This window comes from Symphalangus syndactylus, chromosome 15 (assembly GCF_028878055.3).
Source record: "Symphalangus syndactylus isolate Jambi chromosome 15, NHGRI_mSymSyn1-v2.1_pri, whole genome shotgun sequence".
NCBI classification, from domain to species: domain Eukaryota; kingdom Metazoa; phylum Chordata; class Mammalia; order Primates; family Hylobatidae; genus Symphalangus; species Symphalangus syndactylus.
The window spans coordinates 32,083,343-32,155,431 of NC_072437.2; the positions used below are offsets into that span (position 1 = coordinate 32,083,343).

The 72,089-nt window shown below is 35.1% G+C and overlaps 1 long non-coding RNA gene across 1 annotated transcript; it reads left to right on the forward strand.

The window, feature by feature from the left end:
* Positions 1-25,901: 25,901 nt before the first annotated feature.
* LOC129463932 (uncharacterized) lies at positions 25,902-42,150 on the forward strand. The gene is made up of 4 exons (XR_008651351.2): positions 25,902-25,983; positions 37,191-37,255; positions 39,659-39,748; positions 41,729-42,150. It is a non-coding gene; the product is annotated as an uncharacterized lncRNA (long non-coding RNA).
* Positions 42,151-72,089: the final 29,939 nt, after the last annotated feature.

Genomic DNA, 72,089 nt, shown 5'->3' on the forward strand with positions numbered 1-72,089 from the left:
GAATTACCATTAATACACCAGATAGTGGCTTCAGCAGCTATTTCTCAATTTTACCCATAAAATAAACGTAGGAACAATTTAAAAGCAGAGACTTCTGCTGCACCATAATGAACATTGTTGTTTGTTTGTTTCTCTCCTTTAAAGTGGAATACTATTCAAGATGGTCAGAGCTTGGGCTAGTATCACTTAATGTCAAGACGCAGAAGGAAGTCTTTGGAAACTTATCTGAGATCTTAAAACAGGTCTTTGTTTTGTTTTAATATTTGGTTCTTCAATACAACCTGAGAATCTTTTAGCTATTCCAGGATGTTCTCATTGTAGTTATTGGTGTCTTTCTTATTGTTTCAGTTTTATTTATTCACTTATTTTATTTTTTAAATTTTTCCTTAAAACCAAAGGAAATTTAAATAGTAGAACTTATATTTGACAAAAGTTTATCACATTTCAATTTAAGTATGTTATGATTTTTATCCTTGAGTAACTTGGTGTCTAAATTAGTGGAGGAGGGAGGTTCAAAAACAATAAATGATGCAAGAGTTGAGAGTTCAACTCAGGTTATATTATATAAAATAACACCTATGTGAAGAACGGGAGATAAAACTTTAAAAAAAAGTAAAATGTAGAAAACCTAAAGAAATTGAGGCATTGGCCGGGCGTGGTGGCTCACACCTGTAATCCCAGCACTTTGGGAGGCCGAGGCAGGAAGATCACAAGGTCAGGAGATCGAAACCATCCTGGCTAACACGGTGAAACCCTGTCTGTACTAAAAATACAAAAAAAATTAGCTGTGCATGGTGGTGGGCACCTGTAGTCCCAGCTACTTGGGAGGCTGAGGCAGGAGAATGGTGTGAACCTGGGAGGCGGAGCTTGCAGTGAGCCGAGATCGCGCCACTGCACTCCAGGCTGGGCAACAGAGCAAGACTCCATCTCAAAAAAAAAAAAAAAAAAGAAATTGAGGCATAATCAGAAAACAAACGATATTTTTAAAATTTATTGATAAAATGTATGTATGATTTTCTCCAGCATCATTCACTTGTCCAGAGAAAACTGCAGGATTTTTAATCAATCATATTAAAAGAAAATTCTGAGTAAAAAACCATGAGTATGCAGGTAAGGACATGATCAATGCTATGGAGGTATAAGGTCAGTTATGATGTGGATTGGAAGTGAGAAGACTTAATGTAAGGTCTTTGTTTACATGAATCTTTACTCAAATGTATAGCCTGTAAAACAGATGTGCTTAAAGTGCCAAAAAATAATTTACATAATTGTATGTGGATAAAATTAGATAACAAGATGTACTTAAGCATTATAATTATATAAGGCAAAATTAGTATAACAATTTTTCTTTTTTTGAGACAAAGTCTTGCTCTGTCACCCAGGCCATAGTGCAGTGGCGCGATCTGGTCTCAATGCAACCTCTGCCTCCCAGGTTCAAGTGATTCTCTTCCCTCAGACTCTCCAGTAGTTAGGACTACAAGCATATACCACCATGCCTGGCTCATTTTTGTATTTTTAGTAGAGAAGGGGTTTCACCGTGTTGCCCAGGCTGTCCTCAAACTCCTGACCTCAAGTCCTCAAGTGAGCCACCCGCCTCAGCCTCCCAAAGTGCCAGGATTGCAGGTGTGAGCTACCACCCCTGGCCATATTAGTATACCAATTTTAAAGCCCATTCCTCCTATATTAGTATGGAATAAAGGCAAAAAAAAAAAGATTCAGAAGTTCTTACAATAAAATCTGTAAATATTCAATGCTCATTTTATATATTAATTTTAGCAAAAGACAAATACAGTTAGAAGCCTCTATAATATTTAAAGTCTACAGGATATTTTAACTTAAAATATAAGATCTATTTATTGTGAAATCGGAAAAACAATAAAGGTTGAATTGGTAATCATTGCAAGATTGATAAACATGTAAGTACATAATTCTTCTCACACATAACATATTCCACACTGTACCCTATATAGGAAAACAATTAATAGAATATGGGACATCTTATATTACTGTCTCTATGTACTTATAGCTAGAGAGAGAGAGAGAGGCTGAAGACAACTTTACATTGGTATGGGGGCCTTGGAATGAAGAGATAACTCTTTATAACCTATTATCACTATTACAGAAGGAATCAACATACTTAAATATCTACAAATACAATATAGAGGTATTACTTTTGATTAAAAAATAATTTTTATTTTCATTATGTACTACATAAATGTACTTTGCATTTAAACTCTGGAAAACAAAAATGTTTAACAATTTCAAAATGTGGCCAAAATGCAGAAGCTATAGGTAAATGATTAATATTACTGTGCCAAAAAATTTAAAATTCATCTGTGAAATAAAAACAAAAATTGCAGATAAATATGTGAGAACAAATAGTGTATATAGTTATTTTAATACTCAATAAGAAAACACCAACAACTCAGTTTTTAAAAAGTAGGTAAAAGCTATGAAGAGGAATTTTACAAAAAATGTAAAATAAATTAAAAAATAAGATCTGAAAATATGCTGAATTAATTGGTAATAAAAATATGAAAAAACAAAACACTGTAGCAGTATGGCAAGAATTAGAGACAGACTTGTATATGTTCTTTAAGGGAGTATAATTAAGGCAATATTTTGAAGGGCAATTTGACATGGATTAATTCTTACAGTGCACATTTTTTGCTTAATTTATTATAAAAATATTATTACAAAAGCATTCTCATTTGAAGGTGTGGAGATGTTCATTGCAGCATTGCATATAATACTAAAGTATCTGAAAGCAAATTAATTGTCCATCAATAGGACACACTTTACATTAAGAATGCAATATTAATGGAAGGGAATATTTATTGGTATTACCCTAAATACAGAATAAGATCAATCTAAAGATTATGATGTGCTTGGAGTTCCAAGGTATTATTGTTTTTACATTCAAAAGAGGAATGAGGTAGTAATAACTTACACCTCCATTAATGTCATTACCACATTTATTTTCTTTTATTCAGTTTTATTGAGGTATAATTGACAAATAAAAATTGTATGATATATTCCAAGTACACAATATGATGTTTCGATATATGTATACACTGTGAAATGACTACTGCAATTAAGGTAATTAATGTAACCATTGCCTCACACAGCTTTCTGTGTGTGTGTCTATTTGTGCAGTGAGATCTACTCTCTAGCAAGAGAGTAATTTTCACAATAAAAATGAAAGTATTCTGTTCTCCTTTTTTTGACAAAAGACTTTGCATTGTATTTGTAGATATCAAAATATATTGATTCTTTCTATAATAGCTATACAATTTGATTATGAAAGAGTTAGGGCCAGGCACGGTGGCTCACGCTTGTAATCCCAGCATTTTGGGAGACCAAGGCAGGTGGATCACCTGAGGTCTGGAGTTCGAGACCAGCCTGACCAACATGGAGAAATCCTGTCTCTACTAAAAATACAAAATTAGTTGTGTGTGGTGGCGCATGCCTGTAATCCCAGCTACTCAGGAGGCTGAGGCAGGAGAATTACTTGAACCCGGGAGGTGGAGGTTGTGTTGAACCAAGATCATGTCATTGCACTCCAGCCTGGGCAACAAGCGTGAAACTCCAAAAAAACCCGAAAGAAATAGTAAGAAAGAAAGAGTTAGTTCTTCATTCCAAGGCCCCCATACCAAGTTATAAAATTTGATTATAAAAATGTTAGATGTTTATTTCAAGGCCCCCCAATAAAATGTCTTTAAGCATTCAATTAATTAATCATTTAATTAAGATCAATTAATCTTTTGGTATATTTATTTTTGTCACATTTCAACAGAATCATACAAATACATACACACAAAGATTTTTGTTGTTGCTTTGTTGTGGTTTTGTTTTGTTTTGCTTTTCTCCAAGACAGAGTCTTGCTCTGTCATCCAGGCTAGAGCGCAGTGGCGCAATCGCAGCTCACTGCAATCTCCACCTCCTGGGTTCAAGCAATTCTCCCACCTCAGCCTCCCGAGTAGCTGGGATTGATTACAGGCACCCGCATCACGCCTGGCTAATTTTTGTAATTTTAGTAGAGAGGGGATTTCACCATGTTGTCGAGGCTGGTCTCGAACTCTTCCTGACCTCATGATCCGCCCGCCTCAGCCTCCCAAAGTGCTGGGATTACAGGTGTGAGCCACCACGCCCAGCCAGCTTTGCTGTGTTTTGTTTTGTTTTGTTCTTGTCATTATTACTCCTTGGTTGTCATACCATCAACTATAGTCACCACACTGTACGTGAAATCTTCAGAACTTATTCATCTTGCAACAGTAAGTTTGTACATTTGACCTACATCTTCCAATTTTCTCTACTCTTCTACTCCTGATAATCACCCTTCTCCTCTTAGTTTCTGTGAGTTTAGCTTTTTTAGATTTCACATGTAAGTGAGATAATACAGGGTTTGTCTTTCTATGTGTGACTTATTTCACAGAGCATAATGTCCTCCAGGATTATCCATGTTATTATCACAAATGGTAGGATTTTCTTTTTTTTAAGGCTGAATACTATCCATTGTGTGTGTACATGTCTCTGTGTGTGTGTATTATATTTTCTTTATCCACGTATCCATCAAAGAACACAGAAATGGAAGTGTCAGTACCCTAGTTAAAATAATGGTATGCTGTAATACCTGAATATTTGACTTACTGAAAAAAGGCAGGGTATTTATTTTATTTTTAAAATCCATTTTTAGACATATTTGGTTTTGGTGAAATGAGCAAAGTGGCATTGAGAAAAAAAAATATATATATATACTTTTCATTCTCACTGCACTGATGCCATCAACTAATCTTTTGGTATATTTCGTGTCACATTTCAACAGAATCATACAAATACGTACACACAAAGTTTTTTTGTTGTCACTTTGTTGTGTTTTGTTTTGTTCTAGTCATTGTTACTTCTTGGTTGCCATATTCCTAAATCTGCAATATTATAAGTGATGATAGGACTTTCCATTAAGTAGTAGAATTGGATATTTAGCTCTGGTTTCCTATGGTTTGATCCTAATGTCAATAAGACTTTATTTATTTAAGTGAAACATGTCTACATTTTAAATTAGAGATACATTTCAGTAAATGGGGATTTTACTTGTCTAAAATGGTAATGTCAGAAGAAACTTGTTCTTGATTTGAATTCATCTAATAGGATAAACTCCTTTGTCATTTAGTGAGAGCTATCAGAACTTAATATCATAGCCAGTCTCAAAATGATCATTCTCAAAATGACTGCGCAGTTGTCAATATTCTTCTGCATTTTAAATTTGGAGAGAACCATATTATTTTGAGTAATAGTGTAATCAATTTGAAATAGGCAGAAGATATGGATAATTTAATCATTGTATCCAAAATAAACTAAAGGACAAAGGACGATAAGAGACAAAGTGCTCATGCAAAATTACTGTAATACTTGTTTAATATGTGATCCATGATGGTTAAATCTATGAATACATGAAGCATGAAGGAAAAGAATTATCAGGGTAAGCAATTTGCCAATTTGCATTATAAAACTACAAAAATGAAGGTTCTAATTTCCCAGTAATTTCTAAAATGTGTGAGGTCCAATAAGTCTTTTTAATTAAATTTGTCACAATTCAATAAAGCTGGAAATGTAATGTCCAATGTAAGTTTTTAATGCAATGTTAACCTAAGTTACTATAAATAAGGAAGCAGAATGAACCAGTCTTACATTATTTCATTATCTTACAGTGTTCTTTTATGCAATGTCTTTTTTTGCAGTAACATTATGTAACCTCAGCCATTATAGATAATGGTTGCAGAGTATATGCTAGGAAATATTGACATGGCTTAAAGAGTTTTGCTTCAAATTTTATTATAGTAAAAACAATTGTCCAGAAACCATCTTAATGATAGTTTTATTAGTTTTGAAAATTTTGAATATAATAGTGGTTATTAATTATTTGTTGTCATGAAGCTAAAAATCAGGTTTCAGTTATGACTACCAGGTAAAATAGAGCTAAATGAGTATATGTGTGCACATCTGTGTGGATGTTTGTGCATGTGGATGCTATTTAACTTGACTTTCTAGATTTTCTATTCGTTTTTGTCTGTTTGTTTGTTTTGGAGACAGAATCTCACTCTGTTGCGCAGGCTGGAGTGCAGTGGCGCAATCTCAGCTCACTGCAACCTCCGCCTCCAGGGTTCAGCTGATATCTCCTGCCTCAGCCTCCGGAGTAGCTGGGGTTACAGGCGCCCACCACTATAACCAGCTAATTTTTGTATTTTTAGTAGAGACGGGGTTTCACCGTGTTAGCCGGGATGGTCTCCATCTCCTGACCAAGTGATCCACCTGCCTCGGCCTCCCAGAGTTCTGGGATTACAGGCGTGAGTCACCGCTCCCAGCCTCCCCTCCACAGTTTTAAATCGTATACTTCTCACTCTCCGTTGACCATCTCCTCCTTTTAATACCTCAACTTCATCAATCTTTCGACTTCTGCTAAGTTCTTCAATCCACTTTATACTATTATTTTCACTGTTTACTAACCCATGATGAGTACTCATACTTTACATTCCATGGTAAATCATTATAATCATATTATTACATATACATTAATCCCTTTGCTTCATTTTAGTTCTTCATATGTGTGTGGTAAAACCACTGTCTTTTTAAAATCCATTTTAAAAACAGGCAAAGATGACTTTGTCCATGGCTATTGCAATAGAAAAGAGTCCATAGCTAGGTCTGAGTGCAACTCCACTGAACAAAAGGGTCTTGGAGTGTTTAAGAGTGGAGCTGGGGGGCAGAGGTCATGGAGAACCTGCGTTTGCTAAAGGGCCTCACCCAAAGGAAAAGGAGACTTTCTCAACTCTTTAGGAAAATAAGTAGTTTACAACTTGGAGCAAGGTGTCCACTTAAGTTAGGTTCTCATCCTCCCACAGAGGCTGGGAGACAGGGACATTATCTTCCTTGAGAGTGCTTCGGCCTTTCGAAATAATGGCTCCCAGAAAAACATTTCTGGGTTGTAAAACTGGCAAGCTTTTAAAAAAAATGTTAACGTATTAAGTTGATGGAGAAAGAATTTACAAGTTTTCGAAAGCAAATTCTCTGTGAAAAGAGAAGTTAGAGCCTGGAATCAGGAGATGCATTTCTTGGGTTTAGAATTGTAAGGCGTTTTGAAACTTAAGGCTTTCTTGGTCACTTCCTGGCTACTATTTTCTCTTCAGCAGCATCATCTTTAAATGTTGAGGTGTGCCAGGCATCCCTTGGCTTGTGGCAACATAACTACAATCTCTGCCTCTGTCTTCCTTCTGTGTCTGTCTTTACATGGCATTTTCTCTCTCTCTTATTTATTATAATTGCCTCTATGCTTTTTCCAGTATCATGCATTTAAACTCATTTGCCTGGCAGGTAACAAACAACTCTCCACAAGGGTGCAGGTTTTGATCAATAGGAATTTTATTACTTGGTGAAAGTAGTAAATTCTAAATTCTAACAGTTCTGAAAAGCATATCTTTAACTGGGATATTTGAGTCATCAGCTCTAATTTTGTAGCCTCAAAATCTCTGTGTTAGTGTCTATGAAAGGATGTGCCTCAGTGTTGGTAAAGCTAAGATATTCTTGAATAAATTTTCTGTTCCTTTTTCTTTTTAAAAAAGTTAAATAAAATATTACCTAACATGTAATCCTTAAGCTCCAAACCCCATTAAAATTTTACTGTATATTTTAAGAAAAGATTGTCATTGAATTGTCTTTTTTTTAACTAACATAAAAAACTTTTGGATAATAATTATTATATTCATTCAATATCAATAACGTGGATAGCAAGCTCCTCTGTCAGCTTTGAATATAAAAGCAATGACATTCTTAATTACATAAAGTTTCTTTCTTTAAATAAAATTTTTATTAAAAATATTCTCTTTACAAATTTCAGATTCTTGTGTTTGGCTCTAATAAATGTTTTTGTGCTTAATTATACTCTTTATATGTTAGCTTATGATACTTGTTGATTTATATAAAAGTATACCTGGCTCAGGAATCTGAAAAATAATTACATGATTACATTAAAATGGTTCCTCATGCCATGGAAAGAAAGAGGCCCAAATAGGAGTTTTATAGTAATCTACACGCTTGCAGTTATTATGCAGTATAGGTTTCCTACAATACAATGAGAGCTGAAGAATGTCTATAACCAGCTTATTTACTAATAAAGCATTCAATACTGCATTTATAAATCATTGATTGATGTAACAGTGGAATGGTGAGACCATTTTTCAAAATGTCTGTGATATCATCACTTGAAACTTAAAACTCTTTCTTCACTTTTTAATTTAACTTACTTTGTTGTTTTGGTTTTGATTTTTGAACATTTTCAGTGCCCAGTATTGTGCTAGGTGTGGATGAGTCAACAACAATTAAGGCAAAATTTCCAAATTAAGTAGTTTATTTTTACTTGAAGCTAATTAACTTTATTTTAGTAATAATTAATTTTAGTAGTTTTAAGAGAACTGACATGTAAATATATATTTTTGTGTCTTTATATGTGTATATTGGTGAGGGTGGGTGTATAGTTTATTTATTATCTATCTATCTATCTATCTATCTATCTATCTATCTATCTATCTATCTGTCTATCTATCTATCTATCATCATCTATCTAGCTCTATCTTATCTCTATGAAGTCCACTTCTTCTGTTCTGAAAAGTATTTGGCAGGTATCAATAAACAGAAAGAAAGCCAGTTAGCAACACAAAGTATTTTAACTTTCACAGGGGGCATAATAGTTTAGCAGGCTCTTGAAATTCCCTGGGTGTTAAGACATCTGTTAGGGCTGAATGCCAGTGGTTTGTGAAGCTCTCAGAAGCAATAGGGAATACAAATCAAAACTGTTCAAAGGATGTTTTCCTTTCTGCCATTTACCAGGAGTTTTACAGAATATTCTGTGGCTATTTAATCTGATATGAAATGGGAAATTAGCAGTTGCTTTCTAACCCACATCTGGTGATAAGTGAGGCCACAATGCTGTCCAGATGCCATTCATTGCTACATATTTTCTACTCCCCATTTTGGCTGACATCTCTAACTACTTCAATATGGCACAGCATATACAGAGAGAGAGAGAGAGAATTGCAGCCTTGATGAATGAAATGAATAAGAACAGTCTATTTTCAGTGAAATAAATAAACAGTTCCCATGAAATATGTTTCCTCCCTCCCCCTAGTCTGCTCCTTTTTTGGCTAAATATGCTTAGTTGTTCCTTAACAAAACGAATTGGTATTTTAGCCTTCATTTTTGATATTCCATGAAGAATCTATTGAAATTAGCTTATTCTAAAGTTCGGATGACCAATACTGGCTTCAGCAATTTTGCTGAATATTAGCCAATTCCTAAAACAGCAATTTTGTTGTCTTTTTAAATTTTATTGTTAACTTCTTCAGCAGTTCAGTTCCAATTCCTATTTGCCTTTTGAATGCAAGCATACATTTTGCTAAAGGCTTTTTCGATTTCTTCTTAGATAATGACTTATCCCAACTCTGTAGAGTACATTACCTTTTAATATTCAACTCATATGTCTTGCTTATCATTTCGCAAAGCATGCCCTTCAGTGTATATAAACAGTTTATTTTCCGTTTCTTTAAAATACATACAAAATTAATGTTCTGTTTATTGTGATTTTTTTCACAAGACACCCTGAACATATTCCCATTTACTTTAGTTCCTTCTATATAATACTTACTATATTGTATTTGAGCAGGAAATATTTTTGGAATAATTAAATTTCTCATTACATCTGCCCACATTTATCATTAATCCAAAATAAAACTATAAAAGTTGAAAATATTTTGAGTGCTACAATGCTAGAACTTAGTGCATTCCTCCGTTTTTTCTACTTCACATAGTAAGTTTATGAAAACTACGTTATAGGTCTTTTTTTATCTATATGCCTAGTTTATACCTATTTTAGTTCCAACATACCCTCTTAATTTGTAGGATGAAATGTTGGGAGGACAGACATAATCATTGGTAATCCAACCACTCAAGGAAACATATCATCAAAACCTTACCGAAACACAGATTCAAAATCAATTTGTATTATTTGAAAATAAACACAAGGGAATTTACTTCATAAAAATACAAAATGTTGAGGATATTGGGAAAAATTCATTTATCTGAAGTTAAAAAAATCTTTAAAAGTCCCAGGTTTCTGCCTAAAACCTATTTTTAGTTATTTCCTATAAAAATGCCATTTTTGTTTTTGCTAGGCCACAGCTCTGGCTCAGTAGGGACACTACTGTTATTTTTCTGCATTTCTGACCCCAGTGAGTAGCACTGTCCCTTCCAAATAATTCTCAAAGTTGAAATGGTCCCTCAGAACTTCCACTTCCACTTAGGATGTAGAAAGCTGCAATAAATGTTGTTGTCACACTATAAAACCTTACAGATAATTTCATATTTCATGATAAAGGATTGTATGCTTGTCCAATATGCTCAAGAACAAGGCAAAAACATTGTGTTCCTTACTGGAAGGCATATAGATTTAAAAGAAAAAAATGGTTTTATTCGCGGATGGCATGATTGCTTATATAGAAAATTCTGAAGAATTTCCCTAAATCCCTAATAGAATTAGTAAGTGAATTTAGCATAGTTCAAGAATATGACTCAATACTGAAAATTAAATTGTATATCTTTTTTTGTTTGCTTATTTTTTAGAGACTGTGTCTCCTTCTGTGGCCCAGGCTGGAGTGCAGTGGCATAATCTTAGCTTACTGCAAACTCTGCCTTCTGGTTCAAGTTATTTTCCTGCCTCAGTCTCTCAAGTAGTTGGGATTACAGGCACCCCCCCAATATGCCCGACTATTTTTTGTATTTTTAGCCAAAAATACAAAGGTCGTTGGCCACAGTGGTCTCAAACTCCTGATCGCAAGTGATCTGCCCGCCTCAGCCTCCTAAAGTGATGAGATGACAGGCACGAGCCACTGTGCCCAGCTGAAAATTAAATTGTATTTCTATTTTTGAGCAGTAAAAATTTGGAAAATGCAATAAGAAATATACACACATACACATACATATAATTAAAATATCATCAATAAAATGCAATACTTTGAAATGCTTGTAACAAAATATTTATACAACTTGGATGCTGAAAGCTAAAAATTTATTATGGAAAAAATTAAAGAAGCCCTAAGGAAATAGAGAGATATATCAAGCACATAGATCAGAAGACACAATATTGTTAAGATGTCAGTTGATCTATAGATTCAATGCAATCTTAATCAAAATTTTAGCTTTTTTATTTTTAGAAATCTATAATCTGATTATAAAATATACATGGAAAAACAGAAAACCTAGAATTGTCATCAACAGAATTTTGAAAATGAGGAAAAAAATGGGAAGATTTGTACTACCTGATATAAAAACTTACTGTAAAATTTACACAAATAAAACATTGTGGTATTGGCAAAAGGATGAAAATTAGATCATTTGAAGAGAAAAATCAAGATACACACCTACATATTTTGGGACAACCAAATGTCAAAAAAAATGAACACAATTAAATATTCTTTTAAACAAATGGTACTGGATCAATTGCATATCTATATAAAAAAAAACTTACCTCAAACCAAGACTTCTGCAATATAAAAAATAGTGTGTGGCCAGGCATGGTGGTTTAGGCCTGGAATCTCAGCACTTTGGGAGGCCGAGGTGGGTGGATTACCTGAGGTCAGGAGTTTGAGACCAGCCTGGCCAACATTGTGAAACCTGGTCTCTACTAAAAATACAAAAATTAGCCGAGTGTGTTAGCGGGAGCCTGTAATTCTAGCTACTTGGGAGGCTGAGGCAGGAGAATCGCTTGAACTCAGGAGGCAGAAGTTGCAGTGAGCTGAGATTGCACCACTGCACTCCACCCTGGGCGACAGAGTGAAACTACCTCCAAAAAAGAAAAAAGAAAAAAAAAATATATATATATATTTGAGACTGTCTCAAAAATATATATATATAGTGTGTGCAAGAGCTCATAGCAGTACATGTAATAACTAAACTATGAAACTGTTGGAAAAACTAGAGGAAAACCTATGTGATGTGTGATTATATAAAAAGAACTTAGTACCCAAAAAATGGTGTATAGAAGGCTTAGGACACCAACTAATGACTGATGGTATTAGTACTATTTTTTTCTAGAGTAAAGCTAGAGGAGCTGCTTGCACAATTAAAATTTTTAATATACATGCTTTCTTTATCAAATATATCATGAAACACACTGTTAAAAATCCAAATTTTCTACAGGGGCACATTAACTCCCATCTCAAATTGCTAAGATAAAAATAACTGCACAAAGATAAGTTATTTTTCAAAAAGGCATATATATTTAGTGGTCCATTAGTGTATATGTGTGGGGAAATAGTGGTGCTGAAAACTGCAATAAATATAAGCACTCAAGTGCCTTGTTTTTAAAATTATCTCCTTGGAAGAAATTTCTGTTCCTTAAAAAAAGGCTCTGTATAATTATAAATTCAATTTTGTGCAAGTCGCTGTAATTTTAATTCAATATTCAATTCCACCTGACAACCTACAATTATAAATTAACTCTCATGGCTTATGTATGGCCTGAGATACTAACCACTAAGATTTATAGAGATAAGGGCCCACAGTATGGTGGTTTGGTATACAATCTACCATATATTTGTATGCTCATTTTAATTCTTAATAACACAGAGCTGCCGAAATTTTGGCAATTTCTGTTTCCATATATTTTCCATAATGGTTTGTCAAATGGGAAACATAAAGTTAAAAATGACATTTAAATTACTAGGGAAGACATTCCTAATTTATCTTATCCGCTTGACACTGAGACTTGGAACTTCTGTTCTTGTGTACATTTAGTGACATATTTGTGACATATTAAATTTGTTTTTAATGTTCTGCAACATGAATATTCTTCTGTTATTCTGCACAGTGATATGAGGATGTATTCATATGACATATGTTAAGTTAAAAATCTAAGTTAAGACATACTATATAAAAAGTGTTTTCAGTTTAGTGATGCCAAATGTTCATCTAATAAATAAAAATGTCACAGTGGCTTGGGCAGTGGTAAATAGTTGCTTAGCTCAGTCGATATATTCCAATTAGATTTCAAATGAGGTGGCTAAAACCTTACTATTTTTAACTAGATTGCACAAAGGGATATGGTAGACAAATGAGGTGAATTGACACACACAAAAAATGCTATTGATGGCATAAAAGTACAAATGGAGACCCATATACAATATATACACATATTTTTTAATTATAAATCAAGATACAAATTGTTAATTAAAATATATCCTGTTGTCCTACCATGTCAAATATATTGTAAAGGAGAAAAGTTTTTTTTAAAGGATATATGTACAGCAATAGCTTTTCTATGAGTGAAAGTATGCAAAATATCAATAATGACTGAATTTAATTATTACTGCAAATATCTGTATATTCCATTGATTAGAAGGCAATATTTAGTTAGAAAATTTTTAAAAATTATAATTATTTTAAAAATATTTGTTCTATAAAAATTTTGCCTTACTCAAGAAGAAAATGCATTTGTTAAAAATCAAGATTTTTACATAATTTTTATTTTATTGGCAGTAATACTTGTTGGGAGACAACTTGTTATGGGTCTCTTACGTTTCTGCATGTTTTTGTAAGCAGAACCACTGATTGCCCTTTGTTTCAGTATTTTTTCCAAGAATGTTTGTATATTGAACAGCCTCGGAAGATAGTGTTGCTCACTGTCATTATTAATAATTTGTGTTTGCTAAGTTTGGAGTTCTTTTCCTCTAAGGCAATGCACTGTTCTATTTGAGTTGCCCTGTGGGAAGTTGGGGTTGGGGAATTACCACAAAAATGCTGGCATTTTAGCTACCACCATTGCTATGAGTTATAAAACGTCTTTGCCTGTGACCTAGAAGTCTTCGAACAAATTAGCTGGTAAATAGCATATAATCTCTCAGCCTTCAGAGGAGTGGAGCAATGATCTAAAGATTAAATAGTAACATGTAAAATATATTCTAAATTCTTGAATAATATAATATAAAATGTAAATGTATTAGGCTTCACTTTAAAATAATTATTATGATGTGATAATCTATCTATCTATCTATATATATCTATATATCTATCTATATATATTTTGAAAGGGAGTTTTACTCTTCTTGCCAAACATACAGAAGCAGAGAATAGAATGGTGGTTGCCAGGTACTGAGGAGAGGAGGAAGGAGGGAGTTGCTATGCAACAAGTATAAAATTTCAGTTGTTCAAGATAATTAAATTCAAGATATTTGCTATACCTTGTGCCTCTATATAACAATATTATATTGTACACATATAAATTTGTAAAAAGGCAGATCTCATGAAAAATATTATTACTACAATAAAAAAATATAGGCAAAGAGTAAAATAGAAAACAACAATGAGGGTAGAGGTGAATATCTTCAGCATTTAGATGACTTACAGAGGTGCTCTTGGTATTACTTGGTTCAGTTTTGATAATAAATGGATATGTGTAGCATTCATAGACTGAGAAAGTCATGATGACCAGAGATTCAGATCCCCCAAGGCTGGTGGTCTGATTCTCCCCACCAGACAAACCCCTTAGATGGTGACAGAAGTCTGGAATGCTTTATAGAAGAAAGAGAAAATGAACATCACTGGCAGCCTCTAGTTTGTTTCCACTAACTTTGCTCATATGTTTCCCAGGAAAAGAGAGCAACAATTCTGCAGCTCTTCCTAGAAGTACTCATATAAAGAATATAGAATAAAGCAGTACAAAGTATGAACTTTTTTTTTTTTTTGGGACAGAGTCTCGCTCTGTCACCCAGGCTGGAGTGCAGTGGCACGATCTCGGCTCACTGCAAGCTCCGCCTCCCGGGTTCACACCATTCTCCTGCCTCAGCCTCTCCAAGTAGCTGGGACTACAGGCGCCCGCCACCACGCCCGGCTAATTTTTTTTTTTTTTTTTTGTATTTTTAGTAGAGACGGGGTTTCACCGTGGTCTCGATCTGCTGACCTCGTGATCCGCCCGCCTCGGCCTCCCAAAGTGCTGGGATTACAAGCATGAGCCACCGAGCCCGGCCAGCATGAACTATTATATAATGCAAGTCACGGCCTATTATTCAGTTCCCTTCCTGAAGACTTAGGCACTACTCTACTTCCTCCAGCTGCTGGGAGTATTGGCAGCTGAGGGCTCAGCTCAGATAATGTTGAGGAATTACCTTTGGCTAAAGAGAGTCTCCTTATTCAAGTTTACTTTATCTTCTTGGAACAGTCCACATTCAGAGACTGGATACTTTTCCTCCAGGCAGGGCCATTTTGAAGGGCCATCTCAATTCCAGAGCTCTCCTTGGGACTGACTGATGAAGCTTCTGTTGTGGGACTGGCAGATGAAGCCTCCGTGGTCACTGAACTACAGTTCAAATCCACTCTCTGAGCAATCCTACATCCTTCACTCTCCAATGAACTGCCTGAGTACAAATCTGCCTCTCAGAGTCTGTTTCTAGGGACGTTGACTTAAGATAACAAATTGTATATAAGATTAAGTTTGTTCTATTATTTAGTTTTAATTCTGAAGTCTCCTTGTTTATACTCATTGCAGTTAGTTGCTACTGTAGTATTTTCTTCCTCAAAGTGTTTTTATGAGGAAAAAGTATCAGACATTTTATCCTTTGTGTTTCAAGGCTGATGCTAAATTATCTGTCATTTATTCTATATTTCTACTTACAGAATTAATGAATAACTTGCCTTTTGGGATTTAGTAGATTTTTTCTCAATTTTTGTTCAACTGTACAGTGTAAACTTAAGCTGAAATCTCAAATAAAAAACAAAATGGGTTGTTTGACAGTGGACATTGCTCTATTTATTATGACTTTTCCCTAACCAGAAACAGACTGGATAAAATACACTTAACCTTAAGTGGATGAAAAATCACTCTTCTAAGGTGTTTATACTCTTCTAAGGTGTACTATCGATATGAATAAGACAAGGGATCCTTGATGGATATCTACCAGTTTGAGAGCCTAGTTGCAAGCAAAAGGAAAAAAAATCTGCATATATAATCACAAAAAGCATTTGTTAAAAAGGCATTGAGTGCCTCACCAATTGCCACTTGTTTGTGTGTTTGTGTAAGTGTGTATGTGTATGTAATTTTCTTATTCTCAATGAATTCCTCTATGATTTTTCTTTTAAGATCCATAAACATTTTAGCCTTTGCGGGCCATACAATCAACCACACTTGCTCAAAACTGCCTTTGTAGCACTGAAGAAATTATAGATAACGTGTAAAAGAAAAAGAAAGAACATGACTCTGTTCCAAGAAAACTTTGATTACGAAGGTAGGTAACAGGCCAGATTTGTTGCAAGACTTACTTTACTGATCCCTGCTTAAAACAAACAGTGAATTCATTAAACTCTCCAGAGTCAGATTGGAAAGTAAGTCATGATATATAGGGTTAAATAAAACCCATCTGATGATAACTTATTGTTTGTAGGGCATGACTCTCCAGAACCCTTAGATAGAAATTTGGGCAAGATTAAAAATAAAACCAGTTTAGTCCTCATCTCCTTTGTCCACAGATTGTTTGCCTATATATATTTATGTTCTGTTCCCTGGAATATTTCCTCATCAAGGTACTTAGTTTTTTGTTGTTGTTTTTTTTCTGCATATTTTTTGAGAGGTCTGTGGGTTTAAGCAACCTCACAGATCCTTAGAATATTCCATTGTTCCCTTGCAATTACCCTTTCCAGTTTTATCTTCAGATTACAGAAACACTGTTGAGGCTTTCTTCCTGTGTGACAAACCCTCCTTTCAGTGTATGAACCAGTTGGTGATTTTTAAGCTATGTGTTTCTTAGGACTAATAGAAGCCTCTTTGTCTTCCCTCCTGTAGTTTCTGTTCATTTAACTTTTATATGCACTTCTTTCCTGCCATTGGTGGCTAGGCCCCACCTGCATTAGTTTTTGAGGTGTGTGGCATTACCACACCTAGTTAAGGTGATTTTTTTTTCTTTTTCCACCTTTGTTTCTCCTTTACCTCTGAGGAGATTAGGGCAGATTCAAAAGATATCACCATGATGCCATCTGCCATGTCCTCATCTGTTTTAATAATTTCCATACTCTATTGTGTGGTTGATCAAGATGATCTTAATGTTCTTCTCAGCTTGACTCAACTGTAAATAAGCTTCCTTCTGACTATAGGCCACTGACCTCCCCTTTCTTAGATCATTTAAGTACTTTATAAAATCCGCAATTATAAATTTTTGATCTATCCCTTTGAGGTATGATTCTCCTCTTAGCCTCATAGCAGTGTTACAACTCAAGACTGTCTTTCTTCAGGACCTGGGAGCCATCATTTTGAAATGTTATCATCAAGAAGGATAGAGCCCCTATCTTCCAGTCTCTGTGGGAGGGTGGAAGTCTAACTTTAACAAATAGCAGTTAGCAAATACAGTTGGCCTAATCACACTGACCAATTATAATATCCCCAGTACTTTTCCACTAGGTCAGACCAGCATCAAATACCTGCCCACATTTTGTGTCAGTGAAGTTGAGTTCATCTCTTTACCCGACTGCAATAGCTTTGACCTCTATTGCAACAGTCCTGAATAAAGTTTTCCTTTCCTGTTTAACTCTGTCCAGTGCGATTTTTCTTTGACATGTTTGGGTATAGATGTATATTTTTTGAGACAGAGTTTCACTCTTGTTGCCCAGGCTGGAGTGCAATGGCGCAATCTTGGCTCACCGCAATCTCTACCTCCTGGGTTCAAGCGATTCTCCTGCCTCAGCCTCCTGAGTAGCTGGGATTACAGGCATGTGCCACCACACCTGGCTAATTGTGTATTTTTAGTAGAGATGGGGTTTCTCCATGTTGGTCAGGCTGGTCTCAAACTCCAGACCTCAGGGGATCCACCTCCCTTGGCCTCCCAAATGCTGGGATTACAGGCATGAGCCACCGCACCCTGCCATTTGGCTATAATTTACTCAACCATTACCTTATTATTAGAGACACAGTGGCCAAAGTTTTATGTGTATTTGTTTAGTTTTCAGTTTGTTTTGTTTTTCTACTTAATATTATAAACTATATTTGAAAATGTAATCTGACAGAAAATTTATTTTCTACGAGATGAAATTAGGAATGATGATGTGAGAAGTATGTGCTTTTGAAATTGCAATTGATGTTAACAAATTACTTTTCTACAATTTTCAAAAATTCCCCTTGAGATGCTTGAATGCGATTACCTCCAATACATTTGATTAATCTTTTCAATATTTTCTCCTTAGAGGAATAAAAATATTATCTAGTATTATCCAAACTTACATTTGAATATTCATAATGATGAGTTAGGTTAAATATAAGAGTTAAAGAAACAGGAAAGAAACACAAAATACAGCTCAATAGTTAAAGATAGATTTACTTTAGATAAAACCTGAGAGGGGCTTCTGGCCAATTTCTGTCAGGAGTGCTTTCTCTTACAGACTAAGGGTATATATTGGTTTTAGGGTGAACGGGCTTATCACAAGCTTGGAATGTTTATGTGTGGGACAGAAGTTTATGGCAGGGTTGGAATGTCTCTGGGCGGAGGGGAGGTTATCTTGGGGCAGACATCTTTCCAGCCAGAGGGGGATTATCTCAGGGCAAGCATCTTCCCGGCTGGAAGGGGGTTATATTGGGGCTAGCATGTCTGTGGTCAGGGAGGAGTTTGGAATGTCTCTGATTGGAGATTTTATTTGTGGTTTACAGTCATGCTGACCTTAGCTATTAGGCTGATGCCCTTTGGATTTAGGTGGTTTTTTATTAAGGTGAACTTTAGAATGAGGGGCTTGTTCAGGATGGTGATGCTCCTGCTCTGTCATTAAACTGTATCTTTTTTCCCTCTCAATTTCTTATTGGATTTCTATTATCAAATTTTAAAAATTATTCTACATGTTAATAAACAAAAGTCTGTCATTTATACTGCAAAAATATTCCCCATGTCTCTTGAAATATACATGCATTTTGTTCCTTTGTCTTATTTTTTAATTGCATTGTCAAGCCATTATTTTTTTTTTCATAGCTTCCTGATTAACACTTAACTTTTTGTTATTGTATAGCCTAGGAAAGGGAGAGCATCCCTTCATGATGAATAGGAATTTTTTCTTCCACATTCTACATTTCTGAAAATATAATTAACAAAAGCAAGGTCAAACCCACAACTAAAAGAAAACCTACAGTTATGGGAAAATATAAATTTAGAATGCATTTTCAATACTTTTGCTATACTTTTTAAATCAGTGGAAAATCCAGAATCATTTAATTCAGAACTCTTTAGTATCTTACATAATGTAGCTCCTTTTGTGGGTGTTGTTCAAAGTAAAATGTGTGGCATATCAATAGCTCAGTACCTGCTGTTACTTGTGATTAAGAGACAGACACTGTTCAGAGGAAATTGGCTTGTAATTACTAGGAAGAGCAGGCAATCAACACAAGTATTGTCTTTTTATATTTTAAAGAGAGAGAGAGAGAATGAAATTAAGCCAGAACCTTTATTTGAACATCACAACTCATTTAACATAAAACTGTTTTCATGAAATATCTACCACCCATGGTGATGTCTCCCAGCAATGTTAGCTCTCTCTGTGTTTATAAGAAACTAACCTGAACTTTTATGACCTTACATCATTCTGAAAAATTGCCAGAAAAAAATATAAAGGATACTTTAGGCCTTCTTTTCTGTCTCTGGATTGAAATTTTTTAATAATTAGCATATTACTTGATTTAATCAACTTCAGCGACAATGTTTCAATCTTGGGTTTCTTTTCCTAAATTTCCTATATATGGGTTGAATACACCTAATCCAAAATGCTTGGAAACAGAAGTGTTTTGGATTTTGGATTTTTTTAGATTTTGAAATATTTGCAGACACATAGTGAGATCTCTTAGAGATAGCACCAAATCTAAACATGAAATTATATTTCATATATGCCTACTACACATAGCCTAAAGGTAATTTTATATAATATTCTTAATAATTTTAGCATGAAACAAAGTTTAACTGCATTTGACTGTAACCCCTCACATGAAATCAAATGCAGAATTGTCCATCTGTGGCATCATGTCGGTGCTTAAAAAGTTTTGGATTTTGGAGCACTTCAATTTGGGATTTTTTTTTTTTTTTTTTTTTGAGACAGAGTCTTGCTCTGTCACCCAGGCTGGAGTGCAGTGGCGCGATCTCGGCTCACTGCAAGCTCCACCTTCAGGGTTCATGCCATTCTCCTGCCTCAGCCTCCCAAGTGGCTGGGACTACAGGTGCCCGCCACCACACCCGGCTAATTTTTTGTATTTTTGGTAGAGATGGGGTTTCACCATGTTAGCCAGGATAGTCTTGATCTCCTGACCTCGTGATCCTCCCGCCTTGGCCTCCCAAAGTGCTGGGATTACAGGCATGAGCCACCACACCCGGCCTTCAATTTGGAATTTTAAGATGATGGATATTCAACCTGTACTTAAATCTTTGAGAGGGTAGTAAAATTCACTCTGAGAATCGAAACAGAAATGCTTCCTGAAAAGGAAGAAAAAGCATTCAGAGAATTATTTATATGTATTTTTATATATAGACTAATACAAAGATACTTGGAGGTAAAAGAATCTGGGAAATTTTTATTGTTTTTGATTATTTTTAATGTTTATACTAGAGAGTCCCAAGAGATAAGTGTAAGGTGTTAATCCTTTTACTATGGGGAAGATGGACAGAATTTTTGTACTCTAGCAATGATCAGAAGAAGAGACTGTTAATTTATATTCACATAGATGGACAGACTAGTAGGCTCAATGTAAACATTCAATAATTGTTAATGATTATGTTTGTTTTTTTTACACTCTGGAACTAGGCAAAAAAAGAGACAGAGTTCTCTTGCTCAAAGACAGAATAATAATAATGAGAATAATGAGGAGAAGCACAGGCTAGTCAATAGCTGCAGTGCAACATGGTAACTGCTATAATGAAAGAGTATAAGGACAGCTGTAATTGCATAGATTAGTAATTAAAGATTTTGCCTAGGAGAATCAAGACAGGCGTCACTTAGAAATTCCACCGTAGTGTAATAACACTTAAAAGAATTAGCATGATCTCACTAAATTCAGCTTGATCCTTAAATCCTTACACATTTAGGGATAAAAACAAAAAATCTGATATTATGTATTTAGACATCAAAAATACATGTAATAACTTTAAATTTGCTTTTTTTGGTTTTCTACTTAATTGAAAGATTGAGTACCAACGTGATATGGTTATGGTTAGGCTTTGTGTCCCCACCCAAATCTCATCTTGAATTGTAATCCTCCAAATCCCCATAATCTCCATGTGTCAAGGGAGAGACAAGGTGAAGGTAATTGAATCATGGGGGGAGTTTCCCACATGCTGTTCTCGAGATAGTGAGTGAGTTCTCAGAAGATCTGATGGCTTAAGGGGGGTCTCTTCCCCCTTTGCTTGGCACTTCTCCCTCCTGCCATCTTGTGAAGAAGGTTCCTTGCTTCCCCTTTGCCTTTTACTATGATTGTAAGTTTCCTGAGGCCTCCCTAGCCATGCAGAACTGTGAGTCAATTAAAGCTCTTTCCTTTCTAAATTACCTAGTCTTGGGCAGTTCTTTATGGCAGTATGAGAACAGATTAATACACAATTTATGCCATATATATATAAATATATATAATATATAAATATATATATATAAATAATTTGGCCTCAGTTTATATCTGCTACATACTTTCCAGAATGCTGTACTCTTAAAATTCCATTACTCATACTCACATACACACACACACACACACACACACACACATCTAATATCCACGTGGATTTTGCTGAGCAATATTCATGTTTGTAATTCTTAACATGACCGCTAGAAGTTGCTGACAAAACAAAGCAGATTGAGAGGCTTTCAACTGTTTGTCTAAAGTTAAGGTTTATGTTTATCTTTCTGAGTTTCTTTTGCCAGCAGGCATTTTATAGATCCTGTTCTAAGGAGGATCACATATTCATTTTTCTATTACAGATGAGAGAGAGAAATTTCATATTTTCACACAGTAGGATGAGCCTTAGACATTATAGCAGCACTGAAGCTTTATCAAAAACATAATTTAAACAGTCAGACAAATATATATTTGTAAACACATTTGTAAATACACAAAAATATTAAACATTTGATACTCTAAACAGATTGAGAATTTCTACACAACAAAATTTTCTTAACAGTAGTTACCTCTCTGACAAAATACACAAACAACTACATACAGTGTATTTCTTAAAAAAATTTGACTAAAATTTGAATGGATGGTTTCATAAATGTTCTTATGTCTGTAAGTAAGGCAGTTGTTTTTCCTATTTTTATGAATTGAGGTGCTGTGTAATTGTTTTTTGGTGCCGTCAGAGTCCATTCTTCTATACAAACTTTGAATAGTCCTGCATTAAATATTCCCTGCATACCTTGGTCACAGAATACTGCTTGTTTTTCATAAATTAATGTTCCACCTGTTCTGTTTTGTTTTGTTTTAATATTACTTCTATTTTTTACAGCCATTTCCTAAAACGCTCTATATACAGGCATTCTCTTCTTACATGCTTATGGTCACGGTATCTAATGTAAAATCAGGAGCTTACGTGAGTTTAAAATATTCCTTCATGAATAAAATCCCTAAAGTCCAATGTGGACTATCATCAAAGGTATTTCATCATTTAGTAATATTTTTGCTTTATTGTTAATTTTTAGATAATGTCAGAATATACAATATCCACATCAATGAGTTCCAGAAAGGTAATGATGCATTTTAGAATATAGACTATGTGTAAACCCAGGTCAAGCTGTGTTTCAGATAGTTGAAAATAACTGTACACATTTGGTAAAAAGAAGTTCTTGCTCATCTACTGCATCATTTTCACTGATTTGAATCTTAGGAAATTTATCGAGTACATATTTTATAGTGTGCAAAGATAGTGTGCAAAGGCAGCTATGCATGTCACCACATGCAATTCACAATATTCTAAACCTTTAAAATATATATTTTAAAAAGGCTAAGTATCTTGCCAATGTCAGGCAACTAGGATGTGGAAAATTGAAATTTGAATTTTTGCTGACTATAGACTTAATCAAGTTTCATCCAGGGACACCCACGTCATCTTTTTCTTTGCTAGTAATCATCTATGTCATAAGTGAAAGCAATTGCATTAACAAATAATATTTTGTTTAATAAAACAAATTAATGTATTTCTTAGAAATGTGGTGAATGCTAACTGACTTCACTTTTATCACTTTAACTGTATCTGGATAAAAATAACCAAATTCATACATTCAACCTTTTAATTATGGGCTGATACCTCCATAAAATGTAGTCAGTAGAGGTCAATTAAATTCCTACTACTAAAAATAGAAACTTCTAATTAAAATGGAACATGATATAAGTGAAACTAAAATAATATGTTACAGAAAAAGGGACTGACATACAGAGAGAGAGAGAAACTACAATGGAGAAAATATTAAGCTGTTTTTCACAAAAGTTAGCTGAAAAGTTGGAAGAGGCAGATTTGTAATAAATATTTAAATTAGGTGAAATAAGCATTAAAAACTCACTGAAGGGAAATAATCTGTTTATCCTACAGTATTAACTATAGAAAGATATTTCAGTTAATTTTGAACAAAAATTTATATTGGGTCAGATAAGACAATTTTTGAGTTTTTAAACAAGTCTTTGAAAAAAAAATCCAATACAGCAAATAACATAAATGCTTATTTAAGGGACAACTAAACAGAAAAATAAAAGTTATAATTCCAAGCTCACGGGATTTGCACTTTAAGATATTTCATGCAGAGAAACCACCCAAAATGAACACACAGGATTCATTATTTATATTATGCTTGGACTTGTTTATTGTTTAATAAATATCTATTTTGGTTTTACCTTCTCCTTGATTTTTATGAACAAAAGTTGAATTTTAGCATTATAGAATGCACTTACAGATCTGAAAATCTAATTTATTAAACTTTTTTCTTATTGGTTGACTATACATAATCTAAAACTAATTAAGACAAAAGTTAGGAGTACCTTATAAATAAAAAGTAACCATCTCCGCAATGAGCATTCTATACAAATAAACTCAATATCAAAATATATTTTGAAAAATTGTAAGAGACAGGAATTAGAAACATTTAAGAAGTTAGTTGAATTTAGAGATGATTTTACAAGCCAAACATTTATATTGCTTTATGACAACCAAATATTTTCAAATAAAAAAAAAACGCAGCCTGGCATTTTTATACAGATAAGAGTTTTGTATTCTACCATTTCAGCCATTCGTGTGTAAATGAATTGCTTAAAGTGCTTAAAATAATTGAAAACAGATGAATATTTTGAGCATAATAAGCGTTCTCTATTCAAATTTTTCTTCCCTAGAAAACCCTTACTTTGGGCGGGGGATGGGTAGGACTACAAAAGTATTCTTTAGTCTAGTTGAATACCATGCATTTGAAATGAACAGATCTGAATTAATGAGGTCATGAGGTCTAAATGAAATATACAAGTCTCTCTGTGAATTTAAAACTGGATGAAAAACAGTTGGTAGGCCAATTTTTCCTCTAGACATAATAGCTCTAGCAAAGGTACTTGAAACTGGGCCTAGATGGTTTTTTAAAAACAGACTTCATTTTTAAGAGCAGTTTTAGGTTCACAGACAAATGAGGTAGAGGGTATAGTTTCCATACGTCTCCTATTCCCACATATGCACAGCCTGCCCCACTGTCAACATCCTGCACCAGAGTGGCATACTTGTTAGAATCAATTAACCTATATTGACACATCATTATCACCCAAAGTCCATAGTTTACAATAGGTTTAACTTATGGTGTTGTACATTCCATAGGCTTAGACAAATATATAATGACATGCATTCACCATTATAGCATCATATAGGGTAGTTTCAATGATTTGAAAATCTTCTCTGCTCCATTGATTTAACAATCTCTGCCCCGTAACCACTGAGTTTTTTTGCTGTCTCTGTAGTTTTGCCTTTTACTGATTGTCATATTGTTTGAATGAAATAGTGCAATGTATAGCCACTTCAGATTGGCTTTTTTCAATTACTAACATGCATTTAAGGTGTGAACTAAGGAGGTGGAAAACCAGACTGCAATGCAGTAAGACAGGCATTTATCGCGGTGGTTGAAATTGCAATTCTAGAGGCACATATTTGTCCAAAGATCAAATTGTGTTCCAAAGAGACAGAGGGGAGTAGGAAATTTTAAAAATACACTAAGGGTAATTACACAAGTTGTTTTGAAAGAATTATCACTGGTGGAAGAACCTGGCTTAGTACATGAATCTGTAGTTCCTTGATTGTTGCTATTCAGGAGTTGCAGTGTTGGTGACATTCAGCTGTTTTTCAGGATGCTATGGTTGTTGCAGTTTGGCCTAGTTCAAAGTTTCAAGGCAAACTTCTGTTTTTTTTGTTTGTTTGTTTTGTTTTTCTTTTTTGCAAGTTTATAAGCCATGCAGGTAATCCTTCTCAGAATGGCTTCTGAAATCTACTTTAGAACTCGGAACCTGAGTAACGCCATTTTGTATAGCACATTTTACAAAGGTTCCTCCATGTCTTTTCATGACTTCATAGCTCATGTCTTTTTAGCCCTGAATAGTACATTGCCTGGGTGTACTGCAGCTTATTTATCCATTCACTCTTTGAAGGATCTTAGCTGCTTACAAGTTTTGACAATTAGGAAAAAGCTGCTATAAACACCATTGTGCAGTGTTTGTGTGGACATACAATTTCAAGTCATATGAGTAAATATCAAGTAGCATGATTGCTGGATTACATGGTAAAAGTGTGATTAGTTTTGCAAGAAATTACCAAAAAGTCTTCCAAAATGGCTGTACCATTTTTTGTTCCCACCAGCAATGAATGAGAGTTCCTATTGTTTCACCTACTCGCCAGCATTTGTTGTTGTCAGAGTTTCAAGTTTGGGCCATTATAATAGGTATGTAGTGATATCTTAATATTGTTTTAATTTGCATTTCCCTAATGATGTATGATATTTTATATGTTTATTTGTCAACTTGTACTTTCTTTGGTGAGATATGTTTAGATCTTTTGTCTATTTTTTTAATATCAGGTTGTTCCTTTCTTCTTATTGAGTTTTAAGAGATTTTGTATATTTTGGATAACAGACCTTTATCAGATATATCTTTTGCAAATAGTTTCTCACAGTTTGTCAAGCCTTCATTTTTAAAATAAACAAAATTCCATAAACAAATGTCTAACTCTATAGAAAGCTAATTATTGCCCTGGGTATTGTCTCTATTTCACAACATCCAACTGCATAAACTCCTTAAGTGTTCCCAAACTCTGTGTGCATTCTAAGAATACACAATCTTCATTAGGTCAACTACTTTCTGTTTAATAAGCTGTGTTATTAATTAAATATCTTTTTTATACTGTCCTATGGAAACTCTAGGGGCCTTAAAAGGCTTTGATGTGAGCAGTGGGTTAGGAGAGATCTTTCTCCAAAGGGATATTGGAATTGACACTGGGTTAAAGACCGTAAGAGACTAGCTCTTGAATGACCTGGACGGATTATGTTAAATCGGGTAATCACTGTCAAGATATTGCCAAACGTCTACTGCTAAAATTTTCTGAAATTCTTTACTATGGGAATGCCAAATGTGTGGCACAAAGTTCTCACTTATTTGACCCCCAGACCCAAGGCAGGTATTTTAATTGAATAAAGTCATTTTTTCTGAACCAGGATGATGAATTTCTTCAGTTGAGTGCTCTAGGAAGCTGCTACCAATAGTGAGGACAGCATGACAAAAATAAAATTTGTCATTCTCACTTGGCTACTAAAATTATCTCTGCTTTCCTTCATTAATTAATGTCCTCCACTTTTTCCTTATAAACATATGAAAACAAAAAGGAGTAGATCCTTGTTTGACATATTTGAATTTCTTTTTTCCCCAGTTTTAATAACAGGAAAATTTACCACCCTTATAGCATTCATTCATTTCTGAATAAAATATCTAGATTTTACCACCTAACTGGCACTGCTGTAGACAGTGGGATGTGACCATCAATAAGCACACAAAATTTACTACTTTCATGATGCTTACTTTCCAACTGGGGAGAGTGAAGATGAATAAATAGAATATTTAGTATATTAAAGAATAGCAAATGCTAAAAGTAAAATTGAAATGTGAAATGTGGATAGGGAATGTGTATGAGGGAGGGTGGGGTATCACACATGTGGGTTGCAATCTTAGGTAGTGTGACCAAAAAATGCAACATTGAGAAAATGACTTTGGAGTAAATATGTGGAGGAGGAGTTTTGATTTGAAGCAGAAGAAAAACAAGTGCTTAAAGCCCTGCTGTACATAGCCTGAGATATTCAATGAACAGTGAGGCGTCCAGTTAATTGGAGAAGAGCAAGCAAGAACATAATTTGAGATGCTAGCAGATAGCATTTTGCATTTCCTTCATGCATTTCTATAATTATTTCATCGAATTATTTTAGTAGCTTTTTAACATAGTAGGTATGAGTACACCACTTTCCACAGGTGAAGACAGAATCAAAATGTGCTATGCTTTATCTAATGTCTAACAACTAGTAAATTGCAGCATTCCCTCGGAGATGTATAATTTTTGGAATACAAATTCATCACAAATTCTGTTACAGTACAAATGCCACTTCATGACTAAAGAAATAACTAACATCTAAAATGAAAACTATCCTGCCATGTAGCGTCCCTGGCACCTAATTCAAAACAGCATGCAGGCCACATCTTCCAAGTAAAATCACTATTTTAGCAGCTTCCGTCAAGCTAGGCTTCTTATTTGTGGTTTTGTTCATCCATGCCACAGTTCTACTTGATATATATGTCAATGAACTAGAGGAAATTTTTCACTTATGTGCATTGTATTCTCAAAGATACATTTTAAAAAATTGGAGTGAATGCTTATCAAATTACAGATTTTTTTCCTAAGAGGAATTTGAATCACAATTGATCTCAATTACAAAATAAACAGCATTTACACTGTAGATATTATCTTTAGTTTTTGTCTTTTCTTAATACCAAAGCAGATTAGTTGAAGTTCTATGAATGTTTCATTTGAACATAAAATTTAGCAGCTTTTTACACCATTAATTATTTACAAATTGGTTTCGATTTAATCAAATTTGTAACATTTTTATTTTTCTCCAAAAGAACAAATAATTTTAATTTTTTCTCACTTTAACAAAGTAGCTAGAAACCATCCTCTAGGATTGCCTATAGGGAATAATCAACCACAGATAAATATATAATTCCCTACTACTAGGGAACTTGGAAATTGCCATAGTAAAATTGCCTATTAGAGAAACAACTATAAAAATTCATCAATATCTGAAATCTAGAGGAATTTGCCATTGTGTCTTTTGATCTCGGGTTCATGTTACAAAACCCATGTTGATTTTCTCTGTTCACAAAATGTTAATACATATGGGTAAATTTCCTGGTCATCTGACACAAGTCTTTTCCTGTAAATCATTTTTTAGAAATTGAGTAGGATGACTGCCTCTACCTTTGAGCTGCCACAAGGAGCACCCAAAATAAATTTTCTATATACTTTAAAACATATGTTTAAATAAGATCATTTTTCCATTTTAGTTATATTTTTTAACTTTTATTTTAGATTTGGGGGTGCATGTCCATGTTTGTTGTATATAGGTAAACTCATGTCAAGGAAGTTTGTTGTACAGATTATTTTGTCACCCTGGTACTAAGCTTAGTACTCAATAGCTATTTTTCCTGTTCCTCTCCCTCCTCCCACCTCCACCCTCAAGGAGGCCCCAGTATCTGTTGTTCCCTTCTTTGTGTTCGTGAGTTGTCATGATTTAGCTTCCATTCATAAGTGAGAACATGCATTATTTGTTTTCTGTTTCTGTATTAGTTTGCTAAAGATAATGGCCTCCAATTCCATCCATGTTCCCAGAAAAGACACAGTCTCATTTTTTATGGCTGCATAGTATCCCATGGTGCATATGTATCACATTTTCTTCATCCAATCTGTCACTGATGGGTATTGAGATTGATTCTATGTGTTTGCTATTGTGAACAGTGCTGCAGTGAACATACACATACATGTGTCTTTATAGTGAAATGATTTATATTCCTCTGGGTATAAACTCAGTAATAAGATGGCTGGGTTAAATGGTAGTTCTGTTTTTAGCACTTTGAGGAATCGCCACACTGTCTTCCACAATGGATGAACTAATTTACATTCCCACCAACAGTGTATACTTGTTCTCTTTTCTCCACAACATTGCCACTTGCCAGCATCTGTTATTTTTTGACTTTTTACTATTAGCCATTCTGACAGGTGTGAGATGGTATCTCATTGTGGTTTTGATTTGCATTTCTCTAATAATAAGTGATATTCAGCTTCTTTTCATATGATTTTTGGCCGATGTATGTCTTCTTTAGAGAAATGTCTGTTCGTTTCCTCTGCCCACTTTTTAATGGGTTTTCTTTTGTTGTTTGTAAATTTAAGTTCCTTATAGATGCTGTATTAGAACTTTGTCAGATGCATAGCTGCAAATATTTTCTCCCATACAGTACGTTGTCTGTTTACTCTGTTGATAGTTTCATTTGCTGTGCAGAAGCTCTTAAGTTTAATTAGATCCCATTTGTCAATTTTTTGCTTTTTTTGCAATTGCTCTTGGTGTCTTTGTCATAACTCTTTGCCTGTTTCTGTGTCCTGAATGATACTACGTAGGTTGTCTTCTAGCATTTTTATAGTTTTGGGTTTTACATTTAAGTACTAAATCCATCTTGTGTTGATTTTTGTACATGGTGTAAGAAATGGCTTCAGTTTTAATCTTCTGTCTGTAGCTAGCCAGTTAACCCAACACTATTTATTGAATAGGGAGTCTTTTCCGCATTTCTTGTATTTGTCAGCTTTGTGGAAGATCAGATGGTTGTAGGTGTGTGGACTTATTTATAGGCCTCTATTCTGTTCCATTTATTTATGTGTCTGTTTTTGTACTAGTACCATGCTGTTTTAGTTAATGTAGCCCTGTGATATAGTTTGAAGTTGGGTAACAAGATGCCTCCAGCTTTGTTCTTTTTTCTTAAGATTGTCTTGGCTATTTGGGCTCTTTTTTTATTCTATATGAATTTTAAAATAGTTTTTTTTCTGGTACTATGAAGAATATCATTGGTAGTTTGATAGGAATAGCCTTGAGTCTATAAACTGCTGTAGGTAGTATGACCATTTTAATGATATGTATAGGATATCTTTCTATCCAGGAGCAAAGAATTTTTTTAAAATTTGTTTGTGACATCTCTGATTTCCTTAAGCAGTGTTTTACAGTTCTCATTGTAGAGATCTTTCACCCTCCTGGTTAGCTGTATTCCTAAATATTTTATTCTTTTTGTGGCAATTGTGAATAAGATAGAATTCCTGATTTGGCTCTCGGCTTGGTTGTTGTTGCTGTATAGGAATGCTAGCGATTTTTGGATTCTGAGACTTGCTGAAGTTGTTTATTAGCTTAAGAAGCTTTTGGGCTCAGACTATGGTGTTTTCTAGATATAGAATCATGTCATCTGCAAACAGGGATAGTTTGACTTCCTCTCTTGCTATCTGGATGTGCTTTCTTTCTTTCTCTTGCCTAATTGTTCTGGCCAAGACTTCCAATACTATGTTAAATAGGAGTGGTGAGAGATGGCATCCTTGTCTTGTACTGGTTTACAAGAATGCTTCCAACTTTTCCCCATTCAGTCTGATGTTGGCTGTGGGTCTGTCATCGATGGTTCTGAGATCAATTAAAACATATTACCCAAGTATGTTGAAAATCTACCTAGGCTTTTTCCATTGATGGGCAAAAGTAAAAATATAAAAGGTCTATTTACTTTATGAACTGTAGCAAAATGTAATAGAATATTAAAATTACCCCATATATCATGTGTAAATAGGAAGCCCTTAAGAAATTCACAAAATATACTATCAGAAAACAATTCCACAGCTTAAATACTTTATTTACATATTGAATAATCAGAGAAAGTTTTAGGATCTCAGTGGTAGTGTATCAAATCTAATGTCATTCAATATGTAAAATGCAAAAACTACATCTATCTTATTTTTATTCTTTTGAAAAATTTTTGATCCATGATCATTGGTTAAAATATTTTAAGAACTAGGCATTTTGTCAAGTGATAGAGATTTAGAATATAGGTTAAAATAACAAGTATATAAAATAAGTATCTCATAATTCTACAGAATATTCACATAACTCTTATCTCTCGATTTTGGTGCTTTTATCTACCTGGGGGAGTTTTGCTTTTTCCTTGCCTGGGTTTTTTTGGGGAGGAGGCAGGTGGGACAGAATCTTGATCACTGCAACTTCTGCCTCCTGGGTTTGAGTGATTCTTGTGGCTCAGCCTTCCAAGTAGCTGGGGTTAAAAACCTGTGCCACTATACCCAGCTAAGTTTTTCTCCTCCAGTGATCTGTGTGCCTTGGCCTCCCAAAATGCTGGAATTACAGGCAAGAGCCACTGTGCTCAGTCACATATTTCTATAACATTTTAAAAGACCTTCTGGATTGAGTTGGTTCTCATTCCTATGTATCACTTTAGGAATCTGTGTGCTAGTGCTCAGGATAGCTATTAGATTGAAACTGTCTATTCCTGTTTTTGATTAGACTGGTAAATTTTTGCACTTGGTTTATTGCTCACCAATGTGGTCCAGAAGTCAAAAACAATCTTTAATATACAATAGGTATTTTTTAAATTATATTAATCAAATAACACAAATTAAAAGCTATGATATTTTGGTAGATATTGTAGAGCAATAGAAATAGTTACAAAAAGCCTTTTATAGATTTGATGGTATAAAATGACACTAGTAATACAACATGTTGCATGATATTTTGCAGCATACAAAAATGCTGATATAAAATGAGGATGCTCTAAGCAAAAATGGGTAGAATTTCTTTGTGGATTTTTGTTTGTTTTTGTTTTGTTTTGTTCTTCTTTTTGAAACCGAATCTTGCTCTGTCACCCAGGCTAGAGTACAGTGGCACCATCTCAGCTCACTGCAACCTCTGCCTTCTGGGTTCAAGCAATTCTTCTGCCTCAGCCTCCCAAGTAGCTGGGATTACAGGCATGTGCCACAATGCCCGGCTAATTTTTGTATTTTTAGTAGAGATTGTATTTCACCATCACGTTTGCCAGGCTAGTCTCAAACTCTTTAACTCAGGTGATCTGCCCGCCTCAGCCTCCCAAAGTGCTGGGATTGCAGGCGTACAACACTGCGCCCAACCTGTTTTTAAAATATAATTGAGCATTAATATATTTAACATGGAGCTACTGCTTTCTTAATAAAAATAACTTAAAATTGCATGAACACATAAAAATCCCTCACATATCTTCCTAATAATAAAAACAAATAATATAAACATTTATTTCATGCAACTATAATTAAATTACATCTATCCGTGATTTAATATTGATTCTTTTAAACATAATATGTAATAATTAAGTTTAAGAATCTCATTACAACATTGCAACAATTAAAAGACTCTTATGTGTAACCTATGTTCCTAGGCCTATAAGTTATCAAAAAAGTAAATGAGAATTTATCATTGTTAAATATGACAATAAGTGGTCAACATGGCAAAATGGCAATTATATGAATGAGCCAATTGAGAATTAGGCGAACTAAAAGGAAACTAAGGAGTATCCTTTAACCAATAATCTCCTTGAAGGCAGAAGCTGTACCATGTTCATTCTAATTGTAGTTATGATCATGCTGCCTATCACATTAGAAATAATACATATTTGTTAAAATGATTTATGATATTTTAATTGGTTTTCCTAATGATTCAGATGGTATGTAGTATGAACACATACGATTCCCTGTCTGCTTTTTTCCAGCTGTTTTTGGTATTTGACTGAGCCTCCTTCCAAAGAATAAAGAAATGATGGAAACAAATGAAAACATTATGGCTAATATTCAAAAGCTATGCCATTACCTAAAGTTGTGTAAGCTAACTGGAAAGAGATCCTGTGCCTGTCCGACTTAATTGTAACACTGCAAATATTAATACCAGTGTTCAAGAGGGCATGAGCAGGAATGGAAACCTACAAAGGTAAAGGGCATAGCACATATTTAGGAATGAAAGGCTACACTCATGTTAAAAAAGGTTTCATTGGACTAATTCTATGTTAAACAACTTAGATCCCAAAGTAAAACAGTATACAGAGTAAGAATGTACTAGAGATGCCAGCACAGGTCATCTGGTAATGGGGACAGAAATATAATTCAATTTATTTGGGTTTATTACATATTAATATTGATATGCTGCTTTTACGTGTCTGTCTTTTTACTTTCATATATCTGGTTCTGAAACAATCTGATTTTTAAAACTAACAATAACGTGTGCTGAGCCTGCATGATGAAGCACAGACCCTGAAATGCATTCTCTAAGGTAAAGAAGACCATCTGTGAGTCCACTTAAGACACAGCCAAGCTATGTTCTACTAGATTGGAAACAAATTACATTTCTTATGTGAAATATCTACACAAGGTATCATCAATATGTGTTCTTCCTGGCTTTATGTTTTCAGTCCATTGTCCAGGAAGATAATTTATATAGCATTCATAATTGTATCTTCCATAGTCTATAGACTTTTAGCTCACTATGTGGGTTCCTTTCATTAGGGTTACATACACTTGTTATGAGAACCATGATCCAGGCACTAAAAACATCCTTGTTTAACAATGCCCAGAATGACTATTTATAAATAATGTTTTTTAGACAAGAAGAGTAAACTATAAGTATTGGAGGTGAAGGATATGTTCATTAGGATATGTTAATTTTGTGTTTTTTGGCTGCATAAATGTCTTCTTTTGAGAAGTATCTGTTCATGTCCTTCGCCCACTTTTTGATGGGGTTGTTTTTTTCTTGTAAATTTGTTTGAGTTCATTGTAGATTCTGGATATTAGCCCTTTGTCAGATGAGTAGGTTGTAAAAATTTTCTCCCATTGTGTAGGTTGCCTGTTCACTCTGATGGTAGTTTCTTTTGCTGTGCAGAAGCTCTTTAGTTGAATTAGATCCCATTTGTCAATTTTGGCTTTTGTTGCCACTGCTTTTGGTGTTTTAGACATGAAGTCCTTGCCCACGCCTATGTCCTGAATGGTATTGCCTAGGTTTTCTTCTAGGGTTTTTATGGTTTTAGGTCTAACATGTAAGTCTTTAATCCATCTTGAATTAATTTTTGTATAAGGTGTAAGGAAGGGATCCAGTTTCAGCTTTCTACATATGGCTAGCCAGTTTTCCCAGCACCATTTATTAAATAGGGAATCCTTTCCCCATTGCTTGTTTTTGTCAGGTTTGTCAAAGATCAGATAGTTGTAGATATGTGGCATTATTTCTGAGGGCTCTGTTCTGTTCCATTGATCTATGTCTCTGTTGTGGTACGAGTACCATGCTGTTTTGGTTACTGTAGCCTTGTAGTATAGTTTGAAGTCAGGTACATGGATGAAACTGGAAAACATCATTCTCAGCAAACTATTGCAAGGACAAAAAACCAAACATCGCATGTTGTCACTCATAGGTGGGAATTGAACAATGAGAACTCATGGACACAGGAAGGTGAACATCATACTCTAGGGACTGTTGTGGGGTGGGGGGAGGGGGGAGGGACAGCATTAGGAGATATACCTAATGCTAAATGATGAGTTAATGGGTGCAGCAAAACAACATGGCACATGGATACATATGTAACAAACCTGCACATTGTGCACATGTACCCTAAAACCTAAAGTATAATAATAAAAAAAAATTAAAAAAAGGATATGTTAATTTTACATTGTATACATATATCATAGCATCACTTTGTACCCCATAAATATAAACAATTATAATTTGCCAATATAGAATAAAATAAAAAATAAACAAAAGAAAAATGACAAATCATAATATAATGACAACTATGAATCTTTTATGGATAACAATACAAAAATTTGAGAGCATCTGAATAAAATTATCATGTAAACTCCCAAATTTCTTCACTTTAGTTATTTAAGAACACTTAGGCAATGGCATCTTTTGTATTCTTCTCTGTCCTCCTTTTGCTCATTCTTATTCAACTGATATTCTTCAATAAACCTTGTGCCGCATTTATCCCAGAGCATTCTAATTTGTGTCACTTCCTTAGATTAGATGCTTGCTAAAAACCAACGAAGATTCCTAATCTCTGCATAGTATCAAGTCAAAGCTTACTTTCTCCACAAAGTCTTCATTGATGAAGCTCCTCAGGAAGTTTGCTTTCCTCCAGTACAATTTTCTACTTACCTATAACTTGTGGCTACCTTCTCTTTCTATTTTCTTGGCACTAATTTATGTTTTACTGCCTGCTATTGCTGTTTTACTTTTATTAACTATGTTGCATCTGAATGAAATGATAGAGGGGACATTATTATTTTTATTGGACAAAGGATATTTCAAATTATTTACCAATTGGGAATACATTTCTCTGTTAACATAAAACTACATACCATTTAACTTCTTCTGTAAAATTCTATTCAATTATGTGAATTGTATTTGAAAAATATGAGTTATAGTGCTTTATATTAGAAAATAGTAAAAACTCAAATACATTTATCAGGAATTATGTTTTTAATGTAATGGACTTTCATGCAATAATGCAAGGATACACAGATTATTTCTAAGAGTATTCTGCTTTTTTCTGAATTATAAGTTACTTGATTATTACTAATGTAATTGAACTAGTTAGCTTGCGAAAAGAATATGAAAAAGCAAGAAGATTACTAGTTTTTGAGTATCTATAACATACAAGACATGAGCTAGGTGAATATATCTATGTATTTGATTAATTTTTCCTTAAATTTCTCAAGGTAGGGATTTTTACTACATTTTTAAATGCCATTTTTTGTTTAGACAACGTCCTCTTACAGGACTTCATTTTCCAAGCAATAGCTTATGTTAAAGATTAGGTAGAAGAGTGGGTAAATTTACTTAGTTCTCTGTTGCCCCATAGGCAGGTGAGCTGAAAATATTTTTTAATCTACACATTACCTAGCTTCTTTGACTTGAAAGAGTTGAAATAAATATATAACATGAATGTTCATTTTTTTGACACTAGTTATAGCTCACTAAATCTTAATAAATGAAGTCTGCTGTTAATGTTAGCAGAATATATACCTTATCTTCTTAAGTCAACATTGCTGGACTATTTCATGAGTTTTGAATACCCATCTTTGCATTTGAAACAGCATTAGTCAACAAAAGCATCCACTTACCAAGATACCTTAGGTTTGCAATAGATGTTCATTATTTACCTTTCTAAACACTCAGCTTCTTTCAAAGGCCCTGACAAGCCAAATAAACCAGCTATTCCTCATGCAGGAGAGTGTATGAGCATGGCTTTTGTTCTTTCAATTGCAAGAGATACATGGAAAAAAAGATTTCTTGAGAGATTTGTGAGGTGCAGGTTTTATTTGATAATCAGACACCATTTTGACTGAATGGAAAAGAAATATACAGCATTTTCTATCGCTTATGCAGTCTTTTTGCCTTCTTTATCCCAAAATCACCAGTAAAATCAATTGAGGAATTCATAAAGTTAATTAAGAACTTCATAAAGATGGAATGGCAAAGGCTTTTGACTTCAGTTGTTTTCAGTTCTGGAGTAATGAATAATTCTAATGTACTCAAGTATTTTTTAACTGGTGATAATTATTAGTATTTATTTGTGTTCTAAAAGTTGGCTTATTTTCATGTTTGTTGGTTGGTAGGTTTATAAGGGCATGCATTTGTCAGCGATCACATTTTACAGAGTGCCGAGGACCAGGCTATATAATTTGGTTTATTGAATGCCAGCAGGACACCATGTAATTTTAGAAGCTCAATGTGCTATTGTTGATGAATATTATGATGATGGTTGGTGTATTTTTTTTATTATCTGTACAACACTAGTAATATCTTATTGCTTTAAGTTTTCAATGCAACAAAATAAATGTCACAGCCATATGGAATACATTACATTGTGTACAATATGAGCAAAAACATTTAGAAAGTATCTTTAAAAATTAAAAATAACAAAATAATACATGGATCTAACAACATACTGAAAAATCAAATATACTCTCAAGGCATGAACTTTATTGTTTTTGCTATTTTTATTATAGAGTATCTGTCTCTTCGCTTCCTGAGAATCTGTCGTGATTAAATAGTGAATGAAAGAAACTGAATGGTATGTAACTGGCTTTTTCAAATAAAGCTAATTACAAGTAGCCACAGAGCAATGGATGAACATTGTAATTAAAAAGAATTGCACAGATAATCCTATGAAAATTGCAGAGATAAGGGTAGATATTTATTTTTGATGAAATAATAAGCCAGGGCTGAATTTCAGTTTTTGAGGCTCATAAGAGTAATATAATTCTAAACAAAATATTTCTTTTTAGCATTTTAAGTTATTATGCAAATATACTTATAAATAATTTAATTATTGGTCATTTGTTTTATTGAGTAGGTGTACAAAATGATTTTCATCAATTAAAAAAGAATACAAGGAAGCTATTTTTCAAAACAACTAAAATTCTACTTAAGCCAATAGCTTCCATTTAATACCATGAATACCTAGAAATATTTTCTCCTCAGCTTTTTGACTCTGCATGACAGACAGCTTTGTCAATTTAACTTTTTGTACACACATTTTTGATATCGTGACACTACTCTCTGAGGGCTAAACTATGTGGAGATAAGTTGTTTTAGAATATTTAAAAGATACCTTAAAATCACAGTGTTGCCTTTTAAAAATAGTTTATTGAAGGCATCTTAAAAATGATAAGGCACTAAATTTGCATTGCATTTTAGCCTGAGGATTAGCTTTAGAAAGTTCTTGGGCTAGGAGGCTGATCACCTCACATATCCTGGAAATATTTAATCAACTCCTCTCTACTACACCCCTAAGAGCAATTCCTTACCATTCTAAATGCACACATGCAACTCGGAAATGCCCAAGAAGAAGAGATAGAGCATAAAGGCTTCTTTGCTGGGCACCTCCAACATGAGGATCTCAAGTGCCAAGGGCCTAGTTTTGATAATATGGGAAGAAATAGAAGAGAGTAACTGTATTTCATCTCCAGACACCTCTTGCTCACTGTTGCCGGGAAATGTTACAGACTTTGCATCATTTGTCTGTATGTGTCATTTCATTCATTTTAAAACTCCCTTTAACAGATCTAATTTTTTTAATTGAGAGGTAAAAAGTGGATATATTTTCAGTGTACTTATCTGATTTTTTAAAACGTGTAAACATGACTATCAATAATGTAGTAAACACTGACTCCTTTCTTCTTATATATTCATATACCTAATATTTCCTAGTAATGTTCTAGTTCAGTTTTTAACTTTTTCTCTTATTATTTTGTCTTTTGTTGATACTTTATACTTTCATATTACTTTATCTATTAAAATATATTTAAAATTTATTTATTCATTTATTTAAAATTCATATTATATAATTTAAGCACAATATAATATTTAACAAAGTAATAAAATTGATTCATAATAATTATCTTATCAAATTTAGAGAAAGAGGCTATATATAAGAAAACAGTATATATTCTATATGAGAAAGGCAGGGCTTGCTCTTGCTCAAGCCCTGTTTCTAGGCCATGAGACATCTTTCTATAAATTAGAAAAATGGTTCTTTTTATGGATGGATCCAGCTCTGCAGCTAAAAATCTTAATGAATAGACAGTGCTTTATGTGCAGGAAAATGGTACTGGATGCATGACTTGAAGTAGAGCACACAAGCTTAATTCCATCTCCTTTATTCCCCTTGGTCAGGAACCTCTGTGTAATGCAAAATTCATACATATATATGATCATATTGCTTGTAGCACTCCTTCTAACCTCTCTATAGCACAATATAAATTTAAAAGTAAAAGTTAGAAATAATGTCACAAAATTACTTCACTTGCAAGATATATTAGTTTGTCAGGCCAAAATTTCTACCCATATCCAACTATACATACTCATTTCTACAACTTGCCTTTGCAAATGAGAAATAACTATGCTTCTTTTGATGCAACCCCTCTGAACTGAGACAACGATCTCTTTATATCTCATTTACTAAATGTCCTTTAAAATATGTAGAAGCACTTAAGCTTTCTATAAAGACCTTAGCACAAAACAAAATAGAAAGTAGAATGTGTTCACGAACTTATTTCTCTTTATCAGCCCGAATTTAGTCTATGGAAGCCAACAGTATTTGAACTTTCTTAGTGCAACTCTCAGAGAAACAACACAAGAGTGTGACATAATGGGTACTAGAATCACATTTCCAACAATTTTATAAGTTTCCTATTCTCCTGAGTACTTCCTCTTAAACAAACAAAGTATTTAATTCACTTCCATCCAAACAAATTAAGAAAACAAGTTTCCTCTGGACTTTGCCTCATTTTGTTCTACAAATCTCTTCCAAAATTAAAACCTCTTATGACAGATATACACCCCTGTATTTTACATGGTATTACTCTTGGAATTCTATAACCCTCATGACAGATGTATTACATTCCTTTCAAATTGCTTGCATTTCCCTCAACTTTTGAAGTTATCTCAATGAATTCTTTTCTTGCTGTTCTAGGAATTTGCTGGACCACTGTGCCCAGAATTGGTTCCTTCCAGTGGGTTCTTCATCTCGCTGACTTCAAGAATGAAGCTGTGGACCCTCGCGGTGAATGTTACAGTTCTTAGAGATAGTGTGTCTGGAGTTTGTTCCTTCAGAGGTTCAGATGTGTCCAGAGTTCCTTCCTTCTGGTGGGTTCGTGGTCTTGCTGACTTCAGGAATGAAACCACAGACCTTCACAGTGAGTGTTACAGCTCTTAAAGGTGGTGTGTCTGAGTTGTTTGTTCCTCCCGGTGGGTTCGTGGTCTGACTGACTTCAGGAGTGAAGCCGCATACCTTAGCAGTGAGTGTTACAGCTCATAAAGGTAGTGAGGACCCAAAGAGGGAGCAGCAGCAAGATTTATTGTAAAGAGTGAAAGAACAAAGCTTCCACAGCGTGGAAGGGAACCCGAGCAGGTTGCCGCTGCTGGCTCTGGTGGCCAGCTTTTATTCCCTTATTTGGCCCTGTCCACATCCTGCTGATTGGTCCATTTTACAGAGTGCTGACTGGTTCATTTTACAGAGTGCTGATTGGTGCGTTTACAATCCTTCAGCTAGATACATAGCGCTGATTGTTATCTTTTTACAGAGTGCTGACTGGCGCATTTACAATCCTTTAGCTAGACAGAAAAGTTCTCCAAGTCCCCACTCGACCCAGGAAGTCCAGCTGGCTTCACCGCTCACCATTTCTCATTTCTCCACTGAAATATTTCAAAATGCCCTGTCCTGTAGCTGCCTGTCAGGTTGTAAATATCAGTTCAGTAACATTTATAAAGAACTTACAATGTAGAGGCCTTATGCCAAAGTGTCTTTCATATTTAACAACCCAGGCAACAACAGTAACATCATCAAGAATAAATATTATCATTTACTCTTAATCCTTTCTAGGTAATGCCCCACTTCTTTTGATCACGCCCGACGTATAGAAAAAAAATGTGACTCTCTCAAATTCCAATTCTTTTCTCCTCTCAGTGCTATATGTATAACCCACCTAATCTCCAAAGTTTATATCCAAAGATCACATTTCATTGTTTATTTGCTTCGATCACTTAGAATTTTGATAATAAAATTCTCTTTTGAAATGCTCTTCTTTCTTTTGTTGCCATGACACTAGTATCTCTCTGAGTCTTCTTTATATGATGAAACTTTTCTACCCATGATCCAACAGACTAATTTTCCTTTATTTACATTTAAATCATTTTCACACTAGGTTATTTCTTAAACTCTCTTCCCTCTTCATATTCTGTGTTCTCTTGTGTACTCCAAAAAGAACGTCAATAATCATGAGCACAGAGAAAACCCTGTTTTCTCTCTTTGCACATTTCAAAAAGAGTAAGAATGATCAGGCATGCTATAGTAATTTTGTGTTTATTGGCTAATATTTGAAGTGTTTAATAAGAATCATTTAAAATGGTTACTCCCACCGGTATGTCTTTAGGGTTATCTACAGGAATGCTACTAACCATGAAGGTTTTATACAAGGATACAATTCTCTACTTTTTAATGAGTTCTTGTCTTTCCTAACAGTTGCATTGGCAGTGATTAATTTTAGTTTATTTCCCATATTAAATATAGATTGTGCATTTCAAAAGAGAAATGCTTAGTATCTCAAATATTGGCCACTAACCCTTAGGTACTCATTTATTTTCTGCTTCTGCAGATTACTGAACTGGCTAATTACCTCAAAGCACTGTGTCAAGAACTCATTTCTGTTAAATGCCGATAATGTTTGAGTAGCAATAAGTGTTTATCTACAAGATGTTTTTGTAGAATCCAAATGCACTATATATGTCATTTCATAACAAATAAAAGAAAAAAATTTAAATCCTACACAAAGCTCTTGGTGATAGTATAAGTTTCTCTGTCTACAGTGGCCTTGATTATGACAGCATGGATTAACAATCACCAAAGCCAGATATAAATTGTAATTGATAAAATAGAGACAGCTGGTTCATGAATATAAGAACATAAGAGTTGGGCATTGACTGATTGGAATGACATTTTTTGGATTAAAAAATTTATAAAATTTTTATTTTTTCTTTGCTTCAGAGAATAGAGAAAAAACATGGTTTTCTGAAAAACAATTCTGCAAAAACATTGACATTAACAAAAAAACACACCCTCTTGGAAAAGAGGATAACATGTTGGTCAATGGTTAAATTATATTTACTTTGATATGTCTCTGCAGGTTAAATCAATACCTGTATGAAGCTTGAAGTTCACATTTATTATGGAGGGCACTTGTAAAAGTGTATTTGAAGCCTGTAAGAGCCAGAAGGACTCAGTCATACGCTACCTTCTGTGCCTAATGTTTTCCTTTGAACTAGGGAGAGACGTGAACATACAGTCTGTTATTGTAGCTTGTGCACAAAGACTCAAATAAGAAAGATGTGGGTGTCTGTATAAGAAAAGGTTTAGAAAACTCGGCATATTTTCTATGAATGTTAAGAACTTGTATTATTGTAATTCTGTAAGTCTAAATGCAATTGAAGGAAACAAACACCTCTATGTCTAATGAGATTAACTGAAACATAATTGAACAAAACTGGAAATAAAGAAAAATCTATCAAATAATTAAGAAATAATGCTATTTTCTTCTTATGAAGTCATAATGTTCTATCATTTTTAAATTAAGAAAGTAGTAACTCCAATATAAAGCACCTATAGCAGTGATCTCAGGCACTTCATTACCTGATATAATACCTTATAGTGTAAAACTGTTGAGATCTAAAAATATGCAACCAGTTAAATCTGCCTCCTTATTTATTTTAAGACAGTATTAAAATCATGACATTGAAAAGAATAATAATACGATATGACATAATGTGATGTGATATGACATACATAATATAATATATCATATCTTACTCCACATTTTGGGTTACTTGCAGAATGCTAGTATTGAACTTGGGTTGAATTCTTCGGAACAGAATGATATGGCTCAGAAAGAAAGGGAGTTAAACTAAATCCAGTGACAATCTCAGGCATTCCAGGAGGAGATATTGTATAATTAAAAATACAGAATTTGCCGAGGTGGGTGGATGATGAGGTCAGGAGATTGAGATCATCCTGGCTAACATGGTGAAACCCTGTCTCTACTAAAAATAAAAAAAAAAATTTAGCCGGGTGTGGTGGCATGCGCCTGTAGTCCCAGCCACTTGGGAGGCTGAGGCAGGAGAATTGCTTTAACCTGGGAGGCAGAGGTTGCAGTGAGCTGAGATCACGCCACTGCACTCCAGCCTGGGTGACAGAGTGAGACTCCATCTCAGAAAACAAAAAACAAAAACAAAACCCAGAATTTATGATAAGAGTAATTAAACACATATAAAATCATACATATCACTGTGTTGATGCATACTATTCTGAAGTTGTCTGTACTTGATTAAAAAAAAAAAACAAATGCACATAGTGTAACTTCCATACACAAAGGTTCTTTTCTTCATCCTCATGGCATCCATTATGGTACTTTCTGCTGAACCTAAACAGCTCGTGTCCTTGTTAAAAGAAAGTTTCTAGTGGAGAGTACACAGGATATCTACTAACTAAGGCAGGACACTATCTTTGATGTCTAGATAGAGACAAAAATACACATAGAGGGAGGTAGGAGTTTATAGACAAAAAAGTAGAGTATTTGGTATTATATGAATCTAAATATTAATTTGGGTCTACCAGTTACTAATTTTATGCTTTCTTCATCTGCAATATTGGGATAATACTACTTGACTTTTAAAATATTAAACACAGTGCCTTGCATATAGTAGGGATTTAACATTTTAAAATGCTTACATTAAGATAATATTTTAGTCAAAGCTGTGTCTTTGAAATAGCTAAGCATCCTGTCATAGGTTACTGATACAAGTCAAGCATACTGTGAAATGCTTCTGGAGGGAGTTTCAGGTTTGTAAGACTGATGGTTCCATCTTTTAAATTTACTACCCCCAGCAAGAGTCATAGAAAGGAACACATCTATATTCTTTTGTTTTTTGGCAATTATTGTATTCATGGCAAGTATCTAAATATTTATTCAATAAGAAAAAATCCATCTTTTCTCAGAAAACATGTCAAATGGAGATGCTGTTGGCCCTGATCTTGGATCTACCTATTCCTGCAAAGATACACCCCACTGCAATAAAAGGGACTAGTACATCAGAATTACTGCAAAAATATACTGCCTTTCCTGACACAGAATTAGTGATCAAAATCAAAATTGTGAACCTCACCAATGTAGTTTTTGATGCTATACATCTGAGTGGAAGCAAATTTGACAATGTAGTTGTCCAATTAGACATGGAGCATTAACTGCCCATTGCGATGAAGAAGGCAGGGTATCTTATGTGGAGTTAGAGAATGGCTTAGATGAAGTACAAGGGCAGAGTTATAGACTTTTTTAAAGAGTAGTTTTATAATGGTTCTGACAGAAATGAAAGAAAGCACAAAAATCTCTCTTTGGAAAACACAGATGCTGTCATCTTCATACCAGCTCTTTTTTTGTTAATGACCTCTAGCTTAACTTCCAAATATATTAAAACCATCGCTAGTTTTTATGTGCTCAGAGACATCAATGAGCCAATACCATTGAGTTTGTTTATGGCTTGGTGCCAAAAGAAATGTGTTATATTTGATATATCTGTTCTCACTATTAAAGAGGTTATCTATCAAATCTACATCTGAGGACATCTAGATTGATGCAGGAAATTTTGATTAATGAAGCTCCCTCATCACAAAGTACAAATGAAGCATACAGTGACATTAGTGAGAAAACTAAGGCTGTCAGTTTCCTCTATATTGTCTGTGAACTTGCTAAGCTCAGCATTTCTTATAACATCTGGGCCACAACTGATACTGAGTTCCTCTGTGAAGGGATTTACTTCCGGATCATTATCACTCCACCCTTATTCAATTCTATGTACTTTTTCCACTTCTTCTTAATATCTGGATAAACATAGACTTGTTTTGGTAGCAATTTCACTGAACAAAGAGAGTATTTAGTTTTCCTTCAGTTCTAAATATAGACTGCATGAAAATAACTTCACATAGTATAGGAATATAATGAAAACTCATTTTCTGTTTGAATTAGCCAGTTTTTTTCCCATGCATAGCAATTAAGGACACTGACAAACACTGCATAGAATTTTACAACCAGATATCTGTGAGAAATTGTGATTTATTTTCCCTACTGAGATATACTACACCCCAAACCCAGATAAAGTGTCAGAATTTAATAGAAATGCATACTAGAATCAACAAAAGTGAGTACAATGATGCTTCTTGAAGGTTCATGATAACATGATAACCCTTTCCCTAATAATGTATGTTAGTGTGTAGGTGTATGAGTGTGTGTGTGCGTGTTGGGGGGTGTGGCGATGCAGAATAATCTTGTTAGAGCTGAACTCTCATCCACTCTCTCATGGTTTTGGTTTTCCAGCATTAACTTTGTAAGAGGTTCTTTTCATTCATTCTTTTTTCCTTTTTTTTTTTTTTTTTAATTTTGGGGAATTTGTCGACATAGTGCCTTCAATAACCCCAGCCCCTAAATATTATTTATTTCCTTACATTCACTGGTAGTGTTAGTAAATAGAAAAGTCATATTTTTCTGAATATTGGTCATAATTTGTTTGGCTATAATGTATCCAACACATTTTACTGTGATATGAAAAAAAATAAAATTATTATGTGCCAATTTAGAATCTGCTTTTTCCCAAATTTATTGATAATGCTTTTCTGAACCCCTTCAAATTTAATTAAATTATAAAGATATACCTCCAGGTAGTACATATTCCTGAATATAGTGGAATAGCTGCAAACACAAGTCTTTGCAAAGAGGCCTGAGTTTCAGCGATTTTCCATGGCACCTCTAAATTTTGAAAAACTCATTGTATAAATGAATGTGCTTATCCACTTTCCTACTCTAAGACTATCTGCTAAACTGAAACTGAACTAGCTTCCTACTAAGCAACCTAGGGCATTCTGTATATAACAGAATTTAAGTAAACCAATCTTTTGCAATAATCTGCACACATACTAATTTTCTCTGATTTTATCTGCCCTATAACAATACTCAATTAACGTGGGCTTGGTACTTTGAGATAATAGTATTAAGTAGCAATTCTTTAATGAGATCCTTAAAATAATTGACTTTCCTTGACAAAAATAATTACTGTAGAACACTGCCCAATCATTCTGGGCAGTGAAAATGTTAGATGAAACTGCCACTCTAGCATAGGTTATTTCACATCTCAATAATGAAGGATAAAAAATGGCTCTCAGCTAAAATTTTGTAGGCATTGCAGAATTATAGGAGCTAAAGCTATTCAAATCAGCCCTTTTGTCTTTTAATCGGCTAGTGTAATAGAGAAGTTGCCTCATACTGCCTTGCAGCCTCTATCTCTTGGTCTCCCAGGATGCACTAAACAGGTAGTTCAATTTAAAGTAGTTACCAGTCACTGGCTGAAACCACCAAATCATGAACCAAACCTTTAAGTGGAAGGAGCTAGTCCCTTTAATTCTGGCAACTTTTGATAGGTTAGTAGTGTTGAATAATATTCAATAGCAGTGTACTGTTCGGAAATTCTCTCACCTCCAAAACCACTACACATAATTCCAAGTACACTATAATGCCCCCATGAATAGATGGGCCTCTTCTTAAAATTTACATAATCCTAGTCCTATCAGAGTACACAATAAAACATTAACACAAATGTATTCATTTTCTTTAAGAGCACCATAAAGTGATTTGATAAATTGATTACAGGGTTTCTTATACCTTAATTATTTGGGTATAACCTAAGTCCTTAGCAAGTCCACAATCTTTGTATAATTTTACTTCTTCAAAACTCAATTAGAGTTTGAATTTCTGGATCTGCAGAGAATGTCCTATTTGCATTTGCTTCCTTTTCCTAATACTACTTCTTCATTCTCTCCACATGTTTCTATTGTCATTCTACACTAATATTTCTATCTCCTATTAAAATAGAATAAAACAACAACTAACGAAACAAATAAAACTTGCCAAATATTCTTAAAAACTCGGCAATTTCCATGACTCTTCTTTGGGTTTATAAATTATACAGCACCAGCACTCTTCTGTGAATTTCCTTCTGGCAGATTCTGCTCCCAGTGAGAAGACATAGCAACTTTACATCCCAAGGGTCTACAGGACTAAATAAATAAATAAGCAAACATCCCTTAAGTTGCAGTTTGCTCTTTTTCTCAAACAACTGGGAGAGTAAAATATATTTAATGCTACTCAGTTTCTTTTGGGGGGCCACTTTTTCAAATGATTTATACACAAAAATGATTTGCATTTCTCTTGCTACATAATCTTGAGCTTATTCCAAACAAACAAAAAAACCCTTCACTCCTACCAAGGTCACACTAAAACAGGGAGTGCTAATTGTTTTTCTCCATTTACAAGTTTTATTTTGGGGTTGCAAACTGTTGGTAAGGAAAAAGATCAAGGGAGATTGGTAGGCGTTGTATCATGTTGGTACAGGTGAAGGCAATATCTGCGATTGTAGTAAATTTTACTGGAATGGAAAACCAAGGGCTTGGCTTTATTTATAGGTGTCTACTATATTTTGTACTTATTAAAAAGTAAAATTAACCAACAACTAAAGTTCAGATATTTATTTTCAGATGGGTGAGATTTTCAGTTTCCTTTGACTATGTCTCACTTATTTATTTTATAATTTTTATTTCTGTCCTGCTGCTTGCAGGCCTCAAAACAAATTTTCTTTTTTTCTTTTTCTTTTTTTTTTTTGAGATGGAGTCTTGCTCTGTCGCTCAGGCTGGAGTGCAGTGGTGCAATCTAGGCTCACTGTAAGCTCCGCCTCCTGGGTTCACGCCATTCTCTTCCCTCAGCCTCCCGAGTAGCTGGGACTACAGGTGCCTGCCACCACACCCGGCTAATTTTTTTTTGTATTTTTAGTAGAGACGGGGTTTCACCATGTTAGCCAGGGTGGTCTCGATCTCCTGACCTCATGATCCACCCACCTCGGCCTCCCAAAGTGCTGGGATTACAGGCTTGCGCCACCGCGCCCGGCCACCAAATTTTCTTAAACATATTTTCTTTGTCTTTAGAAAGAACATTACATTTTGGTTTACACAAAAATTCAGTACTGTGAAGTTTGAAAACAATAACAAAGTGAATAGGCCGGGCGCGTTCCTCGGCTTGGGAGGCCGAGGCAGGTGGATCACGAGGTCAGGAGATCGAGACCATCCTGGCTAACATGGTGAAACCCTGTCTCTACTAAAAATACAAAAAATTAGCCAGGCCTGGAAGCGGGCGCCTGTAGTCCCAGCTACTCAGGAGGCTGAGGCAGGAGAATGGCATGAACCTGGCAGGCAGAGCTTGCAGTGAGCCTAGACCGTGCCACTGCACTCCAGCCTGGGTGACAGAGTGAGACTCTGTCTCAAGAAAAAAAAAGTAAGTCAATGCCCAATTATTTTTTTTTTCTGAGATGAAACTCTCAGCAGAATTCCCTGAAGAGATAAAAAAAGAAGTACAACCATAGGCTTAGTGTTATTAAGAAACAAAACAGGGGGAGGGACAGATAGCTGACTAGACACAGCCACAAAACACCCCTCGCACAAAAAAAAAAAAAAAAAAATGGAATAATCCGTCACCCTTAGAAGAGATTTTGTGAAGAGAAAACACTGAAAGTCAACAGAGAAGTGCAACAGACACTGAGGCTGAAGACAAAGGAAGCTGAGACGCCTGCGTGGAGTTGCTGAATGCCAGGACCAGCTCCTGAAGGAAGAGCTGAGTGAAAGAACTCCTGGGTACCACATTACTGCTGTGGACCTCTGGGATCCTAGCTACAAGGGATACCATTACCCCCATAGACATTTGTATTGACAAGAGGAACTGCCTGGAGAGTGGGTAGAGGCAGCTCAAACCTGTACAAAGTCCAGAAGGTTTTCCGCATAGGGCTGCTACAGCCAAATGCGATCATAGGTACCCATCTTTCAAGGCTCTCCATCTTGCTCTGAATGACTCTAGTCCCTGCTGAGCTGGGATGGGAGAGACAAGGGCTGTTTTTCCTGCAAGACTGCTCTGATTTGCATGCCTCCTTGTCTGCCAGTCCCTCCCAAAGTCCGTGACTGGATGCTCCCACAAGAGTGGTTGCACAGCACAACCTTCACTGCCCCACCTGATCGTTTTGCCAGTGGCCTGGGAGCAATTTGGACCCCCTAACACAGCCAGTTCTTGACCCCAAGGGACAAGAGGACGCAGCCACAGGCCTGTTCTCGACCCCTCAGCCTTCAAGCACACTGCCCAGGGGTATTGAACTGAAATCTGTGGCCTGAGCTTGGGGCAGGGAGGTGCCTCACTCTCAGAACTCTGAGAAGAGTTAGGCCTGGGTTCATGGACTGAGGCACTAGAACTAGGCATCTCTCCCTCTGCAACACAACTCCAGAAAGGGTGTAGCCTGTTGGCCAGCCACAGCTTCTGTCCAAGAGAGCTCTGTGGCCCAGAATACCTGGAACAGCCCAGCATTCTTGGCACAAAATTTCTTAGGATAAAATTAGCTTGTTAGGCCTGCTCCTGGGAAAGACACTGAAAGGAAATCCCAGCAGGAGAGCACAAGCTGGGTGGTCCCCACAGCCATCTGATGGGCAAAACACCCCAGGGCATTGGTGCCACACCAGCTTCACACTTCCAACACACTGCAGTGCCTGGGGATCCTCCTCCCTTGACCCACTGTATCACTAGACCACCCACAGAAATACCACACAACATACTTTGACTCTACCAAGCTCAGAGGGCCAACAGATCCCTGGGGAGTTGCTGGCCTACTGGTGAGCTATCTTCAGCTCAAGCTGCCCCTATGGAATGGGGAAGGGCAGCCCAACAGGGCCCCACTTGGGGCTAAGTAAAGGTAGGAATAGTTCCAGTGATTTGCAGGGGTTCCCCCAAGGCCTAGGAGCAAACATGGTGAGGGGGTCATTTCTTGCCCCCTCTCCCTATTCCCAGAGCACTGCCGCAAATGAACTGGAATATGGAAGAGGCACGTGGCTGTGTGAGAGCCTCTCTGCTGGTCCTTACACTTAAATACTGCCTGATGGATTGCACCAAAAAAACAAAACAAAACAAAACAAAAATGCCTTTAGCATGCATCACCTGTGAAACCAAGTGCAAGAAACTAGCCACAATGAAGGAATCCATACAGAGCTTTGGCCCTTTGAAAACACCCAGATATGAAGCCAATTGACTATTCACAACATATGCCACAGTAAAACCCTCAAGGGAAAAAATAAAAACAATAAAAAACAAAAAACCCACCCAAATGACAGCAACTTCAAAAAGAAAAAGAAACACTAGCCTTCTCAGATGAGAAGAAATTAACTGTATTTTCAGTTCTTAGAGAAATCTCCAAACTGCTTTCCACAGTGGCTGAACTAATTTACATTCCCACCAACAGTGTAAGCATTCCCTTTTCTCTGCAGCTCCTCCAACATCTGTTGTTTTTTGACTTTTTAATAATAGCCATTTTGACTAGTGTGAGATGGTTTCTCATTTGTGGTTTTGGGGTATTTTTTTTTCACATGCTTCTCGGCTGCTTGTATGTCTTCTTTTGAGAAGTATCTATTCATTTCTTGCCTGTTTTTTAATGGAATTATTTTTAAGATTTTGCTTATTGGTTTATTTAAGTTTCTTATAGATTTTAGATATTAGACCTTTGTCAGATATAATACATAGTTTGCTAATATTTTCTCCCATTCTGTAGAATGTCTGCTTATTCTTTTTATAGTTTATTTTGCTGTGTACAAGAACTCTGGCAATTCAAAAAGTCACAGCATTTCTTTACCTCCAAAGGATTCCACAAGCTCTCCAGCAATAGATCCTAAACAGATTGAATTGCCTGAGATAAGAGACATAGAATTCAGAGTCTGAATGGCAACTAAATTCGAGAGAAAGTTGAAACCGAATCCAAGAAAGCCAGTAAAATGATCCCAGAGCTAAAAGATGACATAGCCATATTAAAGAAGAACCAAACTGAATGTGTTTGGAATTTAAAAATTCACTATAGGCATCTCAAAATACAATTGGAAGCCTTAGCAACATACTAAACCAAGTTGAGGAAAGAATTTCAGAGCTCAAGGACGAGTTCTTTGAATCAATTCAGTGAGAAAATAATAAAGAAAAAGTAACTTTAAAAATGAACATAACTTTCAAGAAACATGAGATTATGTAAAAACACCAATTCTGTGACTCACTGGCATTTCTGAGAGAGAAGGAGAGATAATAACCAAATTGGAAAACATATCTGAGGTTATAGTTCATGAAAATTTCCCCAATTGTGCTAGAGAGGCCAACATACAAGTTCAAGAAATTGAGAGAACCCCTGTGAGATACAATATAAGATGATCATCACCAAGACACATAGTCATCAGATTTTCCAAAGTCAATGTGAAAAAGAAAATCTTAAAAGCAGCAAGAGAAAAGGGTCAGATCACTTACAAAAGGAACCCCATCATGCTTACAAGCCAGAAGAGATTGGGAGCCTATTGTTGGCATCCTTAAAGAAAATAAATTTCCACCAAGAATCATATCCTGCCAAACTAAACCTCATAAATGGAGGATAAACGAAATATTTTCCAGACAGCAAATGCTAAGGGAATTTGTTCCCACTAGGTGAGTCTTACAAGAGAGCCTTAAGGAAGTTCTAAATATGGAAGCAAGAGAATGATACCTGCTACCACAAAAACCCACTTAAATACATAGCTCACAAATCCCATAAAGCAACTACACAATAAGGACTATGAAGCAACCAGTTAAACACATTAAAAAAAACCCTCACGTAGCAATATTAATCTTGAATTTAAATGGTCTAAATGCCCCACCTAAAAAGCACCAAGTGATAAGTTGGGTAGAAAAACAAGACCCAATTGTCTGCTGTCTTCAAGAGATCCATCTCACATGTAGCCACACCTACAGGCTCAAAGTAAAGGAATGGAGAAAGATCTATCACGCAATGGAAAACAGAAGAGAGCAGGGGTCATGATTCTTGTATCAGATTAAACAGATTTTAAACCAACAATAGTAAAAATGACAAAAAAGACAATGTGTAATGATTAGTTTCAATTCAACAAGAAGACTTTACTGATTATATGCACACTCAACACTGGAGCATCCAGATTTATAAAACGTGTAATTTTAGACCTATGAAAAGATTTACACAGGCATGTAATAAGAGTGGGAGACTTCAACATGATACATCTATACCATTGAATACAACATAGCTATAAAAAAATAAAATTATGTCCTTTTCAGCAACATGAATGTAGCTAAAGGCCATTATCCTAAGAACTAATGCAGAATCGGAAAACCAAATACTCCATGTTTTCACTTATAAGTAGGAGCTGCACATTGGGTACACATGGGCAAAAGATGAGAACAATAGACACTGAAGACTATAACTAAGGAAGGGGAGGCTCAAGGGTTCAAAAACTATCTATCGAGTGCTAGGCTTACTACCTGGGTGATGGGTTCAATTGCACACCAAATTTCAACATCACACCATATATCCTTTTTTTTTTTTTTTTTTTTTTTTTTTTTTTGAGACGGAGTCTCGCTCTGTCACCCAGGCTGGAGTGCAGTTGCGCAATCTCGGCTCACTGCAAGCTCCACCTCCCGGGTTCACACCATTCTCCTGCCTTAGCCTCCCGAGTAGCTGGGACTACAGGTGCCTGACACTACATCCGGCTAATTTTTTATATTTTTAGTAGAGATGGAGTTTCACCGTGTTAGCCAGGATGGTCTCGATCTCCTGACCTCGTGACCTGCCCGCCTCAGCCTCCCAGAGTGCTGGGATTACAGGCGTGAGCCACCGTGCCTGGCCTCATCACAGCATGTATCCTTATGACAAACTTGCACATATGCACCCTGAATCTAAAATAAAAGTTGAAAAGAAGAAATAAAACCAAAATCCAAGTGTTTAGTATATATTTAAAGCTTTATATCTAAATACAGTATTAATTGATATGCTTTATTATCTATTTGATTTTTATTATCTTACATGCACTTTCTCTACATTGACTTCTCTCTGATAGTTCTCATGCAATTTTCTGTGATAATAAACATGTTTATGCTTATTAATTACTAAGGACATTATTACAGTGGGAATTATCATAGCTAGAACTCAAAATCAAATGCATATATTCTATTTTTAAAAATTGTCTTCTGGGGCCAGGTGCGGTGGCTCACGCCTGTAATCCCAGCACTTTGGGAGGCCAAGGCAGGCGGATTATCAGGTCAGGAGATCGAGACCATCCTGGCTAACACGGTGAAACCCCGTCTCTACTAAAAATACAAAAAAATTAGCCAGGCATGGTGGCGGGCACCCGTAATCAGCTACTCGGGAGGCTGGGGCAGGAGAATGGTGAGAGCCCAGGAGGCAGAGCTTGCAGTGAGCTGAGATCGCGCCACTGCATTCCAGCCTGGGTGACAGAGTGAGACTCCGTCTCAAAAAAAATTGTTTTCCATGGGGATACTAGTTAATAATTCTGAAACCATTATACATATATACTAGAATTAAACAATTAAATAAATGATTAGCAGATAGTAGAAGCCAGGTTTGTTACTTTTGGAGTAGGAGGTAACAGATGAGAAAAGGGTAGCAGCTTGGACAATCATGGATTAATGGATTGAAGTTGAGACATCACTATGAATTTAATGTTTAGCTTAATACGGTCACAAATGGTTATGCAGAGGAATATTTCTAGATATGTATAAAACCTTGGGTTAGTATACACTTATATATTTTCTTGTTCTATGCCTTTCTAGTAAGAGGGACTAAAAATGAGGATACACAAGCTGTGATGAGCAAACCTAGCACATAGATATTGGTTTCTAATACCATTTTCTAATGCTTTTACAGTCCACTACCATTACCTAACTGAATACAAACAAATCACTATCACATTTTACTATAATATTTCAAATGCAATTATATGTAAATGTTAGGTGTTTTGTTTGCTTATTTGCATATGGTATGGCAATAAAAGCAAATAGCTGAGAATTAACTTTGTATTAACATTACAGTGCAGAGTTAGTACTCATGAAAAAAAAAAAAAAAAGCCAGGAGACTGAACTTTCCTTAAAAACATACAAATTCAGGAAATCCCAAGTAGATTTAGTGAGGGCCTGGGGTTTCCACAGGGTGGAAATAGGGCTTTTAGCCAATTGTATCTGAACGTAACTAGAATGACATCTGATTCATCATCTACTTAGAAACACAAGAAACAGGCATATAGTGATAAAAGCAAGTCATGAGAAGTCAAGATAACTAAAATAGAATGTTAAATATGGAAGAAACAATAGGTTTATTTAAGCTAGAACTTTCATTATAAAAATGAGAAACCAAAGTTTCTTGTGAAAGTAAAACCTGGGTGTGCACAGTGGCTCATGCCTTTAATCCCAGCACTTTGGGAGGAATTTGACTTTGTGACTGCTTGAGACCAGGAGACAAGCATGGGCAACATGCTGAGAACTCTCTACAAATTTTTTTTTTTTTTTTAAATCAGCTGGCCCTGGTGGTGTGTGCCTGTAGTCCTAGCTACTTGGGAGGCTGAAGTGGGAGGATTACTGGAGACCAAGATTTCAAGGTTGCAATGGTGTGATCTCACCACTGCACTCCAGGCTGGATGACACAGCGAGACTCTGTCTCTAAAACAAATAAAAGGAAAAGAAAGTAAAACCTAAGGTGGGCCATGAAGAGTGGCTAGGAGTTACCCATAATGAACAGAGAAAGAATTTTGAAAACAAAGAAATATTATGTTACAAAGAACTGGAGGTGAGAAAGTACACATGGTATAAATAAAAACAAAAAGCTAATATTTAGAAAAATTTCCAGATTTTTTACAACAATAAAATAGATGAAAGATATCTTTTATGATCTTATTAACATCATAATTGAATTTGTCTTCTCAATGCTGACAGAGCATATCAGAAATGCAAGAAACTTGAATAGATTATTTCCTAAAAAATGTTAAAAGAAATAATTTCAACCTTCATTTCAAGACACCAATATATATATATACTATACATATATAAAAATAAACAATTAGGCAATATATATACTATATCATATATAATATATATCATTCATATATAAATATAAATGCATACAAATATATATACACATGCATATATATCTATATAAATGGTAGAAAGAAATTTGTCAAGAAAGATATAGAGACCGAAATCTCAAAAAAGCAAAATAGTTCTGTGTGGGCAGATGGTTAACAGGACCCTTTCCTCTCCTATGTAAAGTTTTGATCTTTGATTAACTGCTTAGCCCTGTTCCTCTAATAATACCTTGATAAAGTGTTATATCAATTCAATAACTACGCAGCATTGTTTTTGATGAAAAGACATCTGATGAGAAAATTGCATCTGGCCTAGAGGAAGCAAAAATACTTGACAGTAGCCACAGCTTTGAGTTCCTCTGGGTGTAGTGATTCCTATAACTGGGACTGCCACTTATGAAAGCCCTAAGGCTGTTTTTAGATATAGTGGCTTCTCTTAGAAACAAGACATCTAAGCCAGGGCTATTTCTGAAAAAGAATTATTGTAACCATTGAAGTAGATATTGAAAAATATCATAAACTTAGATAACATATACTTATCACTCAATTACTAATAAAGGGAAGTACATATATCGTGACTCCATAAAAAGAAGTGTCAGCACAGAACAATGTGAACAAGCTTCCAACAAATATTTACTGAATCTCTGTGTCATGCACTAGAAAAAAAAATACATATACATTAATTTTTAAAGTATATAATAAGGATATAAAAATAGAGACAATTTTTTTTGAAAGCTTAAATTCACAGTAGATAACTTACTGCTTTCTTGCACACAAGTACGTGGCTATAAGTTTACATACCAGTATATAGTGAAGCTAAGAACATCATTCATGGCAAATATTTTATAGCACGAGAAATTGCTTAGGTAAAAAGTAGACAAACATGTTTTTAAATTAAATACAAAGGCATTCCTTGTTTTATTGTGCTTTACTTTATTGTGCTTCATAGCTTGTTCCTTTAATGCCCTGATAAAGTGTTATATCAACTCAGTAAGTAAGCACATAAATATTGTGCTTTTTACAAATTCAAGTGTTGTGATAACTTTGCATTGAGCAAGTCTATCTGTGCCATTTTTTCAGCAGCATTAGTTTACTTTGGGTCATTGTGTAGCATTTTGATAATACTCAGAGTATTTCAAACTCCTCTATTATTTTAGATGTGACCAGTCTTTGATGTTCCTATTGTGATTGTTTTTGGTATGTCACTAACCACACCTGTATGAGATGGTGAACTTTTTTTTTTTTTTTTTTCTGAGACAAGGTTTTGCTCTGTTGCCCAGGCAGGAGTGTGGTGGCAATTATGGCTCACCACAGCTAGACTTCCTGGACTCAAGTGATCCTCCCACCCCAGCCTCCTGAGTAGCTGGAACTACAGACATACACCATCACACCTAGCTAATTTTTGTATTAGCAGAGACAGGGTTTTGCTGTGTTGCCCAGGCTGGCCTTGAACTCCTGAACTCAAGTTATCTGCCCAACTAGCCCTCCCAAAATGCTGAGATTACAAGTGTGAGCCACTGCACCTGGACTTAAGGTGGTGAACTTAATCCATAAATATTGTGTCTGCACTTACTGCTCCACTGACTGGCCTTTCCTCTCTTGCCCTCTCCTCAGGCCTTCCATTTTCTAAGGGACAACAAATTGAAATTAGGCCAATCAACAGCCCTACAGTGGCCTCTAAGTGTTCAAGTGAAAGGAAGAGTCACACATCTTTCACTTCCAATGCAAAGCCAGAAATAATTAAGTTTAGTGAGGAAGGCATGTTGAAAGCTGAAATAAGCTAAAAGCTAGGCCTTTTGCACCAAACATTTCATCAAATTGTGAATGAAAGTGAAAAGTTATTGAAAATTAGAAGTCTTACTCCATCAAACACATGAATGATAAGAAAGTGAAACAGATTTATGCTAACATGGAGGAAGTTTTAATGGTTTGGATAGAAGATCAAACAAGCTACATTCTCTTAAACCAAAGCCTAATCTAGAGACAGGCCTTAATTCTCTTTAATTCTATGAAGGCCAAGGGAGGTGAGAAAGCTGCAGAAGAAAAGTTTGAAGCTAACAGAGGTTGGCCATGAGGTTTAAGAAAACAAGCTCTCTCAATATCATAAAAAAGCAAGATGAAACAGCAAGTGCTGATGGAGAAGCTGTGGCAAGTAATCCAGAATATCTAGCTAACATAATTGAGGAAGGAGGCTAACAACAGATTTTCAACGTAGAAGAAACAGTCTTAAATCAGGAAATGTCATCTAAGATTTTCATAGCCAGACAGCATAAGTCAATACCTAGATTCAAAGCTTTAAAGGACTTGCTGACTCTTATTAGAGGCAAATGCAGCTGGCGGCTTCAAGGTGAAGCCAGTGCTCAATGATCATTGCAAAAATTTTAGAATCCTTAAGAATTACTCTAAATCTACTCTGCCTGTGCTGTATAAATGGAAAAAGCAAAGCCTGGATGACAGCACACCTGTTCCCAGCATGGGTCCCTAAATATTTTAAGCACACTATTGAGACCTATTTCTCAGAAAACAAGATTCTTTTAAAAAATTATTGTTCAGTGACAATGCACCTGGTCACCCAAGATCTCTGACAGACATGTAAAAGAAAATAAATGTTTTCATGCCTGCTAACACAATATCCATTTTGCAGCCAATGTATCAACTTTCAAGTTTATATGTTTAAGAAATAGATTTCATAATGCTATAGCTGCCATAGATTGTGATTCCCCTATTAGATCTGGGCAAAGTAAAATGAAAATTTTTTGGAAAAGATTCCAGATGACATTAAGAACATTTGTGATTAATGGGAGGAGTTTGAAATATCAACATTAACAGGACTTTGGAAGAAGTTGATTCCGACCTTCATGGGTGACTGAGGGGTCCAAGGCTTTAACAGAGGGAATAACAGCAGATGTTATAAGGCAGCAGCAGATTTTGAGATGACTGACTCCAAGTTTAAAAGTTCTTCTGTGGGGAAAATGCTATCAAGCATCATCACATGTTACAAAGCAACCATTCATGAAAAGAAGAGTCAAATGATGTGGCCAACTTGACTGTTGTCTTATTTTAAGAAATTGCCAGGCTGAGTGTGGTGGCTCACGCCTGTAATCCCAGCACTTTGGGAGGTCGAGGCGGGTGGATCACCTGAGGTCAGGAGTCCAAAACCAGCCTGGCCAACATGGTGAAATCCCATCTCTACTAAAAATAGAAAAATTAGCCAGGCGTGGTGGCAGGTGCCTGTAATCCCAGCTACCTGGGAGGCTAAGGCAGGAGAATTACTTGAATCTGGGGGTGGAGGTTGCAATGAGCTGAGAGCATGCCACTTCACTCCTGACTGGGTGAAAGAGCAAGACTCCACCTCAAAAAAAAAAAAAAAAAGAAAAAGAAAAGAAAAGAAAGTGTCACAGCCAACCCAACTTTTATCAGCCATCATCCTGATCAATCAGCAAGCATCAGCATTAAGTTAAGAACTTCCAGAGTAAAAAGATTATGACTCACTGAAGGCTCAGATGATTGTTAGCATTTTTTGCAATAAACAATTTTTAAATTAATATATGTACTTTTTTTATACATAATGTTATCGCACATTTAATAGAATACAGTATGGTGCAAACATAACTTTTACATGCACTGAGAAATCTCAGAAAGTTCATGAGAGTCATTTTATTATAGTTGTCTGGAACTAAACCCACAATATCTCTGTGACATGCCTGTATATACATGCTCATTTAAAAAAAAAAGGCTAAATGGAAAAACAGCAATGTGTCAATAATGTTATTCTCTGGCTAGGAGATTTAAAATAGCTTTTCTTTTTGTGTGTATGCATTTCTTCATTATTTTATGGCAATATGCATATAATAGCTCAAAATAAATTTATTTCAGGCATATGTCAGTGAAAATTAAACCTGTAAAGAGTTTAACAATATGCCAAAAATTAGATATATTTGTCAATGGCAGGTAGAAAACCAAGTAGTAACTGTCCATTTTATTAATTGAGTTTGTATTACTATTACCAGAGGTGTTTGAATGTAGTGTCATAAAGTCCTGTGGAAATCAGAGGGAAGCTTAATTGCTACCTCCAGAGAACAGTGAAAATTTACACAGTTGTTTAAACACTACCTTATAGAAATAAGATGTGCTTGAGTTTGGAGTCTTACAATTTCACAAAATATCAAGAACTTTTAGAACTAACCCTTTGTAAATTTTCATATTTTTTACAATTAAAAAAATTACAATAAAATTAAAAACAAAAATACAGTTTAAACATTCAAAATTTTATTTTAACTATATCACATAATAATGATTTTACTCATAATTATACTACATATCATGTACATTAGTTTTATACACTCACTGAGATTTATCATGGAAATTTAATATTGTGACTTCTCAGTTTAGAATTATTTATATATTTAGGCTGAATATGTATTGTAGAGGCTTAATTTCTGAAATTTACGGCTACAGTTAATACATAGGTCATAGACTCGTAGTATCTTTTTCTTGTAACATTTGTATGTCACAAAATTAAGGATTAAATATTTATTTTTGTTTGAAAAACTACAATAATATTCAGAATAAATGGAAACAATGTATTTTTTCCTATTTTATCTACATTTTTAAAAATCATAATTTATATCCATTTTATGTGTTATGAACATCTAGATACAAAAAGTAGGATTTATTTTCTTGATGTCTATCCTCCAAGAGAGGTTGTGAGCATTCATCTTAATCAGGATACCTTTAGGAGTACATGCTATAACTCTAAAACAAAAACATAAATAACAGAACATACTGCAAAACTACAGCAATTTTATATATTCTAAAATATTAATAAACCGATTGCTGTCCTCAAAGTAAAGTAAGACTCTATTTGTTTTTCATGTGGAATAGAACACAAAATTTTTAGTTGAAGATGAAGCCACAGCCTGTGAAGCAGTAGTACCAAATACAGTCAATAGTGACTTGCATTGGACTTCAGAGAAGATTATCTGACAAGTGGCAATACTGCTATACTTCAGGTAAAATTACAGTCCCATTAGCTGAGAGTGCAACACGCAATGTGTATAAAATTGTAAACTTATATATAGAGGTGATAAAAGAAAAAAAGAAATCCAGGAAGATTTAGACTTAGCTACTAGGCTCTGTAAACGACATTGTAATTGCAGGATGGAAATCCTGAGCTATTAATAGAAACCACATCTATGAATTAGGCTCTTGGGGGACCAAGATAAGAAAAGAGACAAACAAACTAATATATAAGGGTAAAACAGACAGATAGATAGATGATTGGTAGGTAGGTAGATAGATGATAGATAGATAGATAGATAGATAGATAGATAAATGGATGCCACTTTCTTAAAGTGGCCAAGTTAAAAATAATATTTTTAAATAAAAATAAAAAATTTACTTGATAAGATTGGCCACTTTATTTCATCAAATCAAGTGGTCAGGCTTATCAAGAAAAATGATACTAAGAAGTACAACAAAATAGAGTATACATTTATTCTCAAAAACATGCAAGAAAATATAGGCACATAAGACTACGTGTGTGTGTGTGTGAACTATTGCTGCAGCTTCTTCACTCCTGTAGTTCAGTGAGCAGGAGGGAGTGTTACAGCCCTTTCACTCCTGCAGTTTGGTGAGTTCCGAGTTCTTGTCTCACAACCAAGAAGAATGAGATACACTGACACTGGAGAGTGAGTAAGGTAGAGTAGAATTTTACTGAGTGACAGAAAGAAAGCTATCAGCAGCTAGAGGGCACCCAAAAGTGGGTTGCCAGCTGAGAGGCTGAGTCTGGAGTTTTCACAGACTTAGAATGGGGAAATGCATGCCAGTGGATTTATGGGTAGGACTGAAAAAATATCATTCAGAAAGAGGTACGACAGTGTGAAGAATCAATCAGGGGCTGAAGTAAAGGCTTGGCCCAGGACCAATCAGGCTGATCTGAAGGCTTGGCCTGGGACCAATCATGGGCTGCAAACAGGAAAGGAAGTTCTCACTCCAGTCCATGGACCCTATCTGGAACTGGTAGTTTGGTGTTCAGGCTTCAGACTGTTCTTGGCTTGAAGGTCGAGTTTAACCAGGGACCCTTCCCTGTGTGCCTAGGAATTTGTCTCCTTCCTATTGCTATCATTATTCAATGATAAAAACCCAAATATATTTATGATATAGAAACAACAACAACAACAAAAACCAAAATGCAATGAAATAGGTAGGGTAATTTCTATGTTACATACAATGTGAAAAAGAAATTTTAAGACGATACCTATAAAACACCAATAAATCAGCAGAGTAAGAGTAAAAGTATGACTTTAAAGGATATACATTGAGTGACTTAAACATATGACTATTAGAATTTCAAATAAAACTCTCAGACAATAGTTGACAAGAAGTCATATTTAAATACTTTGAAAGATGAAGACTGAGAGGTTTGTTTCTACACGTATGGCATAGTATCAAGAATGTAGACAGAATGCTACTTCATTGAACAGAATATTTCAGATCCTCTAACAGTTACATTGCTGGAGGAGTTTCTATACTCAGATGAAAAATCATTCAAGAATGAGGGTGAAATAGTTATATTATCTGAATACAAAAGAAACAACAAACTGAAAAAATTGCCTTTCACAAAACTTGTAGAAAGTCCTAAAATAATTATGTCAGAAAAAAGAAAACTATATCTAGACATAGGTAGATAAAATAAGTGAAATTGTACAGAGGCACTGATAAAATACATTGAAAAATAGGATTAGCTATTCATTGACAGGAAAAAAATAATTAACTATGTTGCTACCTTAAAAAAGAGTTAGAATGAAAACACTGGCCATATAGAAAGAGTAAGTAAGAGGAGACAATATAGTTTACTGACAACATAGACCTTGATGAGGTTATTTTCTTAGAAAGTGAGAATGAGTAAAAAGTACTAAATAAATTTAAATTTATATATTTAAAAACATATATTATCTAATATGGTACCTATATATTATCTATATATTTTATTTATATTGCATGTAATATAATCTGAAATAAATTTAGACTTGTGTGTATGAATGTGTATGTATGTATGTGTGTGAGACCACAGGGCTACTGAGTCAAAAACTATTAACAGTATAAAGATAAGAAACAGAAAAATATCACAACAACAAAAATATTAGAACAATGATGGCTATGAAAATTAAATACGTACACATATTCTCTCTTTAGTGTATCAAAAGTTAAAGAAAATATCACAAATGCAATTTTTTTGCTTGTATTATTTTTATTAATGCACACTAACTGCACAAAAGTATGAGTTACAGTGTGATATTTTGATACCTGAATATACAATGTGTAATAATCAAATCAGGGTAATTAGTATATCCATCACCTCGAACACTTATCATATCTTTTTTTAAAATATTCAGAATCCTCTGTTTTAGTTGTTTGAAAATATACAATAAATTGTTGTTAATTATAGGCACCCTACAATGATATAGAAACTAGAACTTATTTCTCCTATTTTCTGTGAATTATAGTTGTGATTTTATATTCAGTAACAAATATCTGGCTATCCCCTCCTCCCTACCCTTCCTTAATTTTCTACTCTCTAATTCCATGAGATCAACTTTTATAGCTTTTACAGATGAGTGACAACATGTGATAATTTGTTTTCCTGTGCCTGGCTTATTTTACAAATGCAATTTTGAGATTTTAAACTAAACTACACATTAAAGTAATTCACTTCAAAATTTGTAAAATGATAGTAAGCAGTATTTCAAGAGAAATACATAACTTTAGGAACATTTATTAAAATAAATATTGAAATCATGTCTTTAACTTTTAAAAAGAACAGTAAATGAGTAAGAAGTATAAATATGGTAAATATTTTAACACTTGAAGAAGAAAATTTAAAATGGACAAATAAATGATACTAAGATAGAAAATAATTTCTTTTGGTTGGGAGTGGTGGCTGATGCCTGTAATCCCAGCTCTTTGGGAGGCCAAGGCAAGTGGGTCACCTGAGGTCAGGAGTTCGAGATCAGCCTGGCCAACATGGTGAAACCCCATCTGTACTAAAAACACAAAAATTGGCCGAGTGCAGTGGCGCATGCCTGTAATCCCAGCTACTCAGGAGGCTGGGGCAGTAGAATCACTTGAACCCGGGAGGCGGAGGTTGCAGTGAGCCAAGCTCGAGCCACTGCACTCTAGCTTGGGCAACAGAGCAAGACATTGTCTAAAAAAAGAAAAGAAAAGAAAAGAAAAATAAAATAACTGTTTTTAAAAGCAAAGAAAAGATAAGTAACCAAAAACAGACACATTTTATAATATCAAAAGTAACATTTGTCTGAGCCTGGTGGCAAACCTGGAATCTCAGTGCTATGGGAGGCCAAGGAGGGGAGATTGCTTGAGGCCAGGAGTTTGAGACCAGCCTGGGTAACACAGCAATACCCTGTCTCTACACACACACACACACACACAAAATATATATATATATAAATTCACTAAGCATGGTGGCATGCACACCTGTAGTCCTAGCTCCTGGGGAGGCTGGGTGGGGAAGAAGATCACCTGAGCTCAAGAGTTCGAGGTTACTGTGTGCTATGATTGTGCCACTGCACCCAAGCCCAGTGACAAAGTGAAACCCAACCTCTAAAATAAAAAAAAGTAAAACTTATATGAATACTGTATAAGTATAAAAAGCAACAGACTAGGAAAAATTTAAAGTGCCAGTGACAAGAATAATTAAAAGAAAACCACTCTGATGAGGAAAAACATTTACATACTATCAGAAATAAATTCCCAGGAAGGAACTACAAAAGGCCAACAAACAAGAAAAATTCTTGCAATCATAGAAACACAACATTTTAAACCTCTGAGATATAGTGAATATGTGAAGACATGGGAAATCACAAACTCCTTGTAAATTAACACATCAAGCTATTGGGCATAGTATAATAAACGTTTAAATGTAATACTATAGTTAAATATATGTAGTCAATATGATATAGGAGTTAAAAAGAAATTATTTAGGCAGATAGTGAGGATAAGGAAGTCCTTGGTAAGGTATATATTTTAATAAAAAGCAGCTCCAAATCATTTTTTTTCTAACAAAAAGCAGCCTGTAAAATTGAGCTGCAGACATAGAATCAAGCTGGAAGCTTGCACGAGTGAATGCCAGGCAGCTGTGCCAATAGGAAAAGGCTACCTCAGGGCTAGGCATGTTCAACATGGCGGCTCCATCTTCCGTTTTCTTTGCCAACCACGTGTACAGTAAGGAGCTGACAATATGGTGCTGGCCAGGGAGAAAATTCATTTGCGTAATAAAAGATTAGGGTTGGGTGGCCAAGCTTCTTTGCGCATGCTATGTAAAGTCACACTTGATCCAACCAATTTTGGGGCCCTGTGTAAATCAGACACTGCCTCCACAAGCCATTCTATAAAACCCGGTTCACTTCACCAAGGGACCAAAAGACTCACTTGGGCGCCCCTCTCTCTGCAGGAGGGAGAGCTATTCTCTTTTTCTTTTGCCTATTACATTTCTTTTCTAAAGCTCACTACCGTGTGTCCTTGTCCTCGATTCCCTTGGCATGAGATTACGGACTTCGGGTATTTACTGCCATAGACAACAACGCCTCTTCAGATACACTATATTACTAAGAAAAATCATTATGAGAACACAAGCCCATTGATAATACTAATATTTGTGCAGTAATTAAAAATCTCAACAAAAAATACAACACATCCAAGTGTTAGGAACTGAGGCCATCTGAATTCACATAGCTTAACACTGAAGATTGAGAACTTTGGTCAGCTGTGTCAACATAAGTTAATTTTTTACTTCCAAGAAATTTCTGCCCAACATGATGAAACCATAAATCAATAAATAATTTTACTCATTGCTTCTGAAAATTTCTGCAAACCTATCTATTTGAGAAACAGTTTGCATATCTGGGTAACATGTCTTCTGCTCAAACAGCTCACTTATCAGACAAAATTTTACTTATGAACATGCTTTAAGATTGTCGATCCTCTGTGTCCACCACTTCTAAACTATTACGGCATGAATTTCGCTCAATCCCAATCAGTTTCCCACTTTGAAAGACTCGTTTAAAATATCAGAATCTCTGAAAACAAGACACTGAGAAGAATAGTTTTCTTTGTTTTATTTTAATTAAAAGAATAATTGTATACAGTTATGAGGTACAATGGTTTTGATACATGCATACATTATGGAATGAGTAAATGAAGCTAATCAGCATATTCATCACTTCACATATTTTTTGTGTGTTTTGTGGACATTTAAAATCTAACCTCTTAGCAATTTGAAATACACCTTACATTATTATTAACTATCTTCATCATGCTATGCAATAGATACCCCAAACCTATTCCTCCTGTCTAGTTGAAATGTTGTATCCTTTGACCAACACCTCCCCATTCCTTGTTCCTTCCTTCCCCTCCCATCCCCTAGTCTCTGGTAAGAACCATCCCATTCTCAAATTCTATGAGTTTGACATTTTTAGATTTCACACACAAGTGAGATCATGCAGTATCTGTCTTTCTGTGCCTACTTTACTTAGCATAATGTCTTCCATGTTCATCTATGTTGTTGCGAATGACAGAATTTCATTTTTTAAAAAACCAGGCCGGGCACGGCAGCTCACGCCTGTAATCCCAGCACTTTGGGAGGCCGAGGTGGGTGGATCATCTGAGGTCAGAAGTTTGAGACCATCCTGGCCAACATGGTGAAACCCTGTCTCTATTAAAAATACAAAAAATAGCCGGGTGTGGTGGTGGGTGCCTGTAATCCCAGTTACTAGAGGGTGCTGAGGCAGGAGAATTGCTTGAACCCAGGAGGCTGAGGTTGCAGTGAGCCTAGATCGCACCAGTGCACTCCAGCCTGGGTGACAGAGCGAGACTCTGTCTCAAGAAAAAAAAAACAAAAAAACAAAAAAACAACAATCCCACTTCTGACTATATATCCAAAAGGATTTGAAATCAGCTTGTCAAAGAGATATCTACAGTCCCGTGTTTATTGCAGCATTATTCACAATAGCCAAGGTATGAATTGTATTCAGCCTTAAAAGAGAAGGAAATTATGTCATATGCAACAACATGGACGAAACTGGAGAACTTTAGTTTTTAAAGCTTATTTAATTATATTGAATGCCACAACTAAAGATCTGCTAGAATTTTAAAAAGTCCATGGCTTCGATAAACTTATTTTTTAGGATAAACTAAAACTAGTAGAGTTCATGATGAGGAATTTATATTAAGCATGATGTGGAACACTTGGGACACTTTCTACCATATTTTTAAATTAGCCTCAAATCTCAATTACCTTTATTTGACCTGGTTGATAGTGGTTCCTTCTGCTATTAGTCGATACCTCCAAAAGACACCAGATACCATAGTAGCACTTGAAATAGCAATGTGTTTTCTCCTAATCTCCATTCTTTTACATCATGAGCTCTTTAAGAAAGGAAACTTGCCTAATCCATCATCTCCACTAACATCATGGTTGGCACATTACATGTATTTCATATTTGTTAAATGATTGAATGTGAATAAAACATTTTTGATTTATCTATAACCTAATCGCTATAATTTTTAGTTTTTTATCTGTTTTTACCTTAGAAATTGATGTTACAGTGATTCACATGCATCAGGAAGAAGAAAATAATTATCCATTTTTTAGTAGAAACAGGATTATTTTCATCTTATTACTTTGTAAAAGAGGTAGCCAAAAGAATTTCTAAAGAAGATAGCTACATTTGCTTAAAGAGAGACTGCCTTAGATTATTATTTCATTTAAAAAGTCATCATTTAAAAGTCTTGCCTTCTTGAATAAGAAAGCGTCATTATCCAATGCAGCTTCTTTAAGAACATTCAATAATAAAATAAGATTATCAGATATGCTTAATTTCAGATTTTAAGGGATTATTTTAATGCTTAACAGCAGTGATTCTCAAACAAGAAATAGTGAGTGTATTTCAGAATATCTGGGTTTGAACTCTAGCATAATTTTTTTAAGAAAAGAACTCTGCCTTATTACTTTATTAATTAATAAAGAACAGTGTTTGGCAAGTGGTAATCACTTTTAACTATCATAGCTATTATGGTCTTATAACTGTAAAAAAACAAACAAAACCTTTTTTTGACCAGGCATGGTGGCTCATTCCTTTAATCCTAGCACTTACTTTGGGAGGCCAAGGAAGGCAGATCACTTGAGGTCAGGAGTCTGAAACCAGCCTGGTCAACATGGTGAAAACCCGTGTCTACTAAAAATACAAAAAAAAAAAAAAAAAAAAAAAAAAAAAAAAAAAAAAAAAACCTAGCCGGACATGGTATTGGGTACCTATAATCCCAGCTACTTTGGAGGCTGAGGCAGGAGAATTGCTTGAATCCAGGAGGCAGAGGTTGCAGTGAGCCACAATCCCACCATTGCACTCCAGCCTGGTCTCCAAAAAAAGCAACAAAACAAAACAAAACAAAACAAAAACTTTATTTCAAATGACAATAAAGGGTATATGAGATTTTTATGAGAGCACTTTCTAAGCTAAGTTTTAAGTGTTCAAAGGATGTCTATGTTGTCTGTATGTTGAATTTATTTCCCATTACATTTTATTATAAAAGTAAACATGTGTTTCCTTCTAGAAAATTCAGGAGAAAATAAAATATTTATATGATGAAATATCGCATATGTACTATGAATAAGCCAGAAGGGAAATGCAAATCAAAGATTTATTCCTGACAAAATATTGTAAATACATTTTAATGAAAGTAACACCATACTCTTCTAGAACAACAAAAAACCATATACAAAAATTAGATGCATTTGAAAGTGCTTTGCTTTCCCTACCTGCTGACTTGCAGCTATGCTAATGAGAAAAAGAGAAAAGGAACTATTTATCAAATGGTCTCATAGTAACTTAGATGTTTACTTCACTGCAAATTATTTATCAAAATGGTACTTTATGTGATGAACCTACATAATTAATATCTATTTTAAGTGGACAGGGAGCTTTCTGAAGGCTCACTATTGTAGTTTATCTTACCTGTTCTTTACTCTTAGTAGCTGCTTAATACATTTTGTGAAATTAATAAAACTTTGTAAAACTCAAGATATTTTAAGCAAAAGCTGTGAAATATAACATAATTATAATGTTACACTATTCCTCTTTCTTTCCCTCTCCTAGAAAGGGATCAACAGTCAATCCTATGTAAGTCAGAAAATAAGCAATACAAAAGAGCAAATCAGGAGCAAAGGAGGCCAATACACTTTTTATGTTTTACTTTGCCCTTTAAGATTAAGTCTTTTTTCCTGGACTTTATTATACAAAGATACTGCTTTGAATATATACAACTTAGTAGATAGAGGAGATAATATCTGAGGCTTTTCCTTAATTTATATATGCAAACTAACCTAAATCCTTTTCCATTGTTGTTTGGTGTTTGATGGCAAGTTTATAAATTTCTGTTGAAAATTTTGATTAGTAATTTTTTTCCTTTCCTTTTCCTTCCCTCCCTCCTTCCCTCCTTCCCTCCCTTCCTCCCTCCCTCCCTCTTTTCCTTCCTTCCTTCCTTCCTTCCTTCCTTCCTTCCTTCCTTCCTTCCTTCCTTCCTTCCTTTCCCTCCCTCCCTCCCTCCCTCCCTCAAGCACCGTCTTTTTTGGCATCCTCTTATCCCCCCTTGTCTCCCTGCCCATCCTATTTGATCTGACTACAAGCCCTCACTCTTAAGGGTTGGAGACAATTTGTCCAAACTTTGACTAGCAATTTTTATTTGTCAAGTTTTAAACAATTGTAAGCTGTATCTTTGTTAGTTTTCATGGCCCCTTTTACAAATTTTTCTCCTTCTTTGATATCTTTAAAAACACTATTTTTTCCCTTCTACTAGCTGCTTCAATAACTCAGTCACTTGGGTAAATTCATTTATATCCTCCATTTTAAAATTAGTATTTATATTTTCTAAAACCTGTCGTCAGCCTTATTCTTGTTCTCCTTTTAATAATTGTAAGATCTCAATTATTTACATAAATATAACAACCTCCATAGACTCTCCCTAGATCTCTAGACTAGACCTATAGAAATTAGAAGTTCCTTCTTGTTTTGCTTTATATGTGAGGATGCTGATATCCACCTCCAACTGTAATTTAAATAATATAATGTTAATAATTTAATAAGAAATTTAAAAATATTGAGAGAGTTTCTGGTACTCTACATGTTTAGCAAACACTCAATAATTTTTCTTGTTGATCATGATTGACTTTGTGAGAAAAAATTGGTACATGTATTAATTCATCATTGCTTTTGTAACATTAGGCCATATGACATAGGATAATCTCTCCATATCAAGACCCTTAACTTAATCATAACTGCAAGTCCCTTTTGCCATGTAAAAGTAACATGATCACTGGTTACAGAGATGAGCTGTGTGTACCTTTAGGGGCATTTTTTATTTAACCATGGGTATGCTTTGCTTCTGAAATACTAACATCTATCTCATATGCAAAACATCTTCTCTCCAAAGACCCCCAAATCTCAACTCATTACAGTATCAACTCAATTTCAGAAACTCATATAAATTCCATCAGCTAAAAAGTCTCCAAATCTCATCATCTAGATTGGCATGGCTGAGAATCTGTGTGTGATCCATACTAGTCAAAATTCCTTGCCAAGTGTACACTCAACAAGATATATGCACTTTCAATGTCATACTGTGATAGGCATGGAATACTGCTATAGATTTTTCTTTCAGAAAGAAGAAATGAAAGAAAACGTAAGTGACCATTTTCAAGCAAATTCAAAATTCAACTGGACATGTTCTGTTCGCCTTTAAGGCCAGGAAACAGTCATCTGCGGCCTTTGGCTCCACCCTTCTGGGCTCTCTTCTCTGCATTCTGAGCCCTAGGCTCCAGGCTATGATTCATTATTTATTTTACATGAAAGGTAGCACATGTTTGCAGCTGTGTAATTTTCATGGCCTATTTCCTGCCAATAGAATTTTGGGAGTCTGACAGCCTTCTATCATTAGCCCTTTCTCTGTCCCTTTTGGTCCAAGCTGGCAGCATCTTGACCGGTGACTGGTATTACATTTTCAAGTACCTTGTGAATCTCTCATGTATGCCTGGGGGTTCATTCTGTTAGAAAGGGGGCTTCTGTATAGGTCTTTCCTAAATAGCCCATGTCTATATATATATATTTTTTCTCCTGAGATGCCTGAATGGATTCATAAACCACACACCTAATCTCTTCCAAGAGTCTCCCATGTGATTACAAAATGTGACCTTTTGTTTCTTCTGAGATCCTAGAGAAAGGTTGTTCAGGCAAACTCTTGGCTTTCTACACTCTTTCCTGACAGTGAGTCTCCTAATTTTAGTTCTTTTGCAATCTGGATATGCTGTCTGTAAAAGCAGGTTCAGGATACTTTTATTTTTTTTTTTAACAGTTTTTCTCCCAACTTCTCTCTCTCTACTTGCATTTAACCACAAACAGTAAGATAAAATCAGGTCTCACCTTCAGCACTGTGCTGGGAAATCTCCTCAGCTAAATATACAAGTCCATCTCTCACAAGTTATGCTTTCCAAACAACTATAGGACAAATATCAGCTGGGCTTTCTGACATGGTATAACAACAATCCACTTTCCTCACATTTCCCAGAACATATTCCTCGTTTCCTTCTCAGTCCACATCAACAGCGGCTTTAACAACATACTTCTAGGAGTCTATTTATGATAATGTAAGTATTCTATATGAAAAACAGGTTTCTCCACCATGCTCCTCACTGCCTCCTGGGTACTCACTAGCAGCACCCTTAATATCCATATCTCTACCAGCAGATTGTTTTTGATAATGATGTTTCTCTCTAAAATGATATATAAGCTTTTATTCCCATATTTCTCACTTACTTTTGAGTCCTCACTGGAGGTATTTGATATTCATATTTTCACCAGCAGTCTGAGAGAGCCATGCTAGTCTTTTGCTATGATGCTTCTCGAAATTCTTATAGTCTTTACTCATCACCCAATTCTAAAGCCACCTCTATATTTTAGATATTTGTTACATAAAAACCCTACTTCTGATGTCAAATCTGTATTAGTTTATTTTTGCTGCTATGCAAATTAACACAAGCTTAGTGGCTTTAAAAATCATGAATTTATTATTTTACCATTCTGGCAGTCAGAAGTCAAAAATCAGTTTGAGAAAAATTCTAGTTATTAGCAAAGACAGTTAATTCTAGAGACTTTGAAACTGTGCAAAAATTATGACAATGAGAAAAATCTGACATAGATGGAAATTAAGAAGTATCTGAGACAGGTCTCAATCTATTTAGAAGTTTAATTTGCCTCAGTTAAAGATTATGACCCATGACACAGCCCTAGGAGGTCCTGAGAAACATGCGTGAAAGGTGGTTGGGTTACAGCTTGACTTTATACACTTTAGGGAGACATAAGACATCCATCAATGCATGTGGGGTACATTAGTTCAGTCTGGAAAGAGAACTTTTTGAAGCAAGGGCTTCCAGGTCATAAGTAGATTCAAAGATTTTCTGATTGGAAATTGGATGAAAGAGTTACATTATTATCTAGAGATCTGGAATCAATAGAAAGTAGTATCTGTGTTAAGATAGGGGGTTGTGGAGACCAAGGTTCTTGTTATGTAGATGAGGCCTCATAGGTGGCCTTTACAGGCGATAGATAACAAATGTTTCAGACCTTTAAAAGGTGCTATACCCTCAGCTAATCTCTTGAGGATCAGAAAAAGTCCTAGAAAGAGTAAGGGATTTCTCTACAGAATGTAAATTTCTCCCACAAGAGATAGCTTTGCAGAGCCATTTCAAAATATTTCAAATAAATATATTTTGGGGTAAAATACTTTTATTTCTTCCAGGGCCTGTTATCTGTCATGTGATGTTAAACCAGAGTTAGGTTGGAATTTGGTATCATATTGCTACAAAGAGTCTGTTTTGTAAGTCTTAAGATCTTTGTTTTAATGTTAATGCTGGTCAGTTTGTGCCTAAACTCCAATGGGAGGAGAGTGTAATGAGGCATGTCCAACCCCCCACCCCTTCCCTGTCATGGCCTGAACTAGTTTTTCAGGTTCCTTTGGATCCCCTTGGCTGAGAAGGAGGTTCATTTGGTCAGTTGTGGGGCTTACTTAGAATTTTACTTTTGGTTCACATAGGAAAATTATGACAGTGAAAGAAACTTGATGTAACCGACCCCATCTTGCTTTTAACCTCCAAGCTGCCTTTGTTCATTACTTTGCACAGGCCCAGGTAACAATAGGAGGAATTTAGTTTATAGTTTAACTATGAAACGAAAATGATAATAGCCCCTTC